Genomic DNA, 72,089 nt, shown 5'->3' with positions numbered 1-72,089 from the left:
AACTAGTTCTCCGAATTTTGGAAAAATGTTGATGAAGCAGCAAAAACTATAAACAACCTTAACAGTCAAAAGTTTGATGATAAAGAATAGTATGGTGGTAAAGCTGAGAAAAAGAGAAGGTTTAGAATTGAAAAACGGATTGAGCAGACCATGAAGGAGGCTGTGGACAAATCACAAAGACTAAATCTACCTTCAAAGAATCCAAATGATTCATAGTCTGCTGAAATCATTAGCGAATACCTTGCTCCTTACTCTAAAACCTTTGCGGACAATATTCTTCATCATGATCTTATCTTAAATATTAGAAATTCTAAGATATCATCATATCTTTCATTATAAATATCCTCCATATTTCTGGAGATAATTCCATAATCATTCTTATCGGAAATCAATTTTCTCCTTATGATATCTGTGTTACATCATAAAAGAAACTATTTTAGTTTCTAAATTCTAAAACCTTCGAGTTTAAAATATGAATATTTTTGAAGTGGTATTGGGAGCTGAAGTATGAGTTAGTATAATATAATGACACTTGATCAACGTGATAATATTACAGTAAGTCATGCTGAGTTTCTAATGGAACGTGATAAAGGTTCACAGATCACACCCTCATCATGAACCATGTTACATAACTCTTTTATTCTATTTAACCTCTAAACATATCAAGAAAATATATTTCTTGATGATTCGGTCTTTTCTAGATATTCTGGTAATTTGACAAGTCAGATTGTACTATTACCATTTCTTTCTTAGAACATTAGTTATGTTCATCTGAAACTTCATACCTACGAATTCTGGACCATTATCCGCTTGACTTAAGGTCGGGAAGAGAAAACGAAAGCATGAAGCTCCGAAATATAATAGAGAATATAAAGCCCGATAACAACCCCGAAATTACAAACCATGTATATCAATGCGTATAGCAATATAAAGACACGGGAGAATGAAAAACACTATAACCCCAAGGTAATAGTAGAAGAAAATAACTTCCTCTGGTGGCAGATGAAAAAGAAGAATGAAGGATACGATAGCCAGGAAAATATCAAGAATCAGAACTGGATTAAGCATTTTCACAATCTATTGGGATGTATGAAATAAGAAAGAAGATTATAGGAGTGGTGAAAATAAATGAAACGGAAGAAGTCAATTTATAAGCGAAATATCAGACATAGCAATCGAGGCAGATTACACATTTAATCAAAGAAAATCCTAATTTCCGCAAATTCTGAAGAATCAAATCTTATTTAGATTATGAAGATTTTCTATTCCATAAAATCCGGAAATCAATTGTTACTACATCAAGAGATAAGACGCATCTCTATTCTCCATTTCAGTTGATTACGATAACTTCTCTCATACGCTTCGAGTAATTGGATTGTTGTATCTATATTATTCAACCGTGATAAAACTCTAGTTATCGACTCATATTCGTCATGAAAACATTTTTATTGTTAGCCATGACGACCTCACTCAAATTTCGGGACGAAATTTCTTTTACGGGTAGGTACTGTGATGACCCAGAAATTTCTGACCAAATTTAAACTTAATCTTTGTATGATTAACATTTCCGACACGATAAGCAAAGTCTGTAAAACTGAATCTCAAAATTTTTGAACTACTTTTATATATTTAAATACCCTTCGATTGTTTTCGACGATTCACGAACAATTATATGTAAATAGATACATATATACTATAACTTGAAAAGGTAACAATGTATTAATTGTTTGATACCGTACATTAAACTTATTGGTTTAAATATCTATTTGAATATATATGATAAGTTGAAATATTTATTATTAAAATTTATTTATAAATAACTTCCAATGTGTATTTAACAACTGATTTATGTATATTAAAAAGATATATACATATATATAATTTCAAGTTATTTAGTAAATGATGGTAACATTTGTTTATTGATTCGATTGATATTCATATAAGTTAATTAATGCGTTTAAGATGAACCAGTAAAACACTAATTTGCTACAGTATTTTCAAATTGCTACAGTACCCAAACTGCTACAGTGTTTTCGAAAATCACTATTTGCTACAGTGAAATTGACTTTGCTACAGTAAAAATTGACTTTGCTACAGTAACTTTGTGATAGTGCTCCACATGAACATATATTTAGTAGCAATATCCTCCCAACATGTAAATTATTTAGTTGTAATTGTCCTATTTTAAGTTGTAATCATTTATATTAAATAATTGCGAAGACAAAAGGCGAAAACGACGATTTGAAGACGCAAATGACCAAAAAGCTCAAATGTACAAGATACAATCCAAGTGGTTCAATTTATTGATAAGAAACGTCTAAAAATGATAAAAGTACAAGTTGCGGAACGCAAAGTACAAGATATTAAATTATACGAAAGGACGTTCGAAAATTCGGAACCGGGACATGAGTCAACTATCAACGCCCGACGCAACGGACTAAAAATTACAAGTCTACTATGCACAAGAATATAATATAATATATAAATAATTATATTAATTATTTATATTTTATATTTATATATAAATTATGTCGACAAGCTAAGATTCAAAAAATTGTGAGCTGAAAAATCAAACTCCACGACTCACGGAGTTTGAAGGCCAAAAACTCCACGACTCGCGGAGCAGCCAGATTCCAAAATGCCTATAAAAGGCCACGAGCTTCTGCAGTTTTAAAAAAATATATATATACATAATAATAATAATACTCTGTAATATATAATAAATAAATATATATATATATATACATATATAATATATATATATATATATACATATATAATATATATATATATATACATATATAATATATATATATATATATATACATATATAATATATTATAGGTTAAAAATTACAAGTCTACTATGCACAAGAATATAATATAATATATAAATAATTATATTAATTATTTATATTTTATATTTATATATAAATTATGTCGACAAGCTAAGATTCAAAAAATTGTGAGCTGAAAAATCAAACTCCACGACTCACGGAGTTTGAAGGCCAAAAACTCCACGACTCGCGGAGCAGCCAGATTCCAAAATGCCTATAAAAGGCCACGAGCTTCTGCAGTTTTAAAAAAATATATATATACATAATAATAATAATACTCTGTAATATATAATAAATAAATATATATATATACATATATAATATATATATATATATATACATATATAATATATATATATATATACATATATAATATATATATATATATATATATATACATATATAATATATATATATATACATATAATATATATATATATATATATATATATATATACATATATAATATATATATATATATTATAGGTTAGTTTTATATTAGATTAGTTTGGGTTATGTAAAGGTTATTTTACGGGGTTTTGAAGTCGAAATTCTGTCCGTGTAACACTACGCGATAAATACTCAATGTAAGTTATGTTCTCCTTTTTAAATTAATGTCTCGTAACTAAGTTATTATTATGCTTATTTGAGCTGAAGTAATTATGATGTTGGGCTAAATATTAAAGATGGGGTTATTGGGCTTTGTACCATAATTGGGGTTTGGACATAAGAACGACACTTGTGGAAATTAGAATATGGGCTATTAATGGGATTTATATTAACTAAATGATACCTCATTAAATTAATATAGATATTTACAATTTGACGTAGATATAAATAACCACATACGCTCGATCGGACACGATGGGCGGGATATCTATAAATACTAATAATTGTTCATTTGACCGGACAAAGGGATGGATTAATAGTCAATGGACTCATTAAAACAGGGGTGGATTACATTCAAGGGTAATTGGTGTAATTGTTAACAAAGTATTAAAACCTTGGATTACACACAGTCGATAACCTGGTGTATTCATTAAACAAAGTATTAAGACCTTGTTACAGTACGAATCCCCAGTTAGTTGGAATATTTGACTTCGGACATAAGGTTAAATTTGCCGAGCATTTTATAATTATGATCGATGAACTATTGTGGACAAAAACCAGATAGGTTTCAAATATATCCAGGACAAAGGACAATTAACCCACGACAATAAATTAAAATCAAAACGTCAAACATCATAGTTACGGAAGTTTAAATAAGCATAATATATTTTATTTCATATTTCCCCGTACTTTTATTTATTGTCATTTTAATTATTGTTATTTATTTTATATTGGTTAAATATCGTCATTTACTTATGCTTCGCTTAAAATATAAAATCAACAAACCGGTCATTAAACGGTAAACCCCCTTTTATATATTATTATATATTGTAACGTCCTCCCAATAGGGTCTGGAAGAAACGTTACTAATATCAAATAAACCAACATATTATAATACGAGAACAATACTAAATGAGAAAATTTAACTTTATTGAGTACGCAGCGGAAAATGAAATGTCGTTACAATAATGGAAATAACGATAAAGTAATTGTTCATATGCAGAGGTAATAAATGCGATATCTCTTGATCCTAAGTCCAAGTAGCATCACATAAGTAGTAGATAAGAAAGCTTGAATCAAACAGCACCTGAGACAAAACATGCTAAAGTGTCAACCAAAAAGGTTGAGTGAAATTCATAGGTTTAACAAAAGTAGTTATCATTGTTTTAGACCACAAGATTTAGTTTGTAACGTTGATCTCCCGCAGGATCAAAAAGTTATGCCAGTGCATGATATTTAGACTAAACGTTCAAGTTTGCCCCATGAGAAGTTGTGTCTGTCCTTGTCGGTTTAATTTCATTATCAAGTAATACAAAGACTTAGTCAAATGTATCGGGGACGTTACTCCCGATAGGCCTACCCCCAATAAATAAGCATGCCGCAGCACTTAAAAATATCACTGTAGGGACTTAGTCGGACATAGCCGGGTATAGCATAGTTTTAACAGTTGGTACTTGTGTCTAAATTGTAAATAGTAAAAGCAGCATGTGTCTCACCCCAAATAAGTTAAATAAGTTTGCTAGCAATAAAGAGTGGGGCTATGAATTCACCTTAGTAAGTAGAGAGAGAGTTATTCCTCGGAATAAAGAGTTGAACGAGTGAGCAGGAAAGTCAACCTATTGACATTTAAGAGTAGTTAAGTGTTTTGCCCATGTTTAAGTTTAAGTATGTGTTTAAGTATAGTTTGTTTTACTAAGTTTCTATTCCTAGTAAGTTACTATTTTTATAAAGTTTCTATTTTTAGAAAGTTTCTTATTTTACTAAGTTTCTATGACTAGAGAGTTTCTACTTTTATCAGTGTTTTCCATTTTAGGATACTTGCCGTATTAGATAAGCTTCCAATCACCCCTTTCCCTTCGAATGGCTAATTTAGATCTAGGGGCTTGAGCCATAGGACCCTTTAAATCAGAAATCCAAACCCTCTGCCTAGAATCTCGTAGAAACCATTCGTCAAGAAAGTTCGAAGATCTATACATCTCTAATACATATTCCAAAATGTTTTTGTGCTACAATATAAGTAGTAGGTTATAGGTGCTAGTAATAGTAATAGTGTATACATGTTAAGTACTAGTATAAGTAGTATTAGGGTTTCATTAATTAGGGTTAGTTAATTAAAGTAGTAATTAATAACTAGGGTTTAGTAATTAATGTCCTAGGGTTTCATAAATGTTTAGAGTTTAATTAATTAGGGTTTAAGAATTATAGTTTAGGTGTAATTAGGGTTTAAGGTTTTAATATGTATATGTATATATAATTCGTATATATATGTATATATATATATATATATATATATATAAAATATATTTTTTTTACATGTATATATAAATCTAGGTGTGTTTATGTATATACTTATGAATAACAAGTTTATAATATGAATATGAATTAACAAAGATCAAAGTTTATGTAAATAGTTTAGGGTTTATGTTATACCTTTGAAGATTCAAGATAATTAACAAAGAAAAGATGAACACGATGAAGATGGAAGATCAAAGCCTTGAAAATCTTGAAGAACTCCTTGAAGATTCTTGAAGAACACGAAGAACAAGCTTGAAGATTCGAATACCACAAGAGAGGGAAAGGGAGAGATTGTTTTTTAGAGAGGATTTTGGTGTGATTTGTGAATGAGAAACTCGGAGTCTAGGAGTGTTTATATAGTGCAAGTATTAGAGTGTTAGTCAACATAAGGATGTTGTAATTAATGATTTTATTTTGTTTTATAATTTTTAGTCAACAATAGGTGGTACTAGTTTATAATTAGTCAACATAAGGATGTACTAGTTTATACTTTATTTTTAGTCAACATAAGGATGAAATATTTTTTTAGTCTCATTATTATTACTATTATTATTATTATTATTTTTACATTTACTACATGATAAGTATTATTTTCTTTTTACTAATTCATGACTTGTATATATTTAGTTCCCAATTATTTTATTATTTATATAAATGTCACTTTTTATTTATTACTTATAGGTTATTAGTTATAATATTACATAAATGCATAAATTTTAATTAGCAGTGAGTGTCGACTAACAGTTTATTATTTTCATCTTTTATTAACTTGTCAATTTTTGTACAAAGTTAATTAATATGTTTTCTAACTCTTAACACTTAACAATTATTGATTAAAGTTTAATCATTAAGTTTTAATTATATTGTTTGGGCTTTTAATATTGGAAAAATATAGAATGGAAAAATGAGGGTCGTTATAGTACCTCCCCGTTATTGAAAACTTCGTCCCGAAGTTTTTAGGTAGTTTCCTCGTTTGCATCAGCAGTTGAGAAGAGATGGGAATATTTTCGTTTCATATGGTCTTTGCGTTCCCAGGTATATTCGGGGCCTCTACGCGAATTCTAACGGACTTTAACGATAGGTATATTGCTTTTACGCGTTTGTTTGACCTCTCCTTCCATGATTTCTATAGGTTATTCAACGAAGTGCATTTTATCATTAATGCGAAGATCATTCAAAATGATGATGTTATACAAGTCATTTCAGTAAATTGGATACATGAAATGTGTTATGAATAGTATTGAGCTCATTTAAAACCTTGAGCATTTTATGCCACAATATTAGGGCAGACAAACAAAGAGGAGTTCGTGAAAATCACATTCATGAAATTTGATAGAGATCTTCATTGTTTACAACAAGAATATTTTAATGATGAATATAAGTTGAAAAATAAAGTTTTATCACTATTGAATAATATGGATAAAACGATTCTTTTATAGGAAGAGTATAAATGAAGCTATCATAAAAGAGTGAAATGAGAAAATTAAATGTTCGCCTTAACTTTTGACGTAGTCACGATTGATTTCCGGAATTCAAGGTATTAAAGGAAATCTTGGTAATCTATAAGATTTGATTCTCCGGTATTTACGAAATTTTGAGATTTGTTTGATTAAATGCGGTGATTTGCCTCGATTGATGTGTTTGGAATTTTTCTATAAATTAGCTTCTTTCGTTTCATTATCTTCACCACTTCTATACTTTCTTTCTCAACTCAAACTTCCAAAAGATTAAGAAAATGCTTAATCCAGTTCTGATCCTGGTTATTATATTCACCATCTATGCAGTCATTCTTCTTTTTCTTTTACCGCCAGAGGAATCTGTTTACTTCTACTATGCTCTTGGGGTTATAGTGTTTTTAATTATCCCGTGTCTTTATATTGCTATACGCATTGATATACACGGTTTGTAATTTCGGAGTCGTTATCGGGCTTTATATTTTCCCTTATATGTCGGAGCTTTATGCTTTTGTTTCTTCTTCCCGACTTCAAGTCAAGCGAGTAATGGTCCAGAATTCATAGGTATGAAGTTTCGAATGATCATAATATATAAAGTAGAAAGGAAAGGTAATAGCACGATTTGATTTGTCATATTACCAGAATATCCGGAAAAGACCGAATCATCAAGAAAAATATTTTCTTGATATGTTTAGAGGTTAAATAGAATGTAAGAGTCGTGTAACATGGAAAATGATGATTATAAAATCTATGAATCATCATCTTCCATTAAAAACTTAGCATGACTTACTGTAATATAATCACGTTGGCCTGACGTCATTATATTATACTAACTCATGCTTCAATTCCCAACACTTCTTCAAAGCATTTATAATTTAAACTCGAATTTTACAGAATATGGAAACTAAAACAGTTTCCTTTATAAAGATATCGCAAATAGATACTTAATTGCGGACATGAATCGTTATGAAGATATCTTCCGAAATATAGAGGATATTTATGATGATATTTTGAAATTTCTAAGTTCGAAAGTTGATGAAGAAAAATTTTCCGCAAGCTTTTAACATGACTTCGGAGCAAGATATTCTCTAAAGATTTCACCGGATCCAAAATTACCTGGATTCTTTGAATATAGGGTTTGGCCCTTGTGTTTGTCCTTGGTCTCCTCCATGGTTAGCTCAATTCGTTTTTCAGTTCCAAATTTTCTTTTGAGCTTTTCCAACGTACCATTCTTTATTATCAAACTGTTGGCCCTTAAGACCATCTACAATTTTTCTGTTTCCTCTGCATTTAATGCAGCCATATTTGAATCATCGGTTATCAATCCGAAATGGTTTCAAGAAATTTCATTTTTAGATGATTAAACGCTGATTGCGATCGTCAAGATTCAAAGGATGTTTGAAATGTCCCGTTCTTATTGATTAAAAACGTTCCATATTAATTGATTTCGTTGCGAGGTTTTGACCTCTATATGAGACATTTTTCAAAGACTGCATTCATTTTTAAACAAACCATAACCTTTATTTCATCAATAAAGGTTTAAAAAGCTTTACGTAGATTATCAAATAATGATAATCTAAAATATCCTGTTTACACACGACCATTACATAATGGTTTACAATACAAATATGTTACAACAAAATAAGTTCCTTGAATGCAGTTTTTACACAATATCATACAAGCATGGACTCCAAATCTTGTCCTTATTTAAGTATGCGACAGCGGAAGCTCTTAATAATCACCTGAGAATAAACATGCTTAAAACGTCAACAAAAATGTTGGTGAGTTATAGGTTTAACCTATATATATCAAATCGTAACAATAGACCACAAGATTTCATATTTCAATACACATCCCATACATAGAGATAAAAATCATTCATATGGTGAACACCTGGTAACCGACAATAACAAGATGCATATATAAGAATATCCCCATCATTCCGGGACACCCTTCGGATATGATATAAATTTCGAAGTACTAAAGCATCCGGTACTTTGGATGGGGTTTGTTAGGCCCAATAGATCTATCTTTAGGATTCGCGTCAATTAGGGTGTCTGTTCCCTAATTCTTAGATTACCAGACTTAATAAAAAGGGGCATATTCGATTTCGATAATTCAACCATATAATGTAGTTTCACGTACTTGTGTCTATTTTGTAAATCATTTATAAAACCTGCATGTATTCTCATCCCAAAAATATTAGATTTTAAAAGTGGGACTATAACTCACTTTCACAGATTTTTACTTCGTCGGGAAGTAAGACTTGGCCACTGGTTGATTCACGAACCTATAACAATATATACATATATATCAAAGTATGTTCAAAATATATTTACAACACTTTTAATATATTTTGATGTTTTAAGTTTATTAAGTCAGCTGTCCTCGTTAGTAACCTACAACTAGTTGTCCACAGTTAGATGTACAGAAATAAATCGATAAATATTATCTTGAATCAATCCACGACCCAGTGTATACGTATCTCAGTATTGATCACAACTCAAACTATATATATTTTGGAATCAACCTCAACCCTGTATAGCTAACTCCAACATTCACATATAGAGTGTCTATGGTTGTTCCGAAATATATATAGATGTGTCGACATGATAGGTCGAAACATTGTATACGTGTCTATGGTATCTCAAGATTACATAATATATAATACAAGTTGATTAAGTTATGGTTGGAATAGATTTGTTACCAATTTTCACGTAGCTAAAATGAGAAAAATTATCCAATCTTGTTTTACCCATAACTTCTTCATTTTAAATCCGTTTTGAGTGAATCAAATTGCTGTGGTTTCATATTGAACTCTATTTTATGAATCTAAACAAAAAAAGTATAGGTTTCTAGTCGGAAAAATAAGTTACAAGTCGTTTTTGTAAAGGTAGTCATTTCAGTCGAAAGAACGACGTCTAGATGACCATTTTAGAAAACATACTTCCACTTTGAGTTTAACCATAATTTTTGGATATAGTTTCATGTTCATAATAAAAATCATTTTCTCAGAATAACAACTTTTAAATCAAAGTTTATCATAGTTTTTAATTAACTAACCCAAAACAGCCCGCGGTGTTACTACGACGGCGTAAATCCGGTTTTACGGTGTTTTTCGTGTTTCCAGGTTTTAAATCATTAAGTTAGCATATCATATAGATATAGAACATGTGTTTAGTTGATTTTAAAAGTCAAGTTAGAAGGATTAACTTTTGTTTGCGAACAAGTTTAGAATTAACTAAACTATGTTCTAGTGATTACAAGTTTAAACCTTCGAATAAGATAGCTTTATATGTATGAATCGAATGATGTTATGAATATCATTACTACCTTAAGTTCCTTGGATGAACCTACTGGAAAAAAGAAAAATGGATCTAGCTTCAATGGATCCTTGGATGGCTCAAAGTTCTTGAAGCAAAATCATGACACGAAAACAAGTTCAAGTAAGATCATCACTTGAAATAAGATTGTTAAAGTTATAGAAATTGAACCAAAGTTTGAATATGATTATTACCTTGTATTAGAATGATAACCTACTGTAAGAAACAAAGATTTCTTGAGGTTGGATGATCACCTTACAAGATTGGAAGTGAGCTAGCAAACTTGAAAGTATTCTTTATTTTATGAAACTAGAACTTTTGGAATTTATGAAGAACACTTAGAACTTGAAGATAGAACTTGAGAGAGTTCAATTAGATGAAGAAAATTGAAGAATGAAAGTGTTTGTAGGTGTTTTTGGTCGTTGGTGTATGGATTAGATATAAAGGATATGTAATTTTGTTTTCATGTAAATAAGTCATGAATGATTACTCATATTTTTGTAATCTTATGAGATATTTCATGCTAGTTGCCAAATGATGGTTCCCACATGTGTTAGGTGACTCACATGGGCTGCTAAGAGCTGATCATTGGAGTGTATATACCAATAGTACATACATCTAAAAGCTGTGTATTGTACGAGTACGAATACGGGTGCATACGAGTAGAATTGTTGATGAAACTGAACGAGAATGTAATTGTAAGCATTTTTGTTAAGTAGAAGTATTTTGATAAGTGTATTGAAGTCTTTAAAAAGTGTATAAATACATATTAAAACACTACATGTATATACATTTTAACTGAGTCGTTAAGTCATCGTTAGTCGTTACATGTAAGTGTTGTTTTGAAACCTTTAGGTTAACGATCTTGTTAAATGTTGTTAACCCAATGTTTATAATATCAAAAGAGATTTTAAATTATTATATTATCATGATATTATGATGTACGAATATCTCTTAATATGATATATATACATTAAATGTCGTTACAACGATAAACGTTACATATATGTCTCGTTTCAAAATCATTAAGTTAGTAGTCTTGTTTTTACATATGTAGTTCATTGTTAATATAATTAATGATATGTTTACTTATCATAATATCATGTTAACTATACATATAACCATATATATGTCATCATATAGTTTTTTACAAGTTTTAACGTTCGTGAATCACCGGTCAACTTGGGTGGTCAATTGTCTATATGAAACCTATTTCAATTAATCAAGTCTTAACAAGTTTGATTGCTTAACATGTTGGAAACATTTAATCATGTAAATATCAATCTCAATTAATATATATAAACATGGAAAAGTTCGGGTCACTACAGTACCTACCCGTTAAATAAATTTCGTCCCGAAATTTTAAGCTGTTGAAGGTGTTGACGAATCTTCTGGAAATAGATGCGGGTATTTCTTCTTCATCTGATCTTCATGCTCCCAGGTGAACTCGGGTCCTCTACGAGCATTCCATCGAACCTTAACAATTGGTATCTTGTTTTGCTTAAGTCTTTATCCTCACGATCCATTATTTCGACGGGTTCTTCGATGAATTGGAGTTTTTCGTTGATTTGGATTTCATCTAACGGAATAGTGAGATCTTCTTTAGCAAAACATTTCTTCAAATTCGAGACGTGGAAAGTGTTATGTACAGCCGCGAGTCGTTGAGGTAACTCAAGTCGGTAAGCTACTGGTCCGACACGATCAATAATCTCGAATGGTCCAATATACCTTGGATTTAATTTCCCTCGTTTACCAAATCGAACAACGCCTTTCCAAGGTGAAACTTTAAGCATAACCATCTCTCCAATTTCAAATTCTATATCTTTTCTTTTAATGTCAGCGTAGCTCTTTTGTCGACTTTGGGCGGTTTTCAACCGTTGTTGAATTTGGATGATCTTCTCGGTAGTTTCTTGTATAATCTCCGGACCCGTAATCTGTCTATCCCCCACCTCACTCCAACCAATCGGAGACCTGCACTTTCTACCATAAAGTGCTTCAAACGGCGCCATCTCAATGCTTGAATGGTAGCTGTTGTTGTAGGAAAATTCTGCTAACGGTAGATGTCGATCCCAACTGTTTTCGAAATCAATAACACATGCTCGTAGCATGTCTTCAAGCGTTTGTATCGTCCTTTCGCTCTGCCCATCAGTTTGTGGATGATAGGCAGTACTCATGTCTAGACGAGTTCCTAATGCTTGCTGTAATGTCTGCCAGAATCTTGAAATAAATCTGCCATCCCTATCAGAGATAATAGAGATTGGTATTCCATGTCTGGAGACGACTTCCTTCAAATACAGTCGTGCTAACTTCTCCATCTTGTCATCTTCTCTTATTGGTAGGAAGTGTGCTGATTTGGTGAGACGATCAACTATTACCCAAATAGTATCAAAACCACTTGCAGTCCTTGGCAATTTAGTGATGAAATCCATGGTAATGTTTTCCCATTTCCATTCCGGGATTTCGGGTTGTTGAAGTAGACCTGATGGTTTCTGATGCTCAGCTTTGACCTTAGAACACGTCAAACATTCTCCTACGTATTTAGCAACATCGGCTTTCATACCCGGCCACCAAAAATGTTTCTTGAGATCCTTGTACATCTTCCCCGTTCCAGGATGTATTGAGTATCTGGTTTTATGAGCTTCTCTAAGTACCATTTCTCTCATATCTCCAAATTTTGGTACCCAAATCCTTTCAGCCCTATACCGGGTTCCGTCTTCCCAAATATTAAGATGCTTCTCCGATCCTTTGGGTATTTCATCCTTTAAATTTCCCTCTTTTAAAACTCCTTGTTGCGCCTCCTTTATTTGAGTAGTAATGTTATTATGAATCATTATATTCATAGATTTTACTCGAATGGGTTCTCTATCCTTCCTGCTCAAGGCATCGGCTACCACATTTGCCTTCCCCGGGTGGTAACGAATCTCAAAATCGTAATCATTCAATAATTCAATCCACCTACGCTGCCTCATATTCAGTTGTTTCTGATTAAATATGTGTTGAAGACTTTTGTGGTCGGTATATATAATACTTTTGACCCCATATAAGTAGTGCCTCCAAGTCTTTAATGCAAAAACAACCGCGCCTAATTCCAAATCATGCGTCGTATAATTTTGTTCGTGAATCTTCAATTGTCTAGACGCATAAGCAATCACCTTCGTTCGTTGCATTAATACACAACCGAGACCTTGCTTTGATGCGTCATAATAAATCACAAAATCATCATTCCCTTCAGGCAATGACAGTATAGGTGCCGTAGTTAGCTTTTTCTTCAATAACTGAAACGCTTTCTCTTGTTCATCATTCCATTCAAATTTCTTCCCTTTATGCGTTAATGCAGTCAAGGGTTTTGCTATTCTGGAAAAGTCTTGGATGAACCTTCTGTAGTAACCAGCTAGTCCTAAAAACTGGCGTATGTGTTTCGGAGTTTTCGGGGTTTCCCACTTTTCAACAGTTTCTATCTTTGCCGGATCCACCTTAATACCTTCTTTGTTCACTATGTGACCGAGGAATTGAACTTCTTCCAACCAAAATGCACACTTTGAAAACTTAGCGTACAATTCTTCCTTCCTCAATACTTCTAACACCTTTCTCAAATGTTCACCGTGTTCTTGGTCATTCTTTGAGTAAATAAGTATGTCATCAATGAAAACAATGACAAACTTGTCAAGGTATGGTCCACACACTCGGTTCATAAGGTCCATGAACACAGCTGGTGCATTAGTTAAACCAAACGGCATGACCATAAACTCGTAATGACCGTAACGTGTTCTGAAAGCAGTCTTTGGAATATCATCTTCTTTCACCCGCATTTGATGATACCCGGAATGTAAGTCAATCTTTGAATAAACAGACGAGCCTTGTAGTTGATCAAATAAGTCGTCGATTCTCGGTAGTGGGTAGCGGTTCTTGATGGTAAGTTTGTTCAACTCTCGGTAGTCGATACACAACCTGAATGTACCATCTTTCTTCTTGACAAACAAAACAGGAGCTCCCCACGGTGATGTGCTTGGTCGAATGAAACCACGCTCTAAAAGTTCTTGTAATTGGCTTTGCAGTTCTTTCATCTCGCTGGGTGCGAGTCTGTAAGGAGCACGAGCTATTGGTGCAGCTCCTGGTACAAGATCTATTTGAAATTCAACGGATCGATGTGGGGGTAATCCCGGTAATTCTTTCGGAAATACATCGGGAAATTCTTTTGCAATGGGAACATCATTGATGCTCTTTTCTTCAGTTTGTACTTTCTCGACGTGTGCTAGAACAGCATAGCAACCTTTTCTTATTAGTTTTTGTGCCTTCAAATTACTAATAAGATGTAGCTTCGTGTTGCCCTTTTCTCCGTACACCATTAAGGGTTTTCCTTTTTCTCGTATAATGCGAATTGCATTTTTGTAACAAACGATCTCTGCTTTCACTTCTTTCAACCAGTCCATACCGATTATCACATCAAAACTCCCTAACTCTACTGGTATCAAATCAATCTTAAATGTTTCGCTAACCAGTTTAATTTCTCGATTCCGACATATATTATCTGCTGAAATTAATTTACCATTTGCTAATTCGAGTAAAAATTTACTATCCAAAGGCGTCAATGGACAACTTAATTTAGCACAAAAATCTCTACTCATATAGCTTCTATCCGCACCCGAATCAAATAAAACGTAAGCAGATTTATTGTCAATAAGAAACGTACCCGTAACAAGCTCCGGGTCTTCCTGTGCCTCTACCGCATTAATATTGAAAACTCTTCCACGGCCTTGTCCATTCGTGTTCTCCTGGTTCGGGCAATTTCTAATAATGTGGCCTGGTTTTCCACATTTATAACAAACTACATTGGCATAACTTGCTCCGACACTACTTGCTCCGCCATTACTCGTTCCGACACCATTTGTTCCTTTCGTTCTATTAACCCCTGGTCCGTAGACCTCACACTTCGCCGCGCTATGACCATTTCTTTTACACTTGTTGCAAAATTTGGTGCAGAACCCCGAGTGATTCTTTTCACACCTTTGGCATAGTTGCTTCTGATTGTTGTTGTTGTTGCGGTTATTATTGTTGTTGGGATGATTGTTGTAGTTGCTGTTGTTGTTGTTGTTGTTGTTGTTGTTGTTGTTGTTGGTCCGTTTGTTGTAGTTGCGATTGATGTTGCGATTGTTGGGATAATTGTTGCGATTATTGTTGTAATTGCTGTTGTTGTTGTATTGGTGATTCTTATCACCGTTTTCCTCCCACTTTCTTTTGACTTGCTTCACATTGGCCTCTTCAGCAGTCTGTTCTTTAATTCTTTCTTCAATCTGGTTCACTAGTTTGTGAGCCATTCTACATGCCTGTTGTATGGAGGCGGGCTCGTGTGAACTTATATCTTCTTGGATTCTTTCCGGTAATCCTTTCATAAACGCGTCGATCTTCTCTTCCTCATCTTCGAATGCTCCCGGACACAATAGGCACAATTCTGTGAATCGTCTTTCGTACGTGGTAATATCAAATCCTTGGGTTCGTAACCCTCTAAGTTCTGTCTTGAGCTTATTGACCTCGGTTCTGGGACGGTACTTCTCGTTCATCAAGTGCTTGAATGCTGACCATGGTAGTGCGTACGCATCATCTTGTCCCACTTGCTCTAGATAGGTATTCCACCATGTTAACGTAGAACCTGTGAAGGTATGCGTAGCGTACTTCACTTTGTCCTCTTCAGTACACTTACTTATGGCAAACACCGATTCAACCTTCTCGGTCCACCGTTTCAATCCGATCGGTCCTTCGGTTCCATCAAATTCCAAAGGTTTTGCAGGCAGTGAATTCTTTGTAGGTGCATCCTACACGATTTCCTGTACTGCTAGATCCAAGGTTATTGTTGGTATGTAGCGCAGCCTGTACTGCAGCTATGTTTGAAGCTAGAAAAGTACGGAATTCCTCTTCATTCATATTCACGTTGTGTCGAGTAGTCGGTGCCATTTCCTTCAAAATAGTTAAATGGAACAAGTTAATCATACAGAATATTAAGAGTAGTTAATAGTATTTCGTAGCATAATATGAACTCATTTATAAAAGCTTTTTCTTCATATTAGCGTTTTATAAGTTTAAATTCGGGTAGTACCTACCCGTTAAGTTCATACTTAGTAGCTAATATACAATTCAACTACTACAATTCTATATGAAAAACTGATTATAATAATATTTCGCGTTCAAACTTTTATACAATATTTTACAAACTTACAATACCGCTTATTTTACATAAAGCATGAAATATAGCACACAATAACTTTGATACAAGATAGTTGTGAAGACAATTCTAGTTAGTACACAAGTCGTTCAGCAAAGGCAATAAAGACACGTAATTCATACGTCCAGAAACAAGTCATGCATTCTGGTTTTACTAGGACTACTTCCCATCCTTGGTCTTGTGCAACATAACCGTTATGGCCGTTGATAAGACAGCGTGTTGTAACGTCATCAAAGGGACGAGGGTTACGTAATGTCCAACAGTCCCGTAATAATCTAAAAACCTCATTTCTTACCCCAATTACCGACTCCGTCACTTGTGGAAACGTTTTGTTTAATAGTTGTAGCCCGATGTTCTTGTTCTCACTTTGGTGAGAAGCGAACATTACTAATCCGTAAGCATAACATGCTTCTTTATGTTGCATGTTAGCCGCTTTTTCTAAATCACGAAGTCCAATATTCGGATATATTGAGTCAAAATAATTTCTTAACCCGTTGCGTAAAATAGCATTTGGGTTCCCCGCAATATATGCGTCAAAGTAAACACATCGTAACTTATGGGTTTCTCAATGTGATATCCCCCATCTTTCAAACGAAAGTCTCTTATAAACCAAGACATTCTTGGAACGTTCTTCGAATGTCTTACAAACTGATCTCGCCTTAAATAGTTGTGCCGAAGAATTCTGGCCGACTCTAGACAAGATTTCATCAATCATGTCTCCGGGTAGGTCTCTTAAAATATTGGGTTGTCTATCCATTTTGTGTTTTTAAACTGTAAAATAGACAAGAGTTAGATTCATAAAAAAATACTTATTAATACAAGCAATTTTTACATATATCATAAAGCATAAGAACACTATATTCCATATATTACACCACACGAATACAACTATCTTATTCCGACTCGCTCGTTTCTTCTTCTTCGGTTTTGGTTCGTTTTGCCATGTTTCTAGGGATATATGATGTTCCCCTAATACGAGCCGTCGTTGTCCACATTGGTTTAGAAAAACCTGGTGGTTTAGAGGTTCCCGGGTCATTGTTACAACTTAAGGACTTCGGGGGTTGACGATACATATAAAGTTCATCGGGGTTGGAATTAGATTTCTCTATTTTTATGCCCTTTCCCTTATTATTTTCTTTTGCCTTTTTAAATTCAGTTGGGGTAATTTCTATAACATCATCGGAATTCTCGTCGGAATCCGATTCATCGGAGAATTGGTAATCCTCCCAATATTTTGCTTCCTTGGCGGAAACACCATTGACCATAATTAACTTTGGTCGGTTGGTTGAGGATTTTCTTTTACTTAACCGTTTTATTATTTCCCCCACCGGTTCTATTTCTTCATCCGGTTCCGATTCTTCTTCTGGTTCCGATTCTTCTTCCGGTTCTGACTCTTCTTCCAGTTCCTCTTCGGGAACTTGTGAATCAGTCCACAAATCATTCCAATTTACATTTGACTCTTCATTATTATTAGGTGAGTCAATGGGACTTGTTCTAGAGGTAGACATCTATCACATAATATCAAACACGTTAAGAGATTAATATATCACATAATATTCATATGTTAAAAATATATAGTTTCCAGCAAAATGTTAAGCAATCATTTTTAAAGAAAACACGGTCGAAGTCCAGACTCACTAATGCATCCTAACAAACTCGATAAGACACACTAATGCAAATTTTCTGGTTCTCTAAGACCAACGCTCTGATACCAACTGAAATGTCCCGTTCTTATTGATTAAAAACGTTCCATATTAATTGATTTCGTTGCGAGGTTTTGACCTCTATATGAGACATTTTTCAAAGACTGCATTCATTTTTAAACAAACCATAACCTTTATTTCATCAATAAAGGTTTAAAAAGCTTTACGTAGATTATCAAATAATGATAATCTAAAATATCCTGTTTACACACGACCATTACATAATGGTTTACAATACAAATATGTTACAACAAAATAAGTTCCTTGAATGCAGTTTTTACACAATATCATACAAGCATGGACTCCAAATCTTGTCCTTATTTAAGTATGCGACAGCGGAAGCTCTTAATAATCACCTGAGAATAAACATGCTTAAAACGTCAACAAAAATGTTGGTGAGTTATAGGTTTAACCTATATATATCAAATCGTAACAATAGACCACAAGATTTCATATTTCAATACACATCCCATACATAGAGATAAAAATCATTCATATGGTGAACACCTGGTAACCGACAATAACAAGATGCATATATAAGAATATCCCCATCATTCCGGGACACCCTTCGGATATGATATAAATTTCGAAGTACTAAAGCATCCGGTACTTTGGATGGGGTTTGTTAGGCCCAATAGATCTATCTTTAGGATTCGCGTCAATTAGGGTGTCTGTTCCCTAATTCTTAGATTACCAGACTTAATAAAAAGGGGCATATTCGATTTCGATAATTCAACCATATAATGTAGTTTCACGTACTTGTGTCTATTTTGTAAATCATTTATAAAACCTGCATGTATTCTCATCCCAAAAATATTAGATTTTAAAAGTGGGACTATAACTCACTTTCACAGATTTTTACTTCGTCGGGAAGTAAGACTTGGCCACTGGTTGATTCACGAACCTATAACAATATATACATATATATCAAAGTATGTTCAAAATATATTTACAACACTTTTAATATATTTTGATGTTTTAAGTTTATTAAGTCAGCTGTCCTCGTTAGTAACCTACAACTAATTGTCCACAGTTAGATGTACAGAAATAAATCGATAAATATTATCTTGAATCAATCCACGACCCAGTGTATACGTATCTCAGTATTGATCACAACTCAAACTATATATATTTTGGAATCAACCTCAACCCTGTATAGCTAACTCCAACATTCACATATAGAGTGTCTATGGTTGTTCCGAAATATATATAGATGTGTCGACATGATAGGTCGAAACATTGTATACGTGTCTATGGTATCTCAAGATTACATAATATATAATACAAGTTGATTAAGTTATGGTTGGAATAGATTTGTTACCAATTTTCACGTAGCTAAAATGAGAAAAATTATCCAATCTTGTTTTACCCATAACTTCTTCATTTTAAATCCGTTTTGAGTGAATCAAATTGCTGTGGTTTCATATTGAACTCTATTTTATGAATCTAAACAAAAAAAGTATAGGTTTCTAGTCGGAAAAATAAGTTACAAGTCGTTTTTGTAAAGGTAGTCATTTCAGTCGAAAGAACGACGTCTAGATGACCATTTTAGAAAACATACTTCCACTTTGAGTTTAACCATAATTTTTGGATATAGTTTCATGTTCATAATAAAAATCATTTTCTCAGAATAACAACTTTTAAATCAAAGTTTATCATAGTTTTTAATTAACTAACCCAAAACAGCCCGCGGTGTTACTACGACGGCGTAAATCCGGTTTTACGGTGTTTTTCGTGTTTCCAGGTTTTAAATCATTAAGTTAGCATATCATATAGATATAGAACATGTGTTTAGTTGATTTTAAAAGTCAAGTTAGAAGGATTAACTTTTGTTTGCGAACAAGTTTAGAATTAACTAAACTATGTTCTAGTGATTACAAGTTTAAACCTTCGAATAAGATAGCTTTATATGTATGAATCGAATGATGTTATGAATATCATTACTACCTTAAGTTCCTTGGATGAACCTACTGGAAAAGAGAAAAATGGATCTAGCTTCAATGGATCCTTGGATGGCTCAAAGTTCTTGAAGCAAAATCATGACACGAAAACAAGTTCAAGTAAGATCATCACTTGAAATAAGATTGTTAAAGTTATAGAAATTGAACCAAAGTTTGAATATGATTATTACCTTGTATTAGAATGATAACCTACTGTAAGAAACAAAGATTTCTTGAGGTTGGATGATCACCTTACAAGATTGGAAGTGAGCTAGCAAACTTGAAAGTATTCTTTATTTTATGAAACTAGAACTTTTGGAATTTATGAAGAACACTTAGAACTTGAAGATAGAACTTGAGAGAGTTCAATTAGATGAAGAAAATTGAAGAATGAAAGTGTTTGTAGGTGTTTTTGGTCGTTGGTGTATGGATTAGATATAAAGGATATGTAATTTTGTTTTCATGTAAATAAGTCATGAATGATTACTCATATTTTTGTAATCTTATGAGATATTTCATGCTAGTTGCCAAATGATGGTTCCCACATGTGTTAGGTGACTCACATGGGCTGCTAAGAGCTGATCATTGGAGTGTATATACCAATAGTACATACATCTAAAAGCTGTGTATTGTACGAGTACGAATACGGGTGCATACGAGTAGAATTGTTGATGAAACTGAACGAGAATGTAATTGTAAGCATTTTTGTTAAGTAGAAGTATTTTGATAAGTGTATTGAAGTCTTTCAAAAGTGTATAAATACATATTAAAACACTACATGTATATACATTTTAACTGAGTCGTTAAGTCATCGTTAGTCGTTACATGTAAGTGTTGTTTTGAAACCTTTAGGTTAACGATCTTGTTAAATGTTGTTAACCCAATGTTTATAATATCAAAAGAGATTTTAAATTATTATATTATCATGATATTATGATGTACGAATATCTCTTAATATGATATATATATACATTAAATGTCGTTACAACGATAAACGTTACATATATGTCTCGTTTCAAAATCATTAAGTTAGTAGTCTTGTTTTTACATATGTAGTTCATTGTTAATATAATTAATGATATGTTTACTTATCATAATATCATGTTAACTATACATATAACCATATATATGTCATCATATAGTTTTTTACAAGTTTTAACGTTCGTGAATCACCGGTCAACTTGGGTGGTCAATTGTCTATATGTAACCTATTTCAATTAATCAAGTCTTAACAAGTTTGATTGCTTAACATGTTGGAAACATTTAATCATGTAAATATCAATCTCAATTAATATATATAAACATGGAAAAGTTCGGGTCACTACAATGTTTTCAAGAATTTTGAATTTGAAGTGTTTAAGCGTAAGATGCATCCATCAATGGATCTAACGGTTGACGAAGAAATGTTATGATTTTCAAAAGTAAGGAATGGTAAGTTCGGTGGTTTGATTTGATAATTCATCATAGAATACGAATGAAGATAATTCATGAATGTAGTGATCTTTAGGAAGATAACACTTGCTAAAGCTTTACTTAAGTTCCGATATGTCAAAATCAGAGTATGTAACTGAATTTGTATGAAAATGGTTTTTCTTTGGTGAACATATACATATATCATGTGAATGTAAGTAGTATAGTTAACAACTGCGAATCAGAATGGAAGAATGTACAATGTAACATATTTATATGAGATATGAATATCTCTCGGGTTTTACCTACCCGTTAAAATATTTTTTACAATTAACAGTTTGTACAAAAGAGAAGATATACGTTCATATATGTATTCTTCAGATGTAATCATGGTTTTAATGAGCTAATATAATATTAAACTCATTTGATTTGCTGTTGAAACGAGAATAAATAATCTCTAAAACCTTAGAGATTTCATAATTGTCGTGAAATATTTCGCTAATGAAGTTATGAATTAATACTTCATCGTTCATTGTTATTGATATACTTCGGTATATGATGTTGGTGCTCTTGGAATTCTTGTGAAATTCATAAGGCACTAATGATATTTTCTAGAAAGTTTCGAGTACATCGAAAATTAAAGTATACAATCAATCATGTCTTTGAGTAATACACTTGGTTTATTACGAAATGGAGTTTATTGTATTGAAGCAATGATTAACGATTGTTAAGTTATTAACAAAAGATGTACATCATAGCATATTGTGATATGAATTAACCATGTAGTACATACTAGTTAAGATTCACACGTAATAGCTTAGTACGAAAAGATTTATTATTGTTCCAATCCATATATATAAAGTATACATATGTAATTCTTCAGGAAGAATGAGTCAATACATCTTAACTCATTATTACTAATATTCCTTGGTATCTATGGGGCGTATGATGTTGATATTTGAGGTACTGAGTGTGATGTTGAGGCGTGGAATGCGGATGTTGTCGTTGGTGAAGCTGGTGATGTTGGTGGTGATGTTGGTGGTGATGCCGATGGTACTGGTGGTACTGGTTATGCTGCTAGTGCTGCTGCTGGTGTTCGTAGGTTTCGCACCATATTCTCCAGAGCCACTACTCGAGCGCGAAGCTCGTTGACTTCTTCTATTATTCCGGGATGATTGGCGGTTCGGACAAGTGGATGAATAAGATCTAAAATTTTAGATATTATATATTCATGACTGGATATCCTGGAAATGAGGGTGAAAATAGTGTTCCGAACGGGTTCGCCAGTAAGTGCTTCAGGTTCTTCACCAAGAGGTGAATTCGGTTGGTGGAAGGGATCACCTTCTTCTTGTCTCCATTGATTAAGTTTATTACGAACCCATCCCCAATTCATCCAAAATAGATGATGGCTGATTGGTTGGTTCATTCCGGTTACGCTGCCATTGGAGCTCGAAGAGTTCGAGGAATCCATATTATGTGTTTGGAATTAGGGTTTTTGATATGAGATTAGTGTTGAATACTGGATGATATATTCGTCTCCTCGAATACGTGTATATAGCAAAAAGATTTCTGTAATTTACGGAGGGAATTTAGGAAAAGTGTTAGACAAAATCTATTAGGATAGATACGATAAGATATAATAAGATATGATGTGTCTATACTTTAATAATGGCAGTATGACGTGTCGAGATCATAAAGTGATAAGTATGTAATCTAATAATCTTTTGATTAAAGACTTTCAATTCGTATACTGTGATAACCCAATGACATTTTTCGATTCACAAACCGATGCATAAAGGCATAAGGCATATAGGTACGTGATATAACAGGGAGTTATATACGTTTGTGTGTGAGTAGTAACAATTATAAGAGTTTCAAAATCATGGATAATATTTCATGTAATACATATGTAATACACATAACCATGATAGATGACTTATGAATGTCAAGAATTTCTGAAATCATTGTGTCGCATTTAGATGCGGTGGTGTAATTGGATAGTACTCAGGAAAGTGAGCAGAGTTCTTAGATTAGCTCGGCATTCTAAGATAAGTAAAGTTTCTAAATTATAGTGTAGCATTTAACAGTTAAAGGCAACAATTAAAGGCACTATGGTCAAGAAAAGTTGTAGTCCTACATTAGAAAAGAGACTTTGATTAGAATCTTTAAGTCAAGTTTGGTAAAGCATGATTGTTAAGATTATAAGGCAATCCTAAGTGCTTTAAGTGTAAGGAAGGAAAGGTTATAGTTTCCTAGATTGCTAAGGCACCCTAGCTAGCAAGTAAGGCACACATAAAAATGCAATTCTGGTTCTCTATAACAGCCTGGTTATGCTCTGATACCAATCTGTAACGTCCTCCCAATAGGGTCTGGAAGAAACGTTACTAATATCAAATAAACCAACATATTATAATACGAGAACAATACTAAATGAGAAAATTTAACTTTATTGAGTACGCAGCGGAAAATGAAATGTCGTTACAATAATGGAAATAACGATAAAGTAATTGTTCATATGCAGAGGTAATAAATGCTATATCTCTTGATCCTAAGTCCAAGTAGCATCACATAAGTAGTAGATAAGAAAGCTTGAATCAAACAGCACCTGAGACAAAACATGCTAAAGTGTCAACCAAAAAGGTTGAGTGAAATTCATAGGTTTAACAAAAGTAGTTATCATTGTTTTATACCACAAGATTTAGTTTGTAACGTTGATCTCCCGCAGGATCAAAAAGTTATGCCAGTGCGTGATATTTAGACTAAACGTTCAAGTTTGCCCCATGAGAAGTTGTGTCTGTCCTTGTCGGTTTAATTTCATTATCAAGTAATACAAAGACTTAGTCAAATGTATCGGAGACGTTACTCCCGATAGGCCTACCCCCAATAAATTAGCATGCCGCAGCACTTAAAAATATCACTGTAGGGACTTAGTCGGACATAGCCGGGTATAGCATAGTTTTAGCAGTTGGTACTTGTGTCTAAATTGTAAATAGTAAAAGCAGCATGTGTCTCACCCCAAATAAGTTAAAGAAGTTTGCTAGCAATAAAGAGTGGGGCTATGAATTCACCTTAGTAAGTAGAGAGAGAGTTATTCCTCGGAATAAAGAGTTGAACGAGTGAGCAGGAAAGTCAACCTATTGACATTTAAGAGTAGTTAAGTGTTTTGCCCATGTTTAAGTTTAAGTATGTGTTTAAGTATAGTTTGTTTTACTAAGTTTCTATTCCTAGTAAGTTACTATTTTTATAAAGTTTCTATTTTTAGAAAGTTTCTTATTTTACTAAGTTTTTATGACTAGAGAGTTTCTACTTTTATCAGTATTTTCCATTTTAGGATACTTGCCGTATTAGATAAGCTTCCAATCACCCCTTTCCCTTCGAATGGCTAATTTAGATCTAGGGGCTTGAGCCATAGGACCCTTTAAATCGGAAATCCAAACCCTCTGCCTAGAATCTCGTAGAAACCATTCGTCAAGAAAGTTCGAAGATCTATACATCTCTAATACATATTCCAAAATGTTTTTGTGCTACAATATAAGTAGTAGGTTATAGGTGCTAGTAATAGTAATAGTGTATGCATGTTAAGTACTAGTATAAGTAGTATTAGGGTTTCATTAATTAGGGTTAGTTAATTAAAGTAGTAATTAATAACTAGGGTTTAGTAATTAATGTCCTAGGGTTTCATAAATGTTTAGAGTTTAATTAATTAGGGTTTAAGAATTATAGTTTAGGTGTAATTAGGGTTTAAGGTTTTAATATGTATATGTATATATAATTCGTATATATATGTGTATATATATATATAAAAAATATATTTTTTTTACATGTATATATAAATCTAGGTGTGTTTATGTATATACTTATGAATAACAAGTTTATAATATGAATATGAATTAACAAAGATCAAAGTTTATGTAAATAGTTTAGGGTTTATGTTATACCTTTGAAGATTCAAGATAATTAACAAAGAAAAGATGAACACGATGAAGATGGAAGATCAAAGCCTTGAAAATCTTGAAGAACTCCTTGAAGATTCTTGAAGAACACGAAGAACAAGCTTGAAGATTCGAATACCACAAGAGAGGGAAAGGGAGAGATTGTTTTTTAGAGAGGATTTTGGTGTGATTTGTGAATGAGAAACTAGGAGTCTAGGAGTGTTTATATAGTGCAAGTATTAGAGTGTTAGTCAACATAAGGATGTTCTAATTAATGATTTTATTTTGTTTTATAATTTTTAGTCAACAATAGGTGGTACTAGTTTATAATTAGTCAACATAAGGATGTACTAGTTTATACTTTATTTTTAGTCAACATAAGGATGTAATATTTTTTTAGTCTCATTATTATTACTATTATTATTATTATTATTTTTACATTTACTACATGATAAGTATTATTTTCTTTTTACTAATTCATGACTTGTATATATTTAGTTCCCAATTGTTTTATTATTTATATAAATGTCACTTTTTATTTATTACTTATAGGTTATTAGTTATAATATTACATAAATGCATAAATTTTAATTAGCAGTGAGTGTCGACTAACAGTTTATTATTTTCATCTTTTATTAACTTGTCAATTTTTGTACAAAGTTAATTAATATGTTTTCTAACTCTTAACACTTAACAATTGTTGATTAAAGTTTAATCATTAAGTTTTAATTATATTGTTTGGGCTTTTAATATTGGAAAAATATAGAATGGAAAAATGAGGGTCGTTATATATATAATTATATATATTTTGTACAAATATAGTTATTAAAAATATAGTGTAAAATAAGCCAGCTCCCTGTGGAACGAACCGGACTTACTAAAAACTATACTACTCTACGATTAGGTACACTGCCTATAAGTGTTGTAGCAAGGTTTAGGTATATCCCATTTGTAAATAAATAATTAAAACTTGTGTAATTTGTATCGCTTTTCGTATCAAAAATATATAGTATTTCACGTACACCTCGCACGACATCAAGTTTTTGGCGCCGCTACCGGGGAACTCGGCGAAACGCTATATTTTTAATTTATTTTTGTATAAATATATTTATATATATTTTTAGAAAAACAATATAAAAAAAAACACGTTTTTCAAACTCCACGACTTGCGGAGTTTGCAGGCTATTATTATTTTAAAACCCTAATTAGGTTTAATTAATTTAATATTTAATTTTTAGTTTTAATTAAATTTGTAATAATTACTTTTAATTAGTTTTATTATATATAAAAATTAATACTTTTATAAAATAAAAATATAAAAATAATATTTTTATAAAAATTGTACTTTTTACAACTTTAAGTTTATTTTTATATTTTGTATTTTTTTAGTGTAATATTTGTATCTTTATTGTTCGTAGCTAGTTTTAAGTTCTAGTATTTTGCCGTAACTTATTTTTATTTTTAGATTTTTACGCTTTGCCGTTAAATCCCTTAAGTGCTATTTCTTTAGACTAAGATTTAGGTGCTTTAGAATTTTGCGACGATTTTAAAATTTTAGTGCCTTTTAAGTCACGACTCGCTACTTTCTTATTTTTATTTTTCGACGTTTTTCGACGCGCATTCTTTTTCTTTCTTATTTCTCGACGCTTTAGTTTTTAGGACTTAGAAATTTTCTCTATTTCTTATCTAATATCTCAAACGGAAAGAAAAATTATTTAAGTGGTTAAATTAATGGACGTTGACAATTTTCTGCTTCGTAGTAATAGTTGGATTTGTTAGTGGCTGAGTTGTGAGCTTCCGATTTAAAGGGTTCTGGCTCCCTGCTGCATCTTTTGGCTATTCGAAACGTGGGCAAAAGCAGAAAAGTCTATTAATTGGACAACATATATAAGTTTTTCTATTTTTATAACTAATAGGATAATTAGTAAATGCACCACATTGTAGCTAAAATTTGGCCATCGCAATAAAATGGAAAATTTTGAAAACAAGGCTATGGAAACTCTTTTTGATATCCAAAATCAATTAAATCAATACTCTCAAACGGGTGTTGATGACAATTCGTTCGGTCAATCTTGGATCACGAATGATGAAACAATAACTGGTTGTGAAATCTGTGGAGATTATCACTCAACATGGGAATGTTATTATTACGTTCCTATGGAAAATTACACACCCACAGAACCTGAATGGAATGATTATGAAGAATACAATTCAAATTGGGATTATTCCCAAGAATATTTCCAAACTCAACAACCAGTAGACGAGGAAAATTACGTGTCTGAAAATTTATTAGACAATATGAAAATCAAACTCGAAGAACTCAATGCTCAAAATGAACAAATGAGAGAGTTTGTAAACCGGCAAGCTGAAAATCTATCAGACTACACACCTGTTGATCTGAGGAGTATTGTACAAGAAAATCTCATATCATCGAATTTTGATGAATTCGAGAGCTCCGAAATCACCAACTATCCCGATGATACTTTTTATTCAGTCTTACCAATTTCACAACATATCGACACATTAGCCTCTACCGACGAAATCATCGATCCATCAATGGATAAAGAAGAAGTAAGGGTGACAAATTGGTACTTTTGAGAAAACGATAACGTTGAAAATTTTACCCCCGAGGCCAAACCGAACTTCACCATTACACAACCTTCCAACCCAATATTCTCAATAGATGAGTCATCTACCGAAAACGAACTACGAGCTGTAATAGATAATGACACCTCGGATTTCACCCAATTGGGTAATAGAGGTGAAAACTTTGATCCCGAGAATAAACGGAAGGAAATGTTAGGAATTGTCCACCCTATAGAAATATGTATGTCGGTGTATATCGATCCATTTGACCAAGAACCAGAAAAGAGACATATCCATTTACTAAAAGCTACACTTAAAAAAGAATTAAGTAGTGACGATCGGGTGGGTCTAAACTTTAAACCCATTGATATAATATATACTGTAACATCCCGCGTTTTTCCGTTAAATTTAATTTTAACACCGTCTTTTTTTTTAAAACATAATCTTTCGTATTTAAATTAATAGTTTCCGTGAGTAACGTTCATTATATTCCCGCTATTTAATTTTGACATCACCCGTTTACTCGAGCGTTTTAAAAATATTCGATCGGTTAAATCCCGCACCCGCTTTGAAACTCGAGGGACCGGAGTTGCCAAATGGGCAAACTAGTTGACTAGGTCAACTAGTCAACCCATTTTTCCACCATTCATTCATTCCATCATCTCCCTCATCTCTTTTCTCTCCATCTCAAGAACACACACACAAACCCATTCCATTCATTCATCATCTAAATTCAATCTTGGAAGCTCACAACAAATCCGACTACATATTCTTGATCCTCTCATCATCCTCTACGATTTGATACTAACTTCATTGATTTTGGGTAACATTTCTAAAACTCTAGATTTCTCTAAATTCGTGTTTTTGACTTGAAATGGTGTTAGTTAGTGTCTATGGCTCGTGTATAACATGAATATATGTTTTGTTTGCTCGATTCGTTGTTTTGAGTAACTAGTTTGAACATTTGAAATGGGTGTGCTAAATCTTTGATTTTGGATGAGTTAATGTTGTTAAATTGTTAAAGTTCATGTTTTAATTGTGTTACTAGTATCACTAGCTTCGTTTTGATGCGTAGGTTGATTAAGGAAACTTCAAAAACGTGAATATTGATTTTTGCGGATTTTGGTTAGGGTTTGATAGACTTAAAATGAGCTTTTGATGTTTCGAATGCCATGAAATGTTATTAGTAAGTGTTTAGTTGTAATGTATGCTTCATTACCTTCAAAACGGCATATCGTATGTGTAAATTGGATTCCCGAATCATAAAATACGTTTTACGAACTTGAAACTTTGAAAATAAACCTTTCTTGATCAATTGACGGGTTTTTGGTTATTGTAAATGATGTTTTTGATTGATGATATGTGGTTAGTTGTATTCCTCGTCAAAATACCTTTTCGACGATATATGATAGGCATTATAAGTGTTTGCGGGTCAAGAGTTGGGTTGGAAAATGTTTTGGTTCGTGCATACTTTGAAAAACTGACCAGAAATCTCTGCCCAGATGGTGGCGCGGCGCGCCCCATCCCCGCGCGGCGCGCGGATTGGCCTGGCCAGATTCTGCTCACTTTGTCACATTTCACGCGAAATGTTTGACTAGCTACCGACCTCCGATTCACATGAAACTTGTTTTAATATACTTGTATATGAATATTTAGCATAGAAAAATAGTTCGGGACCCGACCCGAACGCGTTGACTTTTTCGTTGACTTTGACCAAGTTTGACTTTTAGTCAAACTTAACCAAACTTTTATACAATCATTCTAACATGCTTTTATACTTGTTTCTTGTATGAAACTTGACAACGTGATTCAAATGCTATACTTAATCGAGTCGTAACGAGCCATAGGACTAATTGAACACATTTCACCCGACTTTGTGTCGTAACCGGTTAATTGATATAACTTACTTGTTTAGGTCAAGGCTAAGCAACTTTCATGCACACGTTTACTTGTTGAAGTACATTTATACTCGTGCACTCGAGGTGAGATCATAGTCCCACCTTTTCAACAACTTTTATTCTTTTAAATCGTGGGCTGAGAAACATATACATTACATACTTATATACATTTCACATGTATATATACTTTTCATACTTTTATACTTTGAACACAAATACGAATACAAAGATACAGACGAGTTAGAACAAAAGTCCTCAATTCAATTATCATTAGTTCCACTTGCAGGGTGTAAGTGTAAGCGAGTGATTATGTTGTGTGGCCATACGGGTTTAACGAACCCTCATTCAGACGGTTCGCTACCGTTAGTGGATGAAATATAATTTCAACGTGCATAGTGTATGTTCTAACACTATATTCAAAATTCAGAGGGAAGATTCAGTTAAGCTTTGGTAATTGGGTGCTCGCAATACAAACTACATTCTTCGGAATAAATACGATTTGGATAATCATCTATACAAACTATTGTGGTTCAAAATATACTTTTACAAATACATTTATGATCTCACCAACGTTTTTGCGTTGACAGATTCTTCTATGTTTTCTCAGGTTTTCACATGGCTATTTGTTACACGCTTCCGCACTCTTTGATTACTTGATTGGAGTCTACCATGCATGCATACGCTAGGGATAGCATTTTTGGATTCAAACTTTTGTCTACTTACTTACGCTATTTATAGCAACTGTGGTTTCCAACTAATTATGTCGCAAGTTATTTCATTCATACTTTATAACTTTGTACCTTTCAAATGAACGCGACATAATTTTGGTCAAACGAGTCTCATATAGGGACTACGACCACGCAACGGGACCTAAGTTAACGACGCCGTCAATAACGGTTTTGGTCGGGTCGTTACAAGTGGTATCAGAGCGTTGGTTGTAGGGAACTAGGACGTGCATTAGTGTGTCTAACAGAGTCGTTAGGACGCATTAGTGAGTCTAGACTACAACCGGATAGTTAATCATTGCATTCTGACATACATTTGCTATAGATAGCACTTACTTGACTACTTGTGCATTATACTTGAATCATTCTTAGGAAAACTTTTTAATGGTACCCAACCTTCATTATACGAACTCGTATCCTGCCACTTTAGTTCGGGAACTCTAACTCCTTGGTTGTTATTTCCCCCGTCTCATCTTACTATCCATGAATATTGTGAATTCACAGTCACTACTCTAGATGAGTATTGTCATCACCATTTATCGCTACGGTTGCGTATTACTTGTTATCATGACTCGTTACTCTTTTCATACCTAAATACAATATTGTCTGACTCGAACCACATTGACGTGAACAATCAACTATACACTTCCCTCGGGGAACGCATCTTCAGAGTTGCACCAATTCTTTCGACTTAATACGAGTCACGTTTGAGACGTCGTTACATTTTGTTCATTTTAGGTCTTCACGATGACACGAACTTGAATCTATGGAGTGATGTGGGAATGGAGGTATGAGTTAGCGTAATATAACGACACTCGATCAACGTGGTTATATTACGGTAAGACATACCAAAGTTCTAGTGACGCGTGATGGTGGTTAGACTCGATCAACCTAAACACCACCATGTGCCATGTACATGACTTCATCCTTTCATGTTTGGACATCTGAAAACTCCGAGAATATTGATAACAACCATACCGGGGACACACCTTCAATTATTGTCAAATTATGTTTATGCTTCCGAATGAATTACCGATTCCATTCGACTTCAACCGTATGTCACACGGGTATACTAGCTCGTCCTCGCGCAGTCTTATTGACTAACTACAATTTACTCGTTATGCTCACATCGGGGCGGGAACTTCTCTTGCATCACCCTCGTACTTCCGGTTCAGGAGGTCCTTATTCTAAATTTTCAATGGAGAGATAGACTCTTCACGTTATACTAGTACTCGCCTCGAGGGTGAATAGCCCCGACGAACGTTTTCAGAAACCGATGAGAACTTGCTCCGACAAACGTTTTTGGAAACAGATAAATCTTCCGCGACGCGAATTTTCTTGAGAAACTTGTCCTAGCTAACGTTTTCAATTCCTAGCAAACTTGTTCAATATGCCTTAGGGAAATATACCCCGTTTCGGATCGAGATCCTCGTTTCATTTCTAGATTTTGGAGTACATTACAAAAAGCCTCGGGACCACGTTTAGACATGAGTACCGCGTACCATCCACAACCCGACGGACCGAACAAACATGCGATTTAAACCTTGGAAACCATAATACAAGTTTGTATTACCAACTTCAAATTTACTTGAGAAAAGTATTTTCCTTTAACCGAATCCTCGTACTACAATGATTTTCATTCGAGTTTTAACGTCACTCCTTTTGAAACCACATGTGACCGGAAACGTCATTCTCTTTTGTCGAACAAAGTAAACGATGATCAATTCACCGGGGCCGAGTTTATTCATGAACAACCGAGAAAATTTATACATATTCAAGCAAGACCCAACGCGACTCGTAATCACCAAGAGCTACGCCGATGTTAGACGTAAGCATTTCAAATTCCACGTGGGAAACCGCGTCACGTTAAGAGTCGCGCCTTGGAAAGGTGCAATCCGTTTCGGGAAAACGTAGGAAGCTAAATCCGCGATATTTTGATCCTTTAAATTCTTGGGGTGTTTTGGACCCGTCGTTAGCCGCTTAGACTTTTCCGACTCATTTGAGTCTCCGTTCATCCTACATAGAACCTGAAGACGTAACTTGCTATTCCCTTCGATGAGCTTGCTATCGATGGTACACTCCACTTCCTAGGAGAACCGGTTGAAATTATGAATCGTGAAACCAAACTTCAATCCAACGTAAAAATCCCGACCTTCAGGTTCGTTGAAATGCCCAAGGACGTACCTTCACTTATCCGTAGAATTTACAACGCAAGATCTCGAGGAAGATTCAACAACTACTACTTCCAACTAAATTTCGGGACGAAATTTCTTTTGAGGTGTGGATAATGTAACATCCCGCGTTTTTCCGTTAAATTTAATTTTAACACCGTCTTTTTTTTTTTAAAACATAATCTTTCGTATTTAGATTAATAGTTTCCGTGAGTAACGTTCATTATATTCCCGCTATTTAATTTTGACATCACCCGTTTACTCGAGCGTTTTAAAAATATTCGATCGGTTAAATCCCGCACCCGCTTTGAAACTCGAGGGACCGGAGTTGCCAAATGGGCAAACTAGTTGACTAGGTCAACTAGTCAACCCATTTTTCCACCATTCATTCATTCCATCATCTCCCTCATCTCTTTTCTCTCCATCTCAAGAACACACACACAAACCCATTCCATTCATTCATCATCTAAATTCAATCTTGGAAGCTCACAACAAATCCGACTACATATTCTTGATCCTCTCATCATCCTCTACGATTTGATACTAACTTCATTGATTTTGGGTAACATTTCTAAAACTCTAGATTTCTCTAAATTCGTGTTTTTGACTTGAAATGGTGTTAGTTAGTGTCTATGGCTCGTGTATAACATGAATATATGTTTTGTTTGCTCGATTCGTTGTTTTGAGTAACTAGTTTGAACATTTGAAATGGGTGTGCTAAATCTTTGATTTTGGATGAGTTAATGTTGTTAAATTGTTAAAGTTCATGTTTTAATTGTGTTACTAGTATCACTAGCTTCGTTTTGATGCGTAGGTTGATTAAGGAAACTTCAAAAACGTGAATATTGATTTTTGCGGATTTTGGTTAGGGTTTGATAGACTTAAAACGAGCTTTTGATGTTTCGAATGCCATGAAATGTTATTAGTAAGTGTTTAGTTGTAATGTATGCTTCATTACCTTCAAAACGGCATATCGTATGTGTAAATTGGATTCCCGAATCATAAAATACGTTTTACGAACTTGAAACTTTGAAAATAAACCTTTCTTGATCAATTGACGGGTTTTTGGTTATTGTAAATGATGTTTTTGATTGATGATATGTGGTTAGTTGTATTCCTCGTCAAAATACCTTTTCGACGATATATGATAGGCATTATAAGTGTTTGCGGGTCAAGAGTTGGGTTGGAAAATGTTTTGGTTCGTGCATACTTTGAAAAACTGACCAGAAATCTCTGCCCAGATGGTGGCGCGGCGCGCCCCATCCCCGCGCGGCGCGCGGATTGGCCTGGCCAGATTCTGCTCACTTTGTCACATTTCACGCGAAATGTTTGACTAGCTACCGACCTCCGATTCACATGAAACTTGTTTTAATATACTTGTATATGAATATTTAGCATAGAAAAATAGTTCGGGACCCGACCCGAACGCGTTGACTTTTTCGTTGACTTTGACCAAGTTTGACTTTTAGTCAAACTTAACCAAACTTTTATACAATCATTCTAACATGCTTTTATACTTGTTTCTTGTATGAAACTTGACAACGTGATTCACATGCTATACTTAATCGAGTCGTAACGAGCCATAGGACTAATTGAACACATTTCACCCGACTTTGTGTCGTAACCGGTTAATTGATATAACTTACTTGTTTAGGTCAAGGCTAAGCAACTTTCATGCACACGTTTACTTGTTGAAGTACATTTATACTCGTGCACTCGAGGTGAGATCATAGTCCCACCTTTTCAACAACTTTTATTCTTTTAAATCGTGGGCTGAGAAACATATACATTACATACTTATATACATTTCACATGTATATATACTTTTCATACTTTTATACTTTGAACACAAATACGAATACAAAGATACAGACGAGTTAGAACAAAAGTCCTCAATTCAATTATCATTAGTTCCACTTGCAGGGTGTAAGTGTAAGCGAGTGATTATGTTGTGTGGCCATACGGGTTTAACGAACCCTCATTCAGACGGTTCGCTACCGTTAGTGGATGAAATATAATTTCAACGTGCATAGTGTATGTTCTAACACTATATTCAAAATTCAGAGGGAAGATTCAGTTAAGCATTGGTAATTGGGTGCTCGCAATACAAACTACATTCTTCGGAATAAATACGATTTGGATAATCATCTATACAAACTATTGTGGTTCAAAATATACTTTTACAAATACATTTATGATCTCACCAACGTTTTTACGTTGACAGATTCTTCTATGTTTTCTCAGGTTTTCACATGGCTATTTGTTACACGCTTCCGCACTCTTTGATTACTTGATTGGAGTCTACCATGCATGCATACGCTAGGGATAGTATTTTTGGATTCAAACTTTTGTCTACTTACTTACGCTATTTATAGCAACTGTGGTTTCCAACTAATTATGTCGCAAGTTATTTCATTCATACTTTATAACTTTGTACCTTTCAAATGAACGCGACATAATTTTGGTCAAACGAGTCTCATATAGGGACTACGACCACGCAACGGGACCTAAGTTAACGACGCCGTCAATAACGGTTTTGGTCGGGTCGTTACATATACCACCCGAGATGTAAATAACTGGCTCACTATTTTAATTCTTGAAACTTATTCTACCGACTTCACATGTCGTCAGCTAAGTGTGGGGAAGTTTAACCCCACTTAACGTTAAATTAGGGGTTCGGGTTAGTGCATAACTCGTTAATAAAAATGCATGATTAGGGTAAAAGACGCTTTTTCAAATATTAGTAAACAGTTCAGAAATGCAGCCGTTTTTGAAAGAAAAAAAAAGCATGTGTGATAAAACATGAAGGAATGAACGATGAGGCGCGCCATCTATCATTCGACGAGCTTTGTAATTACAAACTGGGTATTTTCAATCATTTTTCTACACTAATCACCCTCATAGCTTTGTAATTACAAACTGGGTATTTTCAATCATTTTTCTACACTAATCACCCTCATGAATTTATAATTAGAGTCTGATTTCATGCAAATGAGGGCATTGCATGATCTTAAGTGTGGGGAAGGGTTATAAATTCTCTCGGGTTTATACTTGGTTTATTTGCCAAATTTTATGAAAATTTGAAAAATTTTCAACTAAATGAATTTAAAATCATGTTTATATATATTTATGAACGGTGAAAACTAGGTGTTAATACCGAAATTATCGTTACCTCGGAAAGGACATAAATTGAGAAACACCCTAAAACGCTTGAATTCATTTAAAATGGAATAAAGGAGAATAAAAAGGCAAAGAAAGAAACTAAGTGTGGGGAGAATGTACCTAGTTATTCAATTAAAAACTATCTAGCACATGTTTCCGTAAAGTTATTTCAGGTGCTTTTGTTTTGGACTAAATTAACTATTTTACCCGATGAAAGAAAAGAAAAGATGGATCTACACGATGAATCAATTCCATCATTAAAAGGAAGTAAAGTCTTCCAAAAAAAGACACGCGCTTTTTGATTTAGGTCAAGAAGTTGTCGTCCAGACCAGCTGTAGGTTGACGAAAAATCTAGAAAAGTCAACACTAAAATCAGCAGGAAATCCACGGACCTCAGCATCAAACAGGGTCGCCAAGTGGTCAAATTTATCCTAACCATGAGAAAGATTTATCTTGTAAAATGGGGAGGGCGCCGTGCAAATTAGCTTGATAAGACTAATGAATCAGATCCCCAGAAAGGATAATCTCCTTAAAAGATCAAAAATCAGCTTTTAAGCCTGATATTACTCAGTCCTTGAGATTGACCTTAAAGATTGAGAATTCAAACTCATGGAATTCAATGATATCTAAACTCGAGCTTGAACGAGAAAATATTTTGATCAAATTATAAACCGATTTGTTTTCTGAAAAACCCATTTTCAATGCGTTCATTACCATTGAACGTAAAATCCTAGGAATTCACCTGGAATTCATTAGGTCACCTGAACCAAATCGGGTGTCAACCGTAAGAACGGTGGTTGCATAGCATGGTCGAAGACAGGACCTTGTGCCAGATCGAAAAATTATAAGGGTGAGCTTTACTATTGCTCCTACAAAGGATAGTAATTGCGTCCGACACGTTATAGACCATAATTAAAAGCATGTCAGGGGACATTGCCTTAACAGTTGCTTGTTCAACGCTTTCCTTTACAACCGGGCGGTCGTTTACCGAAAGGTAATATACGGAGCAAGTATACTGGTCGTGTTGCTTTCCTAATACAAGGTTAGCAAGTGGGTGACACAAAACCATAAGTTTTGAGCTAAAATTTTCAAATCTGAAACCCACAAAACCCACAAAAACATTTTGCAAATACCGGTGAAGGGTTATTCCGGAAAACTTATCTAGGATAAAAGCTAGAATGAATTTTCAAAAGATCAAATGTTTTCATAAAGATCCAATTTCCTAAAGGATCTAAATTTTTATAGTCATGTGGGACTGTAAACCACATCGTTACTACCATTGTTCATACCGCTATCTCAAAATCACTAATGTATAAAGTGTGAAGAATAAAGAAGTGATTCGTGTGATGTATTATATTTCAAGTTCTGTATTGCTTGAGGACAAGCAACGTTCAAGTGTGGAGATATTTGATAGTGCTCCAAATGAACATATATTTAGTAGCAATATCCTCCCAACATGTAAATTATTTAGTTGTAATTGTCCTATTTTAAGTTGTAATCGTTTATATTAAATAAGTGCGAAGACAAAAGGCGAAAACGACGATTTGAAGACGCAAATGACCAAAAAGCTCAAATGTACAAGATACAATCCAAGTGGTTCAATTTATTGATAAGAAACGTCTAAAAATGACAAAAGTACAAGTTGCGGAACGCAAAGTACAAGATATTAAATTATACGAAAGGACGTTCGAAAATCCGGAACCGGGACATGAGTCAACTATCAACGCCCGACGCAATGGACTAAAAATTACAAGTCAACTATGCACAAGAATATAATATAATATATAAATAATTATATTAATTATTTATATTTTATATTTATATATAAATTGTGTCGACAAGCTAAGATCCAAAAAATTGTGAGCTGAAAAATCAAACTCCACGACTCACGGAGTTTGAAGGCCAAAAACTCCCAGACTCGCGGAGCAGCCAGATTCCAAAATGCCTATAAAAGGCCACGAGCTTCTGCAGTTTTAAAAAAATATATATATACATAATAATAATAATACTCTGTAATATATAATAAATAAATATATATATATATAGAATACGTTAGTTTTATATTAGATTAGTTTGGGTTATGTAAAGGTTATTTTACGGGTTTTTGAAGTCGAAATTCTGTCCGTGTAACACTACGCGATAAATACTCAATGTAAGTTATGTTCTCCTTTTTAAATTAATGTCTCGTAACTAAGTTATTATTATGCTTATTTGAGCCGAAGTAATTATGATGTTGGGCTAAATATTAAAGATGGGGTTATTGGGCTTTGTACCATAATTGGGGTTTGGACAAAAGAACGACACTTGTGGAAATTAGACTATGAGCTATTAATGGGATTTATATTAACTAAATGATACCTCATTAAATTAATATAGAGATTTACAATTTGACGTAGATATAAATAACCACATACGCTCGATCGGACACGATGGGTGGGATATCTATAAATACTAATAATTGTTCATTTGACCGGACACGGGGATGGATTAATAGTCAATGGACTCATTAAAACAGGGGTGGATTACATTCAAGGGTAATTGGTGTAATTGTTAACAAAGTATTAAAACCTTGGATTACACACAGTCGATAACCTGGTGTATTCATTAAACAAAGTATTAAGACCTTGTTACAGTTCGAATCCCCAGTTAGTTGGAATATTTGACTTCGGGCATAAGGTTAAATTTACCGAGTATTTTATAATTATGATCGATGAACTATTGTGGACAAAAACCAGATAGGTTTCAAATACATCCAGGACAAAGGACAATTAACCCAGGATAATAAATTAAAATCAAAACGTCAAACATCATAGTTACGGAAGTTTAAATAAGCATAATATATTTTATTTCATATTTCCTCGTACTTTTATTTATTGTCATTTTAATTATTGTTATTTATTTTATATTGGTTAAATATCGTCATTTACTTTACGCTTCGCTTAAAATATAAAATCGACAAACCGGTCATTAAACGGTAAACCCCCTTTTATATATTATTATATATAATTATATATATTTTGTACAAATATAGTTATTAAAAATATAGTGTAAAATAAGCCAGCTCCCTGTGGAACGAACCGGACTTACTAAAAACTATACTACTCTACGATTAGGTACACTGCCTATAAGTGTTGTAGCAAGGTTTAGGTATATCCCATTTGTAAATAAATAATTAAAACTTGTGTAATTTGTAACGTATTTCGTAGTAAAATATAGTACTATCACGTACCCCCACACTACCACATCACTTTGCTACAGTAAACACTATTTTAAAATGTATTTTAACAAATAGCGAGACGATGATTTATAGAAGTAAATGACCAAAACACTCAAATGTATAAGTTATATTTTGAGTGATATAATTTAGGGATAATTTAAGGCTATATTTTGACTAAGGTACGTGTCCCAAAATGTAATGTACAAGTTTTCTCAGCGTACGAAGGGACATTCGAAAAACCGGAACCGGGACATAAGTCGAGTGACGACGTACGACTTATCGAAATAAAAATTACAAGTCAACTATGCACGTAAATTTAATATAATATATAATTAATTATATAAATTAAATATATATTATATATATATATATATATATATATATATATATATATATTAATATCTAATTACGTCGACAAGCTAAATTACAAAATCATATGTGAGCTGGAAAAGGGGTCCATGCGATCGCATGGAGTCCCCTCACAACATCCATGCGATCGCATGGCAGGGATTTTCAGGCCACATTATAAAAGCTCGATCATTTTGGCAGTTTGAAGAACACACATACACATACACGATACATCTTACATTTATATTATTATTATTATTATTATTATTATTATTATTATTATTATTATTATTATTATTATTATTATTATTATCATTATTATTATTATTATTATTAAGATTAATTATTATTATTATTAATCTTACTATTAGTAGTATTATTATACATAAAATACTACGACGAAGTCATGAGTGTGTCATTTTAAAAATGAGTTTTACGAGCGGGATAGAGCTAAGGAAATTATGGGTTATTGCCAAGGAGGTTATGGGTAATGTTCAGGGGTATATTTATGAATCAAACCTAGTGTTTATCATCTCCGTTGCGTCTATGTACTTTCCTACAATATTGAATCTCAATATTGATACGTTAAGATCTACGATTATTTGATATTCCGAGTTTCGGTCACATTACGATGAACAACTTTATGTGCTGCTAAGGTGAGTTTCATTTGCTCCCTTTTTAATTGCTTTTACAATATATATTTTTGGGCTGAGAATACATGCACTTTATTTTAAACGCAATGGATACAAGTACATACTAAATTCTACACTGAGTTTGAACCGAAAATCCCTTAGCTTTGGTAACTAGTAACTGCCGGTTATAAGAACTGGTGGGCGCGAGTAGTAGTATATGGATCCATAGGGCTTGACATCCCCGTCCGAACCAGAGCACTAGCCTTTTAACGGACGTATGCTATTTGAGAAGCGTACATGTTGGTTTGCGTGTATTTTTAAGATGATTATACAAAGGGTACAAATTATATATACGTTAAGTTTAGTTACCAGGGTGCTCAATTTCGTAGAATATTTTGATAAACGTTTCTGGATTGAACAACTGAAATCTTGTGATCCACCTTTATATACAGATTATGCGCAACATTAAAACTATGAACTCACCAACTTTTGTGTTGACATTTGTTAGCATGTTTATTCTCAGGTTCCCTAGAAGTCTTCCGCTGTTTGCTTATATGTTAGACAAGCTATGTGCATGGAGTTTTACATGGCATATTTTTCAAGGAAACGTTGCATTCACCAAATCATCACCATGTATCTTATTTTGACTGCATTGTCAACGAAAGTACTGTTGTAAACTATTATTTATGGTGATTGTCTATATGTAGAAATAATCAGATGTCGAAAACCTTTGATTTAAATATTCATTTATGGTGTGCCTTTTTAAAAGAATGCAATGTTTACAAAACGTATCATATAGAGGTCAAATACCTCGCAATGAAATCGATGAATGACGTGTTCGTCCATATGGATTTGGAGCAATCGTCACATCATTCAATCACAGATACATTGTAAAAAACATAGGTTAATATTCAATTTTTATATTAGGAGGGGAATATTGGCGAGTTGGGTAACGGATCAAAATAGCTCCTTTTTAAATAATTACAGCTTGGGGAAACCAAAATACAGTTTGTACATATTTGTACTTTATAGTTCAACATCTTTTATGAAATGTTCAAAGAGGTTCTTATTGTCTTTAGCTAAACATGTATAATTTTCAACCAATGCAACCAATTTGACTCATGTTCTTTTAACTGTCAATAGCCTGAGCTGATATGAAATGAGTATAAGAAAAAAAATCCATTATCAATAAGATAAAAGGGACGGCTTACCTGTAAAAGGTAATATAAAACCGATATCATTATCCCAAGTTCTGCTCCGAATCTTATTCTGCAAAACCGATATCATAAACACATACATCAGTAGCACACATTAAGTACTTAAGTCTTATGCGTCGATGCAATATTGATTTGGAAATAAACCTTGAAATAACCTTAATATTCTGCAGCAACCATTAAAGGCAATAATTTGAAGCAACTGTATTCTAACAAAGTCGACTTTCCAATATAATAACTCAAGAACTCCAACTGCAAGACGTCTACAAAACTGATTAAACACATAATTAAACAATTCAAAAACAAATCATTAGTTGAACAAACATGAATGATTGAGTACGTATACATCATAATCTAATTGAACAACAATTGCATAAAAGATATTTAAATATATTTTTACTAACAAAATGTAACTGCTTCTAATCAATGCTTTATTTAACCATAAATCAATAATCAAATCAACCATAATAGTTGGTTTTCTCCAAGTCCTTACATATGATAAAGCAACTCATAAAGTTGGTATTTTATTGGACAAACAAATTTAATCATTTAAATTGAATAATAGCAATATATACCTATAGATTAGCTCAGAATAGAAATCAACATTCGGGTACAACTTCCATTTAACAGAATACTCATCTGATAGTGAAACTTGCTATAGAACAGTAGCTACATGTTTACAAAATGACAGTCAATCAATGAGTATATTAAATAATTGAAAATATAAAATTATCATTTTTGTAAAATCTATAAAAGTTATCATTTTAGTAAGATCTATTACGTATCATTTTAGTAAGGGCTGTAACAGTATCATTCCAATGCCTCCTTCACCAATATTATTAGCGGGATCAAAGATACTAATAGATGAGTTGATTTGGCGCAGACCAAAATTTCCTTTCCGTTGTTCAAGTGCAAGCGTTTTATAATAAGGAAGGTGATCTTTCATCGACTTAAATTCAAAAGTTACATTGATATCCAAAACATAAAAGAGATAGCTCAACCCACTTAAGTACCAAATAACCAACTTGGATTGTTTCAACTGTTCATATCAAAATATGTCAAACTAAAAAAATCTGCCATAACAGGCATGAGTTAAACAAGTTTTTTTTTTTTTTTGAGTTAAACAGGATTTTTTTTTTTTTTTTTTTTTTTTTTTATGCATGAGTTAAACAAGTTGACAGTCACTCAATCTCTATAAATGCCTAATACCTTCAAATCATTTTTGTATACTATCATGCAATGCTAAATTATTTAAAAAAATTTGTGATATGATTATGAACTAATGAGTGTTACAGTTCAAGCCCATGTAGACGCAGCCTACGTTAACCCAGATTAATGAAAAACCCATTTATTTTTTAATTACTACTCAAGACCGCTTGCACCCATTTACTACTAATGAAAGTCTAATTATACACATGCTATTATACAATCTTCATACATTTAGCTTCTCTCTACCTCCTAACTTCTCATTTGAGTGCTTCACCTTCATCCTTATCCTTAATGTATCACAATGCCAATCATAATAAGTGAAGTATGCTATTATTATTGTGCATGAATAACATTATTTAAAAGTGTGAAAGAACCTCTTTTAAGTGTCCTTCAGAAACAAAAAATAGGTTGAAAATATAACGCTACTCGAGGGTTTCTTTTTTTTTTCTCATCAAAAACAGTAGCTATAGGGATGGCAATGACCACCCGATCCGGTGGATATCCACCCGATCAGGTGGATATCCACCCGATCCACCCACTTCGTGATGGATATGGATAACGGATATGGATACGGATAACGGATATGGATAAACCTATATGGATATGGATATGGATATGGACAAGGACATGGATGAAAAGTTTCATCCATGGATATATTCATTACCACCCGAAATACATATATACATATACATATATACATATATACATATACATATACATATACATATACATATACATATACATATACATAATACATATACAAATACATAAATATAGATATATGCTTACATATTTACCATTACAAGGTCATTTACCGCTAGATTTACATTTTACTTTCAACCTTAAAATAAAATAATTATAATATATTACAATAAAATATGTATATCTAGCAAAAATAAATTTACAAATTTCATATTTAATTTTTCATAATCTATGTTTTATAGTAAATTTAAGAAATTTTGCTATATCTTCGATTTATATTACACATTGTTATAGATAGATTTTAATCATGTCATGTTATATTTATTTTTTCTATACTACGTTTTTATTTTAATCGCATATTAGAAAATATTATAACATTCTTTTAATTCTATTGGATTTCCATTAACCTGCTTAATCCACTGGATATGGATATGGATGAATGACCTGAAATTAAATGAATATGGATATGGATTTATTGGATTTCCATTAACCTGCTTAATCCACTGGATATGGATATGGATGAATGACCTGAAATTAAATGAATATGGATATGGATGAACAAAAATTGGATATGAATATGAATACGGGCATACGGCATCAACTGATCTATATACGATCCATTGTCATCCTAACAGTAGCTTTACATAAAAACCTTCTTAAGCCTACATTTCAAAATACACCATCTGTCATTATACTATGTTCAGTCAATTCCTTTTAAAGACTATACTTCTGATCTATATATCTTAGATATGGGAAGTAAAAAACACGCTAAAAATCAACCAAATTCAGTCAAGCCCGTTTAAACCAAGTCGATTAATGTATCTTTTTCCATCAGTTCTCAGCCTAACACTGACCTACTCAGTTTATCACCTCTACTACATACATACAATTAATATTACGTGTGGCAACGTATAGTAACAATGATCTCATTGCAATTCATAAGTATATGTATCTATAATTAAATTACAAAGATAAAGTAGAAAATGCTCAACTTTGTTCAATCAAACTTTTTTCATCCTAAAACCATGTAAATGAAAACCTGGTTGAATATCGTATTTAATATCATTTTATTGTATATTGTGTTGGAAGCTTCGACGAGCCCAACACACCCACTATAGAGGACCTAGATTATACTACACTCACTATACCAACACTTTGACGTTGGTTAGCCTTTAATTTTATGAATCCTTAGTGCACAATAATGTTTAGGCGACAGTGTCGACCATATATCATTCAGGCGGTATAACCGACCATATATCACTTAGGCAGCAGAGCCGACCATATAATAACACAAGTGCACTAAGAACTCAAACACGAACTAAGGCTTAACCGGGAAACTTAACAAATAACACTTTTATTAGTACAAAATACAATTACAATATTACTTACTTATAAGTTTTCTCTTCTTAAACTCACACTCTTCTTACTTCCTCACAACTCTCACACTTCACTTACTCACAACTTCCACAAATGAACCCATCACCTATATTTATACTACTCCATGGAAGTTTCTAGAAACTAGATATTTCCATGAATATATATAAATATCTAGATATTTCTACAATCTACAAATATCTAGATTTTTCTTTTACATTTCAATTTCTAGATTTTTCTTTCATATTCTAATTTCTAGATATTTTCTTGTACATATTAATATCTAGATATTTTACATATATACATCTACTAATTCCATATTTTATAATACCAAATTTGCGTTGTATTTTAACACTCCCCCTCAATGCAAATTTTCTTCCAACAACGTCTTGCAGACCATTCCAAGTGCTTCTATGAATTTTGTAAACTTCGGTTTACTTAGGCTCTTGGTGAATATATCTGCAACCTGTTCATCTGTCTTTGTTGGCATCATCTTGATTTTCCCTTCAAGGACCTTCTCGCGAACATAATGATAGTGCACTTCTATATGTTTTGTTCTTGCATGAAAGACTAGATTCTCTGCTAGACGTATAGCTGATAGGTTATCGCAGAAAAGCTTTACTTGATAATCAGTTGATTGATGAAGATCTTCCATTAGTTGCTTCAACCACATAATTTCTTGTGTTGCTGATGCTGCCGATCGATATTCTGTTTCAGTGCTTGACAAGGATACTGTTGGTTGTCTCTTGCTGCACCATGATATTACTCCCGATCCAAGACTAAACATGTATCCAGTTGTTGACCTTCGTGTATCATAGTCTCCAGCGTAATTGGCGTCACAATATCCAATCACGTGACATTCTTTTGTTTTCTTGTATAAAATACCAAAGTTAATAGTGCCTTTAACATACCTTAAGATGCGTCGTACAACATCAAGGTTAGGCTTCTTCGGATTGCTCATGTATCGACTAACCACTCCAACTGCATAAGATATATCTGGCCGGCTTAGTGTGAGATAAATAAGACTTTCGACCATCTTTCGATACATGGTAACATCTTGAAGACTTTTTCCTTCATCTGCTCGTTGTTTTGTATTCGGATCCATCGGAGTTGAGATAGGTTTGCAATTAAGCATTCCGTACTTTTGTAAAAGATCTCGCGCATATTTCTGTTGTCCCAGAAATAATCCTTCTCTTTTCTGCTCTTTTTCGAGTCCAAGAAAATGTTTGAGTTCTCCAAGCTCCTTCATATGAAATCAGATAGACAGATTCTCTCTTGTCCTTTGGATCTCCTCATAGTGATCTCCCGTGATGATTAAGTCATCCACATATACTAGCACTATGGCTAGTTTTCCTTGATCTTGTTTCACAAATAAACTAGAATATGAAGGAGCAACTGTGAAACCACTTTGTACCAAGAACTCGCCAATCTTCCCGTACCAAGCTCTTGGAGCCTGCTTCAAGCCGTATAGTGTTTTCTTTAATTTGCAGACATGCTCAGGATGGATTTTGTTCTCAAAGCCTCTTGGTTGATCCATATAAATGTCTTTGTCAAGTTCTCCATGTAAGAAAGCGTTCTTGACATCCATCTGCCACAGCTTCCAAGATTTGCTAGCGGCTAAAGATAGTAGAGCTCGAATTGTTGCGATCTTCGCCACTGGACTAAACGTTTCTTCATAATCCAGCCCATATTGTTGAGAAAAACCTCTAGCAACAAGTTGAGCTTTATACCTTTCAATGGAGCCATCTGATCGAGTCTTCACCTTGTAAACCCATTTACAAGATATTGGTTTTACATCTTTTGGCTTTAGAACTAAGCTCCATGTCTGGTTTTCTTTTAGTGCATTAATTTCTTCTTCCATCGCTTTCTGCCATTCTCGACTTTGTGCTGCTTCTTCATAAGTAGAAGGCTCAATAGGTATTGATTCATCCACATGAGCAGCATTGGCATACCTCGAATTAGGTTGCCTCGGTCTTGTTGATCTCCGTAATTCTTGTACATGCTCCTCGACATCCATTTGGCTTGGACGAACCTCCTTGGATACAGATTGATGCACACCAGTTTTTCATGGACTCGTTTCCTTAGAGTACGACTCTTCTCCTTCTTTAGTTGGATCTACTATTTGCTCTTTACGTTCTTCTATTTCTTCTGGAACTTCTTCTAATCCATGAGATTCTGGAAGCTCTATCTTTTGAGGTGACCACCATGAAGAAGCTTCATCAAATACCACATTTCTTGAAGTATGACACTTTTCAGTATTTGGATCACAACATCTCCATCCTTTTCTTGATTCATCATAACCGACAAAAATGCATCGAATTGCCTTCTTATCAAATTTGCTTCGGAGATGATCTGGCACGAAGACGTAGCATACACATCCAAAAACCTTGAGATGATTGACGGTTGGCTTGATCTTCCATAATCTTTCATATGGTGAAATATATCCCAACTTTGTTTGTGGGAGTTTGTTAATCACGTATGAAGCCGTCCTCATACATTCGGCCCAAAATCTTCCTGGTACATTCTTACCATGAAGCATACTTCGACAAGTTTCAGCAAGATGACAATTCTTACGTTCTGCCACTCCATTCTGTTGTGGATTATTGGGGCAAGTCAATTGCCTTCTGATCTTGTGCTTCTCAAGATAGATATTGAACTCGGTTGATAAATATTCTCCTCCATTATCTGTGCGTAAGCACCTAATCTTATTATTGAGCTCACTTTCTATCTTCTTCTTGAACTCTTTAAACTTCTGAAAAGTCTCCGACTTTTCCTTCATGAAGTAAACCCACGCATACCTTGAGAAGTCATCAATGAATGTCACCATATACTTCATTCCTCCAAGTGATGTTTGTTTCACTGGGCCAAAGACGTCTGAGTGTATGACCTCTAGTGGTGTCTTGGAGTGATGTTGTGACTCCTTGAATGGCAATTGGTGAGCTTTTCCAAATTGACATCCAGCACATATTGTATCTGTTCGGATATCAATTTGAGGAAGCCCATTTACTATGTGTTTCACCATCATCTCCTTTAACTTGTTGTAGTCCACATGCCCAAGACGTTCATGCCAAAGATCAGCCGTCTCATTCTTTCGAGTATTATCCACATATGCTGTTTCAGCAGATAGTACATAGACAGACTCTATTCTTCTTCCTAGCATAATTGGATTGCCAACCACCTTCACTCTCTTGAATACGGACACATCTTCTGGTCCAAAGAGCACATAATTCCCTTCTGCTGTCAATTGTGGTACTGATAGTAAATTCTTCTTTAGGCCGGGGACAAGATACACCTTCTCGAGTTGGAGCTTATGAGAGCCGCCTTCATTTGGAATTATTGTCTTTCCAATGTGAGAAATAGACAACCTTGAATTGTCGGATATCAACACGACTCTCTTTCCTTTGTAATCATCCATTTCTTGCAGCTTCGTCTCATCATTGGTCATATGATTTGAGCACCCAGAATCGATGATCCAATCATCTTTGTAGTTTATTGTTGACTTTAAGGTTGCTGCAAGAGCCTGATCATCTGTAACGCCCCGTACTAAATCATCATGTATGGACCATCAACAACAGGATCATTACAAGGTCAAACACTATATGCTATTTCAAAATACGTTTGCATTCATGGTAAAAGGTGACGTCATAACTAACGTCGAATGTCTTACATCAAATGTATGCTTCTATGAATAGAAGCAAAGATAATAGTGCGTGACCCTTAGGTCGTTACAAATCATAGTTTCAAAAGTAATAATGTATATGAATGCAAGATAAACGTTCATGCGGTGACATCTCTAAAGCAGCGGATGTCTACAGCAAGACTAGTACAACAGCGGAAGCAAGCAACCTTAAGCACCTGAGAAAAACATGCTTAAAAATGTCAACATAAAGGTTGGTGAGCTATAATTTAAGTATAACAGTAATGTAAGGTAGGCCACGAGATTTCAGTGCTACAAAGAGCGTTTCAAAATAGTATGATAAAGTATATGTTTAACCGTGGGCACTTGGTAACTAACTTAATGTTTATAACCCCCTGAAAGTACACTTGGCGAGTGCGTATGTTTACGAAGTATTAAACACCCGTTAAATGCTAGCGCTACTAGCCCGAGTGGGGATGTCAAACCCTATGGATCCATATCTAAGATTCGCCTTCACCGGTTCAAAAACCAATGACTAAACGTTACCGAGCTAAAGGGAATGTTTATGCCGTTGTATAACCCACACATATAATAAGTTTAAGTACTCGTGCCTAGTATGTAAAACGTAAAATGCGCATGTATTCTCAGTTCCCAAAATAGTTAAAGTAAAAAGGGATGCTATAACTCACAGTGGTAAAGTAGTAGTAAAGTTGAGTCGGGAAGTAAGCAAGTATGTAGGTCCGGAAAGTCCTCAACCTAAGTCAAATATTACTAAGTCAGTAAATCGTTCCAATAGGTTTAAATGTATGTAAATTAGGTCTTAAGGGTCATCATCATTCATCATCAAACAAAAAGTATAAAGTAAGTTTCGTTCTAGAAAAGAGTTTAAAACAAAGGCTGACTTCGATCAGTCACCACGGCCTCTATACCTACTGAAATAAGGTGAGACTAGTGGCCATGGCTCCGTATATAAGTCCTTTAGTTGCTGTAAAAATTCCAGAACCAAACTCGTCTTCGTTTGACCGTGGCGACGGTTTAAGTGCGAGTAGGTCAGAATTTTTCAGCACAACGTTAAAAGGACATAGTGACGTTCGGAGGGCCATATATCCTAAACCGTAACTCGGATTAAGACGAGTCTTAAACGAAAAATTATCTAATCGAACAGAGCTAACTGAAAATCAACTTTACAGTAGCCCAGGTATTCTGATTAGTTCCATAAAACAGTAAACATTAGGTTCCGGTGGGTTCTTGGTGCTTGATGTTCATCACGGTTCTCATCCTTGATGCATATAGCTTCAAGTGTACAACTCGTTGATGTGTTTACATCATCTTTACCAAGTTTTGACCATCATAACACAAGTGTAAGTCTAAGATAAGTAACACAACTCAATTAAGTGTTGCAAGTAGTTTGATGAACTAAAGTTACATCAAGATCTTAGATCCGACACATACATGAACTATAAAAGTAATATTGAACTACAAACTTGAAAGTAAACTAACTAATCAAGATCTTAAGTTGTAGAACATAGTTCTTAGTTAGATCTTGAAGATCCTAGACCCAAAAGTCTAGATCTAAAGTTCTTAAGTTAAATCCAACACAAGTATATGAAGTTATAACTAAAAAGTTATACTTCTATGTTCTTGAACTTACAAAGTTAACTTTTAGTTCCAAGAAATATGAGATCAAGATTAACTAGTAACACTTGACCAAATCACAACTTTAAAGTACATAAAATGAAGAAGTAAGTTAAATCTACAAGTAATAAGTTCATGGTTGTTCATACTTGAAAAGATTCAAGCCTAATCTTTGATCCTTAAGAAAGTAAACTTTAAGTTTACAAACATGTATCACAAGTATGATTTTAACACATGAACTTTCAATCTTTCAAAGCATTAAGTGTAGAACATAAACTAGAAAGTTTTGTTCTTGTATGTTCTTGTATAAACAAGATAAAATGAAGAACAAACTAGAGAGTTTGATTCTTAATTACTAGTAAGTATATAACAATAACAAAAGAACAAGAAATTAATCAACAACAAGAACAAGTAACAAAACAACAAATGATGATGATGTATATGTATGTATGTTACGGTTTTGATGAGGAAAAAGGAAGAAGAAATAAGTTTGTTACTTACAAATATTTGAGAGAAAAAGAGAGAAAGAAAAGTAGCAAATGAAGTGTGTGTAAAAGTCAGGTGAATGCAAGTATTATGTAACCAAAATTTGAAAACAAAACCACTCCCCAAGGCCCTTAGGCCGACGGCTTTCACAAGGGGAGGGAGGAGGGAAAAGTCCACAAGTTTATTTCATGTATTTGGCTCCAAAGTTGGTAATAAGGTTGCATGGTATTGGAACAAGGTGTAACCATACTAGTAACTAGATTCCATAAGCACTAAATAATCTAGTTAAGTCTAAATGTAATACTTACATGAAAGATGGGCTAACAAGTCCATTTAAGTGTGTAGGGTGGGCTTCTAAGTCCATTAGCATTAATAAAAGCCCAAGTTCAAGTAGTTAACAAATAAATCCAATAAAGCCCAAGTAATTAACTAGTAACCTTAGTTAATCAAAAATGATTAATAACAATTAATCATGAATGTAAATAATATTCTAAATATTATTCGAGAAAAGTACGCGTGTCACAAAGACGTGTCGGGCCATGTAAAGTCAAGTATGATAACAAGTAAACGTATAAAAATACATTCATTAACACGCAAGCATTAATAATAACATTATTAATTAAACGTTGGAAAATTCAGGTTCGTTACATCATCCATGCCAGATTCAACAGAGAATTCAGCTTCTGCATCCCATGTTTCCTCATTAATGGTTGCTTCAAATGTGACCTCTTTCTTTTCATCTCTTGCGGTAGCCGCATTTCCTTCGAAAGTTCGCCTTCTGGGGAATCTACATTCTCGAGCAAAATGACCTTTCTTGCCACAATTGAAGCATTCACCATTCTTTCTCTTATCATTCTCTCCATATTGTTGGAGATGATCTTTTCTTCATTGTTGAACTCCCCCTGAAGCGTTGCTTTTTGATTTTAGACGACCCTTGCATCCATATGTCTGCCTTTCTTTCGTCACTTCTTGTCTTCGAGATGTTGCTTTCTTCTTATGGGTGAAAAGTGCCTCTTCTTCGCCTTTTATGTGTGCTTCACTCAGCTGCTTGGCTAAGGCTTCTTGGTTAGCCAATAAATTCTCCAACTCTATTAATGATGGTTGAGTAGGCCATCCTCTCACAGCGGCTATAAATCCATTATACTCGGACCTTAAGCCGTGGATGATAATTCTCTTCATCCTTGCATCACTCACTTTCTCTTCAGGAGCAAGTTGAGATATCTCACGACAAATAGATTTCACCTTGGTGAAATACTGAGAAATAGATAGACTTCCTTGTGAGATACCTGCGAGCTCATTTTCCAAGAGCTGGAGGCGTGCTTCATTCTTCTTTGAAAACAATTTTTCAAAAGTTTCCCAAGCTGCCTTAGGTGTTTTCTCGTCACGGATGTGCTCCAATAGATCCTCATCGATTGTAGTCTTCAATATAAATAAAGCCTTCCCGGCCTTGATGTTCCATTTTCTCAAGGCTTCAGCATTTTCTTTCGGTGGAGGCGTTGTGTCACTGCCAGCAACTATTTCCCATAAATCCTGTCCTAGTACGGTAGGATTCTATACAAGTCCGCCAATAACCATAGTTGTGGTTATTGAGACTCTTGATTCCACTGCTCGTACTTGCAAGATCTGACGTCCAACGTCCAATAAGCTTGGTCCCAGACCGATGAGCTTTCACAGTTCCTAACTGTGCTCCGACAGAATCTCCCTTAGGGCCTTGGTGTTAACAAGACGATATAAACGTCGTTTACCGATGAGTACCTCCACTAGCAATGGTCCCGAACGACCCGCTCTGATACCAATTGTTGGAAGCTTCGACGAGCCCAACACACCCACTATAGAGGACCTAGATTATACTACACTCACTATACCAACACTTTGACGTTGGTTAGCCTTTAATTTTATGAATCCTTAGTGCACAATAATGTTTAGGCGACAGTGTCGACCATATATCATTCAGGCGGTATAACCGACCATATATCACTTAGGCGGCAGAGCCGACCATATAATAACACAAGTGCACTAAGAACTCAAACACGAACTAAGGCTTAGCCGGAAAACTTAACAAAGAACACTTTTATTAATACAAAATACAATTACAATATTACTTACTTATAAGTTTTCTCTTCTTAAACTCACACTCTTCTTACTTCCTCACAACTCTCACACTTCACTTACTCACAACTTTCACAAATGAACCCATCACCTATATTTATACTACTCCATGGAAGTTTCTAGAAACTAGATATTTCCATGGATATATATAAATATCTAGATATTTCTACCACCTACAAATATCTAGATTTTTCTTTTACATTTCAATTTCTAGATTTTTCTTTCATATTCTAATTTCTAGATATTTTCTTTTACATATTAATATCTAGATATTTTACATATATACATCTACTAATTCCATATTTTATAATACCAAATTTGCGTTGTATTTTAACATATTGTATATCATGTACTAGTTGTTTTTAATCGCTTACTTAAATAAGAGGTTTAGAATCAAAGCATATATTTTTATTAAGCCGTTGATATTGTAATAGATAGATCATAAAAGATGACCCGTAAACAAATAACCCAACTCAGTTATATCAATTTAGAATTCTTCACAGTAAGGTATACTTCTAAAAAAATGATTAGTATTGATATAATGAAAGACAAAGTAATAGTTGTTTCAAACTTTGGCTCAAAATGGGCATAAATTGAAACAAATGACAAAGCTAGTCAGCAGATCTTACGTCAACTTGATGTGTAGGTACATCCTCAGATGTCTGAAGTCCATCACTTAAACAAAACCCGCATTTTTAAGGCATAAATTGGTATGGAGAACTTTCTACTTCATCCTCTTTATTTTGGTAGGTTTTGTTGGCAATAGAGGCAGAACAAGTTCCCACTTTATCTTCTGCAACTTAGATCTAAATATAAAATGAATTTACATGTTAGAATATTAAAACAATATAAACACGACATATTAAACCACAACATGATAAGTATACACGAACAATATAAAATTTACAGATGAACATAATGAAACAATAAAACTTATGATTCACAAATTAGGACACAAACCTGACATGCACATTCATAATAACTAGAAAAATTATTGACCACGCGCTGCGGCGGTAGCCTTTGAATAGACGTTGCTTAATACCCGTTTATAATTAATTACCTGTTAGTAAAGCATACTAAATACAAACTCCATACTAATGGTCATAATTCATATTTGGTACATAAATATAAAATCATCCTGAATAATGCAAAATATAGATCATAATTTCTTTAGCAGGAACTAAATACAGAGCACAAAAGGAAATCATCCGAAAGTGGTACATTGTTATAGCTATAGAGGTTATTGGAAAGCATGTTTTTTCTACGTAATATCGTTTCGATACTCGTTTCGCTAGTGTGGTAGACTGATACTGGCTTGTGCTTGTTGATGATGAGCTGTTTTCTAGGATCAATGTACCTGGTTATTTCATTAATATCAAACAGATAGCAAGCCAATTAAGATATGGTTAGTATTTTTATTGTTGTTGATGATCATGGGTCATGATTGGTCATGGGTCATGATGATGATGATGATGATGATGATGATGATGATGATGATGATGATGATGATGATGATGATGATGATGGTGCACATATTACATCCTTAAACCTGTTCATGGTGCACGATAAGAAAAGTAAGATTAACAATAAGCTACAGGTATAATATTTACAGTGATAACCCACTTTCATTTGAGTTTGTTAAATTGAAATTAGGTTTTCTTTATTTGGAGAATAAAAATTATATATTTATATATCTTATATAAAAGAATGGAAGAATAACCTCACTAATAAAGTGACATTATAGAAGATAAACAAAATAAAGAGGAAGCATTACCAGAATTAGCAGCTGGATTACAACAGATGCGTGGGACTGCACTTGATCAGGGAACCGCAGTCGCTGTAGTGTCCTCAACCCCAGGATTACTAACAGTAGAAAAGTAAGGAAACGACACGAAAGACTCTGTACGATTACGATCTCGTAGCATGTTTCTAGCAGCAATTTGTTTTGAATACATAACAGCCATTCCCAAACCAACACCAAGTTCACCAGCAAGACCAAAATAAGCCTTTTGATTCCGAGATGACTTTATTTGACGTTCTGAAGTTGTCATTAGGCTGTTATAGCCTAATACAATCGACTACTATGCTCTCAAACTCATAAAGGAACAACATTATAAAACAACAATAAAGTAACTCAGGTAACATTGGTAGCTTAAGTATGGGGAAACCTATATCGATAATACCTAATCGATCACCATAAACAAACAACACTGTTGTTGTTATCTTTTTTTTGGTCTTCTTCTAGTTGACATTATGTCATCAAAAACTATTGTCCACAACTAATGATAGAAAAAATACAAGTTAACTAAAAATACATAATTTTGATACCTTCCACTTTGTTTTACATATCAGATGCAATATTTTAGATGCAGGTTGCCACTTTGTAGTTGGTTGGATATAGTATAATGTCTCTTTTGTAAGCTTGTGGAACTCTATTACCTACACAAATACAATTCGTCATTAGTGAAGTAAACAATATTTGCAGTGATGCCCTTCTCTAATTCACTCCTCTTAGAAAGTTAACAACTGAAAAAAATGCGAAACTACTTATAGATAATAGAAAGCATCATAGACAGAGTATGGGAAAATACTATTTCTATTTTCATTTTTCATTGAACCACATTATTTAACATTAATTGATTAGTGCGATATATGAATGTAGATACGTCCTATTTTAAAACAATATATTTTTAGCTTTTTATTATCTTTAACCATATATATATATATATATATATATATATATATATATATATATATATATATATATATTGATCGATCAAATGTAGATATACCTCGAGTTGGGGCAACAGTAGCAACATCCTGGGCCAACCGAATGAATCCAAAACAAACTAAAGCACGCGATTTCCAGTACCTTTCCACAAATAGCTTCACACTACGTTTCCAAGTCAACTGAATTGTAATGCACAAAAAGTTTGCTGATACAAAAATTTGTAGGGGAAAATTCATTATGAAATAATAAACACACCTGCAGGTATCATTTAGATAGGCGTTTCTATAGCAGCTGATGGATAGAAAGTTATTAAGGAATTAAAAGTAGAAATGAGGCTCAGAAGTTTTTGTAAAATCAGCCAAGAGATTATGAATCGCCATGGCTGCAACTTGGAAGTTGCCACGCCAAGATGCAAATTCATTTTTCTCCTAGCTCGATCCAACTCTCACATGTTCATCATCACAGCCTATTTAAAAAATATATATATTTATAGAAACCTGATTCATTCTTATTTGGAGTTGTTACAATCTTCATATACAATCTTGGCAAAGCACACAATATTGTTTTCTCAATCATTTACAAACAAAAGGGTCAGACATGTGTATGAAATCAAATAAGAGGGACTGAACCACCATGCCTGCACCTTTTTAGTTGCCCCGCCAGGATACAGATCAATTTTTATCTCATTGCTTGATCCCCATGTCACACATGTTATCATCACAGGTTATTTTGTACTTTGCCTCGGTCATATAACTTCAGAGGCGGATAGCCTGTTCGAGATAAAAACCAGCCAAGTTCAAAGACGCCAACAAATGATATCAAGAAAACAATGCTATATGCCATAGGATCTCCATAAACACATATATCATTATAGAACACAACATCAGTAATAAGCATAGACCTTGACAACCCAAAATGGAAACACATAAAAATAACAGTGTATGGTCATCAACAATCACATAAGCAATAACCAAAGTTATAATAACAACATGATGAACAACAAAAATAGGAAAAAAGAACAACAATTAATGAGAAATACCTTGTTTGCTGCAACAACTAAAGGTGCAAAGCCTATTTAAAAGTAACCAAAAAGCCCCAATTTAGTCACTACATTGCAGAGGAAAAACCACAGCGAGCGAGAGTAACTGAAAAAACAAAAACCCTAAAAAACCCAGTTACACAAAGCCAATTTATTAACTAAAATCATTTTTTTACCTAATAATATATAAATACATACAGCTTTGTATAAATCTTCTAAACCCTGTATTGTCACTTTCCCCCAGAACTTACGGTTAGGTTTCATGATACCTAACTGAAAATTAATTTAGTAACAACATAAATCTTACCCTAAATGTTATAGCAGTGGCGTAGAAACTTTATTTCAAGAAGATGGGAGATTTAATTTAGTTCAAGCCTCGGTTTGTCCGTGTCTATTGGTGTTGATTGAGTTTGTCAATTGATTTGGGGATGAAGGCGACATCCCTGTATTTTTCTTTGCGCTGAGAGAAGAAGGCATGAAGAAGTTGGTGATTGTTGGTTGAGTTAGGATGATGGCGGTTGCTGCATTTTGGTTTGGGAGAAGAGGAGATGAAGTGGTGTGTGGAAGGAGGATGATTTTAAAGGGCAGATGTTGGTTTTAGGGAGTTAGGAAAGAGACCCGTGAAATCATAGGTTTATTAAAGAAAAACTGTTGAATGTTTATTTATTTATAGTAATGTTTATTTATTTATTTATGATATTGTAAATGTATAGTGACAATCTGTTTATTATAAAACAAAAATGATAATACTGAATAATACTGAACAAACCTGCTCAATTAGCACCATATCGTAAATGGCAATCGAATTGAAAAAACATATTCATATAGTGACTTAATTTAACGGACGTTAGAGTAAACGATAACCATAATCGGACGGAACGATAAGATTATGAACACTATTAAACATTAGGATATTCAACAGTATGATACTATGTAGTCAAACTATCACTTCAAAATCATTTTCACCACTCTTGATCCTTCAGACCCATTATTAAACCAAGTTGAATACATGAATCCATTCTAAATTCTTTCAAATCTCACTCACGGTCACAGACAAAGTGTTAGGAAGATGGGATCGCCTGGACGTTGGGAGATATAAATTTGAGAGAAAAACAACTCTATTACTCACAAGAATAGATTTACAGAGTATTACAAAACTCTTACAAAAAAACTCTCAAAACTCACACACACTCTCTAGGTTGTGATTACACTTCTCTGAGTGATTTAGGATAATTTACAACTGAGGTTTGCACCTCTATTTATAGTAAAAATTTTATGGCGGTGGAATGGTGTGAACGGAGAAGGTTGGCGGCCGTCATCGTGTTCAAGTTTGCTACTTCCGTATGAGTTGTTCAAAGCTGGAAACGTTGAACATCTAGATGGCAGCTGGAACAGAGCCATCTAGATGACGGCTGGAAACCACTGGAAACCATCAATTCTCCCCCTCCAGCCGAATCCACGAACATTCCAGTTATGTCTCTGCATAACTTCAACTTTTCTCGAGTCACCACCTTTGTTAACATATCCGCAGGATTCTCCTTTGTATGGATCTTCACTAGTCTCAACAGTTGTCGATCAATTACCTCGCGTATCCAATGATAGCGAATATCAATATGTTTTGTACGAGAATGGTACATGGAGTTCTTGCTCAAATCTATAGCACTTTGACTGTCACAATATACCTTGTACTCCTTTTGCTTGATTCCAAATTCTTGAAGATAACGCTTTAACCACAACATTTCTTTTCCAGCTTCTGCGGCAGCAATATACTCTGCTTCAGTTGTGGATAATGCAACACACCTCTGTAGTCTTGACTGCCATGAAACAGCTCCCCCTGCAAAAGTGTAAATGAATCCTGAAGTAGATTTCCTACTATCAGGATCTCCGGCCATATCCGCATCTGTATAGCCTTCCAAGATTAGATCAGCTCCCCCGTAACAAAGACATAGATTCGTTGTACCCTTAAGATATCTGAGAATCCATTTTACCGCATTCCAATGCTCTTTCCCGGGGTTCGAGAGAAAACGACTCACTGTTCCCACTGCGTGAGCAATATCGGGCCTTGTACACACCATTGCATACATCAAACTTCCAACTGCTGAAGAATATGGTACTGAAGACATCTCCCCGATCTCTTCCTTGGATGAGGGACAAGAACTCTTGCTTAACTTGAAATGGTTGGCTAATGGAATGCTAACAGGTTTGGCATTGTTCATATTGAAACGTGAAAGCACTCGTTCAATATACTTCTCTTGAGATAGCCATAACCTTTTATTCTTCCTGTCTCGGGTTATTTGCATTCCCAAAATCTGTTGAGCCTGTCCTAAGTCTTTCATGTCAAAAGACTTAGAGAGTTCCTTCTTCAGCTGGTTGATCTTCGTTGCGTCTTTCCCTACGATCAAAATATCGTCTACATATAGTAGAAGAGCAACGAAATCTCCTTCAGAAAACTTCTGAATGTAGACACACTCATCTGCTGCAGTTTTCTTGTACCCGTGACTCACCATGCACGAGTCAAACTTCTTGTACCACTGCCTAGGTGCCTGCTTCAAACCATACAAACTTTTCTTCAGCTTGCATACGAGGTTATCTCCTGAAACCTCAAAACCTTCCGACTGCTCCATGTAAATTTCTTCATGTAAATCTCCATGAAGAAAAGCTGTCTTTACATCCATCTGTTCAAGCTCCAAGTTCATACTTGCGACCAATCCAAGTATGACTCTAATTGAAGTCATCTTGACTACTGGTGAAAATATCTCGTCAAAATCAATCCCTTTCTTCTGTTGGAATCCTTTGACTACAAGTCGTGCTTTGTATTTCACCACTTTTTCACTACCATCCTTTTTCAGCTTGAACATCCATTTATTTTTCAGTGCCTTCTTCCCGCGTGGAAGTTCTACAATCTCATAAGTTTGATTTTTCTGCAGAGAATCCATCTCATCCTGCATTGCGAGCAACCATTTTTCTTTATCCTTATGAGTTACTGCTTCATGAAAACTCTCCGGTTCTCCATCTTCAGTAAGTAGAAGGTACTCGGATTCTGGATATCTACTCGATGGAATCCGACCTCGTTCAGATCTACGAACTTCTGGAACATTCTGAGGAGATCCACCATCATCTTGACCTTGTGATGGTGCTGGAACGTCTGGCAGATGGGGTTGTGGCTCCCCCTGCTCAGCACCGTCATTTTCCTCATTATCTTCTACTTCTGGCATTTCTTCTTGCACTGAAAATTCATTTCTCATGAATGATTCCGTTGTTGCCTCTGGCACCTGAGCAGCAACATTTGACTTCTGAGATATTGTGGGCTTTTCAATATCTTCTATTGTCTGGCTTTCATGGAACACCACATCCCTACTTCTGATCACCTTTTTCTCCTTTGGATCCCATAATCTGTATCCAAATTCTTCATCTCCATAGCCTATGAATATGCATGGAGTGGTCCTTGCATCCAGCTTCTGCCTGAGCTCCTTGGATACATGTGCGTACGCCAAACATCCAAATACTCTTAAGTGAGAGTATGATGGATCCTTTCCAGACCAAAGTTTCTCCGGAACTTCAAAATTCAGTGGTACTGATGGAGATCGTTTGATCAAATAACAAGCGGCTCTGACTGCTTCTCCCCAGAATGGCTTTGGCAGCTTAGCCATACTGAGCATGCTCCGAACACGTTCCATGATTGTTCGGTTCATTCTTTCTGCTATACTATTATGTTGAGGGGTACGTGGGACCGTCTTCTCATGTCGGATGCCATATGATCTGCAATAGGCATCGAACTGTCTGGAAGAGTATTCACCGCCGTTGTCGGATCGAAGACACTTTAACTTCTTTCCTGTCTCACGTTCTACCATGACATGGAACTGTTTGAAGTAATCAAACACCTGGTCCTTCGTCCGTAAGAAATATACCCACACCTTTCGAGAAGTATCATCGATAAACTTCAGAAAGTATCGATTGCCGCCATTGATTCAACCTCCAAGGGACCGCAAACATCAGAGTGTACCAGACTGAGTAACTCTGATTTTGTCGTTGAAGAGGAATTAAACGAGACTCTATGCTGCTTACCAAACAGACAATGTTTGCAAGGATCTAGTGCAGCGTCCTTGTCTACATTGATAAGCTCCTTCTTTATTAGGTTAGACAACCCTTTCTCACTCATGTGACCGAGTCTCTGGTGCCATAAAATTTGTGAAGCCTCCTTTTCTGCAACATTAATGCTGTCTGTGCAGATCTTCACATGAGTCTTGTACAGTGTGCCACAAATGTGTCCTCGAGCGACTATCATAGCGCCTCTTGACAATTTCCATGTGCCTCTACTGAAATGACTATCATAGCCCTGTTTATCGAGAGCTACTCCGGAAAGTAGATTCAGCCGAAGATCTGGCACATGGCGGACATCCTTCAGAGTGATTGTGCTCCCGGAACTTGTCTTTATCTTGACATCACCAATTCCGACAATCTCAGCGGAACTGGAATTTCCCATCTTCACAGCTCCAAAGTCACCAGCTTTGTATGTTGTGAAGTATTCTTTGTATGGAGTCACGTGGTAGGAAGCTGCAGTATCTACCACCCATTCTGTGTCTTCTCGTGAGACGTGAAGGCATGTCTCATCATGGGTTGAACAATAAGCTACATCACCTGTGATAGCAACTAATGTTTCTCCACCCTTATTCTTCGGCTGTGAACTGCTTTGACCTTGTTCCTCTTTTAATCTATAGCAGTTCTTCTTCATATGACTTTTCTGCTACAGTGAATTGCTACAGTACCGCTACAGTGACTTGCTACAGTGCCGCCAACTGCTACAGTGAATTGCTACAGTACCGCTACAGTACCGGCACCGGTCGTCTTCTCCGGCGAGATTCCGGCGAGTTGACCAAACTTTGACCGCGTTTTCTGGGCTCGTTATAACTCCGTTTAAGTCACCGTTTTTTGCGTTGGACTCGGTTCGACGAGACGAATCCAATGGTACACTCAAAATTGAATTTTAAGAAAACTTCAGAAAACCCAAAACTCGACCAACGTCTCTAACCAAGCTCTTGATACCACTTGTTAGGAAGATGGGATCGCCTGGACGTTGGGAGATATAAATTTGAGAGAAAAACAACTCTATTACTCACAAGAATAGATTTACAGAGTATTACAAAACTCTTACAAAAAAACTCTCAAAACTCACACACACTCTCTAGGTTGTGATTACACTTCTCTGAGTGATTTAGGATAATTTACAACTGAGGTTTGCACCTCTATTTATAGTAAAAATTCTATGGCGGTGGAATGGTGTGAACGGAGAAGGTTGGCGGCCGTCATCGTGTTCAAGTTTGCTACTTCCGTATGAGTTGTTCAAAGCTGGAAACGTTGAACATCTAGATGGCAGCTGGAACAGAGCCATCTAGATGACGGCTGGAAACCACTGGAAACCATCACAAAGCACCTACTTCAACATATATAATTTGATTGTGATCATGTGGTACACAACCGATGTCATAAAAAAATATATGTAGATTACATTTTGTACATAATTTAGTGTAATGGAAGCATAACGTGTTGTAAACATGATTGAAAACAATAAATAAGTTTTGGCTCAAACCTCCTTCTTCATGTCCTTGCTAAGTTTATCATTGTGTCTTATTCATTTCCTGTAGCAAAACTAACAAAAGATAATCATGTAGCATATCCGTTACAAAGCTTGCAATTACGAACAAATATCATAATCACGAAGATAAAGTAATAAATCAACCCAAAAGTACAAATAACAGAGACATGAAGTATGGATATGCTAGTTGACATAAGTAAGCATTCGAAACATCACTTGAAATAGGCAATATTATAATTGAATTATTTGACCCACTTGCTAATGAATGAGTCAAAATACATCAAGTCTAGCATAAAGTGACATTTATATAATAAGCTTATATCTCTGTATTTATATGAAATATCTAAACTTATCACACCTGCACATCACTATTTCAAATTATTTATTACATGAGTGTAATTTTTCAATGAACTGAGAACCAAAGTCGAGCAGCAATACTACAGTAAAAATAAGTTTATATCTACAATTAAACTCATCCTACAAATAATTAATCCTCTTTAAATCTGAATATAAAGAAAAAAGATAGATAAGCAAAAAAGAAGAAAACGTTCAAGCACTGAAATACGGAGTAGAAAAGAAACCTGGTATATAAGAAATCACAATAATGAAGCGTTTCATGTTGGATCTGCAACCAAAGGAGGAATGGAAGAATGGAAGAATGGAATTATTGAAAGAAAACCATTTTAGGGTTTAGTGGTTTACCTATGTGGGTGTAAATCGCAGGTTATTTGAGTTTTTTTAGGGTTTATTTTGATTTGAGAGAAAGGAGGTACTGTAATTTATACGGTACGGAGTAATACTATTTAAATTTTTATTTAATAAAGTTTATGTTAATGACATCATGTTCTTAAATTTTTTTAATTTCTTTTTAATTTTTTTTATATGAAGGAAAATTTATTATTTATGATGTTATCATTTTAGCAATATAATAAAATCTATAAATGACAAGGTTTTAGGTGGCTATTAGTATATAAAGGTAATTAGTTCATTAATCAACTTATCTCTATAACAGCCAAACCTTCAAGTAGTTCTTACACGGCTACGTCTTGAGGATTTGAGTTTTTTCCTGCCCCCGTCGAGTTGATTTATCCTTAGCCTTTGATTAGTTTTTAACCTTGTATAGTTCTACAGTTTATTGTTCTTTTGTATCTTCGTGGCTTTGTATTCTCGCTGTATAGCTCCTAGAGCTTCTTTGTATCCTTCTTATTTTTAATAAAAGTTATTTGATCTTTCAAAAAAAAAAAAAATTCACAGCCAAACCCCTTTGGGCCTATTAAAATACAATGCAAATTTAGAATAATATGGAATTAGTAAATGTATATGAGTAAAATATCTAGATATTAATATGTATATGAAAAATATCTAGATATTAAAATGTATAGAAAAATCTAGATATTTATATGTGTAAGAAATATCTTTATATGTATAAAAATATCTAGATATTTATATATCCATGGAAATATCTAGTTTCTAGAAACTTCCATGGAGTAGTATAAATATAGGTGGTGGGTTCATTTGTGTAAGGTGTGAAGTAAGGTGAGGAAGTAAGAAGAGTGTGAGTTAGAAGAGAAAACTTATAAGTAAGTAATATTGTAATTGTATTTTGTATTAATATAAGTGTTCTTTGTTAATTTTCCTGGTTAAGCCTTAGTCCGTGTTTAAGTTCTTAGTGCACTTGTGTTATTCTTGTTATATGGTCGGCTATGCTGCCTAAGTGATATATGGTCGGTTATACCGCCTGAATGATATATGGTCGACACTGTCGCCTAAACATTATTGTGCACTAAGGATTCATAAAATTAAAGGCTAACTGATGTGTGAAGCGGAGGTGTACGAAATAGTTATTATTTTATTACGAAATACGATGAAATATGATACAATTTTACACAAGTTATTTATTTATTTATAGAATGGGATATACCTAAACTCTGCTACAACACTATATGCAGTGTACCTAATCGTAGAGTAGTGTAGTTTTTAGTAAGTCCGGTTCGTTCCACATGGAGCTAGTTGATTACGTACTATATTTTTATACAACTATATTTATAAAAAATATAATTATATATACTAATAATAATATATAAAAGGGGGGTTTTACCGTTTAATGACTGGTTTGACGATTTTTAATAAAGCGAAAAGATAAATGACGATAATTAAAGTGCATAAAAAAATAATAATATTTAAAGTTGCGATAATTAAAATTGCGATAAGAAATAAAATGATAATAAATAAAAGTACGATGGGATATGAAATAAAATAATTATGCTTATTTAAACTTCCATAATCATGATGTTTGACGTTTTGATTTTAATTTATTACTCTGAGTTAATTGTCCTTTGTCCTGGTTTATTTGATACGTCTATCTGGTTTTTGTCCATAATAGTCCATCAGTTATAAATATAAAGTGCGAGTGTCCTCGTCAAATTACCCTTATACCCGAAGTCAAATATTCCAACTAATTAAGGATTTAAACTGTAACAAGGTTTTAATACTTTGTTAATAATTACACCAGGTTATCGACTGCGTGTAATCCAAAGTTTTAATACTTTGTTAACAATTACACCAATTACCCTTGTATGTAATCCACCCCTGTTTTAATAAGATATGAACATTAATTTACCCACTTGATCAGTTTGAATAATCTATTACCCAACCCGAATAATTAATTAAATAATCGTAAAAGATGTCGTATAAACGTCACTAAATAGGACATGCATAATCATTTAATAACTATTTGATTAACTAATTTGAAGATAGGTTTGACAGATTCCAATGAGTTGTCATTCGATTAGACAATACCCCACATCTATTAATAGTTCATAGTCCAATATCCACAAGTGTCGGTCTTTTGTCCAAACCCGAATTATGGTACAAAATCCAATAACCCCATCTTAATATTTAGTCTAACATCACGATTACTTCGGCTCAAATAAGCATAATAATAACTTAGTTATGAGACATTAATTTAAAAAGGAAGAACATAGCTTATAGTGATTATTTATCGCGTAGCGTTACACGGACATAGTTCCGACTTAAAAACCTGTAAAACATTTCTTACAATAACCTAACTAAACCATAATTTATTATTAATCTTAAATTAAAATTATAATATAAATATATATATATAAATTGAGAGAGATAGATAGATCAGAGGTATCTAACTCGGCAGAATGCTCGTGCCTTTTATAGGCCAAATCTGATTTTTGCAGCTCCGCTATCGTGGAGGTTTTACCCTTTGCAGCTCCGCGATCGTGGAGGTCCTGATTCCAACTCACCAATTTTTGGCCATTTGCTTGTCGACATAATTAATAATATATATATATATATATATATATATATATATATATATATATATATATATATATATATATATATATTATATTATATTCTTGTTCATAGTTGACTTGTAATTTTAGCTCCATTGACTCGCGCGTTGATGCTCGGTTCATGTCTCGGTTCCGAATTTTCAAACGCCTTTTCGTATGCTTAGATATCTTGTACTTTGCGTTTCGCAATTTGTACTTTTGTCATTTTTAGATGTTATTCATCAATAAATTGAACCACTTGGATTGTATCTTGTACATTTGAGTTTTTTGGTCATTTTCGCCTTCAAATCGTCGATTCCGTCTTTTATCTTCGCACTTATTTATTTAAACGATTATTACATAAAAAATAGAACAATTGTAACTAAAAGCTTTACATATTGAAAGGATATTGATACTAAATATATGTTCATCTAGGGCACTATCAAATATCCCCACACTTGAACACTGCTTGTCCTCAAGCAATACAGAACTTGAAATAAAATCACACTTCACTCGAATCACTTTTTTATTCTCACACTTTATACATCAGTGATTTTGATACGGGGGTATAAACAATGATAGTAACAATAGAACCATGGTTAAAGGTGGGTGTGCCATCCACAGTTGCCTCGGGTTCAGATCAACGACACTTGCAATCAAATAGCGGATTTACTTTCGGTTTCCAAAGCAAAGTGCACATTTGAAAGGCGGTTTAAAGTCCTACGTGCCTATGAAAATTTAGATCCTTAAGGAAATTGGATCTTTATGAAAACATTTGATCTTTTGAAAATTTAAGCTAGATTTTACCCTAGACAAGTTTTCCGGAATAACCCTTCACCGGTGTTCGTAAATTGTTTTTGTGGGTTTCATATTTTAAAATTTTAGCTCAAACTTATGGTTTTGTGTCACCCACTTGCTAACCTTGTATTAGGAAAGCAACACGACCAGTATACTTGCTCCGTATATTACCTTTCGATAAACTACCATTCGGTTGTAAAGGAAAGCGATGAACAAGCAACTGTTAAGGCAATGTCTCATGACATGCAGATAATTGTGGTCAAAAACGTGTCGGATGCAATTACTATCTTTTGTAGGAGAAATAGTAAAGATCACCCTATAATTTTTCGGTCTGGCACAAGGTCCTGTCTTCGACCATGCTATGCAACCACCGTTCTTACGGTTGACACCCGATTTGGTTTAGGTGACCTAATGAATTCCAGGTGAATTCTCAGGATTTTACGTTCAATGGTAATGAACGCATTGAAAATAGGTTTTCAGAAAATAAATCGGTTTTAATTTGATCAAAATATTTTCTCATTCAAGCTCGAGTTTAGATATCATTGAATTCCTTGAGTTTGTAATTCTCAATCTTTAAGGTCAATCTCAAGGATTGAGTAATATCATGCTTAAAGGCTGATTTTTAATCTTTTAGTAGATTATCCTTTTCTGGGGGTCTGATTCATAAGTCTTATCAAGCTAATTTGCACGGCGCCCTCCCCATTTTACGAGACAGATCCTCTCATGATTAGGATAAGTCTGACCACTTTGCGACCCTATTTGATGCTGAGGTCCGTGGATTTCCTGCTGATTTTAGAGATGACTTTTCTAGATTTTTCGTCAACCTACAGCTGGTCTGGACGACAACTTCCTGACCTAAATCAAGAAGCGCATGTCTTTTTCGGAAGACTTTTCTCCCTTTTAATGATGAAATTGATTCATCGTGTAGATCCATTTTTTCTTTCAAATATATTCCAGTAAATCGGGTAAAATTGATTAGTTTAGTCCAAAGCAAAAGTACCTGCAATAATCTTGTACAAATATGTGATATATATTTTGAAGAACTTGGTAAATTCTTCCCACACTTAGCTTTTATTTTATTTCTTTCTTTGCCTTTTTATTCTCTTCTATTCTATTTTAAATGAATTCAAGCGTTTTGGGTTGTTTCTCAATTTATGTCTTTTTCGAGGTAACAATAATTTCGGTATTATCACCTAGTTTTATCCTTCATAAATATGTATAAACATGATTTTCAATTCATTTAGTTGAAAATTTTTCAAATTTTCACAAAATTTGGCAATTAAACCAAGTGTAAACCCGAGAGAATTTATAACCTTTCCCCACACTTGAGATCTTGCAATGCCCTCATTTGCAAGAAATCAGTAAAAATTTAAATTCATGAGGGTGATTAGTGTAGAAAATTTTTTTATATCACATTTGATATTTTACGTCTTGTCGTTAAAATTAGTAGCTTTTGCTGAACTTAATGCCAGTCTTTGAAAGTGTGCTGTTTTACCCTGTTTTGTATATAACATAAAATACAAACATATATATATATATATATATATATATATATATATATATATATATACATATTTTTGAAGTTGGGTATATTATCCCACATTCATATAATATTTTTGGCATACTTTAAATCAATAGTATTAAAATAATGATAACAAAATTTTTCGCCCCGTCCTTGGGTAAAGCAATTTCGGTTCTATGACCTAGTGTTTAACTCACGACGAATTTTAGAAATCGTTTTTTAAACTTAATGAAATAAAGTAAATTTTGTTTTTAAATTCACACAAAACTTAAATTTAAAAAGCATATTAATTTCATATAAAACCTACAAAAAAAAAAAATCAGAATGGGGGGAGAAAACTAGTTCTTTAGTGTCTGCTAGTGGAAAAGACCAATCGGATTCTATTCTCGGAACTACACGAGAACAGAACAACTAACTCTAGACATTATTTTTTTTTAGAACATTTGAATCTCCCCACACTTAGGTAGTTTGGTGTCGAAATTGTGGTTAACTTCATTGTCAATTTCTCTTGGACCATAATCAACTTGCATATCTGTGACTTTTGCTTTAAGCCATTGGTCGGATTCTTGTGTAATATCCACAAATTCAACTAGTTTCGCCTTTTCTTTAGGCGATAGATTGGATACTAACCGGTTACATAACTTAAAGTTCCCCTTGGTTCTAGCATCGTGAATCCGTTTAATAAGTTTCTTCATTGAACTGTTTATAACGGGGTCATTTAATTTGGTATTAACAATGGGATTCTTTGTTATAAGGTCATCATTAGGTATTACTTCATTTTCCCCACACTTAGGCGTTTTATTATTGCTAAGCACTACCGTTGGAGTTGGTAAAACAATATGCTTCTCATCGATCGTTTTTATTGGTTCAACGGTTTTGGTTGGTGGAGATTTAGACTTTCGAATCACAAAGGTGACTGATTTATCACCATCACTAAGTGTCATTCTACCCTTTCTTACATCAAATAACGCTCCGGTGGACGCTAAGAATGGTCGACCTAAAATTAGAGGAATGTTTGAGTCCTCTTCTATGTCAATGACAATAAATTCGACTAGGAAGGTTAAATTACCTACTTAAACGGGTAGGTTGTCAGCAATTCCAACTGGGTGCTTAATGGTTTGATCAAAGAGTCGAACACTCATTTCCGTTGGACTTAACTCACCTACACCTAATCTCTTATATAATGAAAGAGGCATAACACTTATACTCGCACCTAAATCTGCTAGTGCATCATACATGACACAATCACTAAGTAGACAAGGAATAATAAATTCACCCGGATCACCTAACCTGGGTGGAGGTTTTGGTGGAACTGTCTTCATCGGGTTTATCTTTACGGTTTTTGTTTCTTGCACTTTCTTATTCTTCTTCTTCTTTCCAAAGGTATCACAAACTTTATTACCTATCACTTGCTCATACCCAACTTCTTTTCTTGGAAACGGGATGGGTGGTCTGTAGGGTGCCACCACTGGCTTTACATACTCGGGTGGTGGTGGTGTTGTAAGTTCTTCATTATTACTCACATCGAAAACCTTCCCATCTTTTGATGATGGTTTTTCAGAAATTTTTGACACCATATTAACATTCTCATTCCGAGAATTTACTTCAGTATTACTCAGTAGCTTTCCGTGTTCCCTCTCACTCATCATGCTAGCAAGAGTACCTACGTGTTTTTCTAGATTCAAAATGGAAGCTTGTTGAGTTTTTAATGACTGATCAAACCTCTCATTCGTTTGGGTTTGAGATGTAATAAATTATGTTTGAGATTCCATTAGCTTTACCATCATTTCTTCCAGATTTGGCTTTTTCTCTTCGGTTTGTTGTGGTGGTTTATACAAGCTAGGTCTTTGTTGATTGAAAGTGTTGTTTTGAGTTGGTTGGTTATTCGGACCTTGTTGGTTATATGAGTTATTGTTGGGTCCATTTGGATTGTAAAGAATGTTTTGATTTCGATTGAAGTTTGGCCTTGGCGGTTGATAATTATTTTGATAATTATTTCCCGGCCTTTGGTTCATGTAGAAAACATTTTCACGTTGTTCCATGGTTTGTTCAATGTGACAATCTTTCATTAAGTGTGGTCCATCGCATTGCTCACAATTGATTCGTATTGCGTGAATATCTTTATTCATCTTTTCCATTCGTCTCTCGAAAGCATCTATTTTTGCGGAAACAGAATCAAAGTCATGGCTAGAATCGGCTCTAGCCGCTTTAGATGAACGAAAAATATCTTTTCCTTGGTGCCACTCATGTGATTGGGATGCTGTGTTATCAATAATCTTGTGAGCTTCGGTTGCGGTTTTCTTCATAATGGAACCACCAGCTGCCGTGTCGATGTCTTTTCATGTAGCAACGTCGACACCTTGGTAGAATATTTGTACTATTTGATAAGTGTCTAAACCGTGCTGAGGACATCCTCTCAACAACTTTCCGAATCTTTTCCATGCCTCATATAATGTTTCATTTGGCTTTTGCGCGAACGTAACAATTTCTCCTTGAAGTCTCACGGCTTTAGATGGTGGAAAGAATCTTTTAAGAAAATTTTCAACTAAGACATCTCATGTGTCAATCGCTCCTTCGGGTAATGATTCTAACCGATATCTTCTCCCTTTAAAGTCCAGGGAAACAACATGAGATAGATCTGTTCATCCTCAACTTCTCTGATTTTGAATAGAGTACAAATCCTATTAAAGGTTCGAAGATGTTTGTTTGGATCTTCTTTTGGCGTACCACTATATTGGCATTGATTAGTTACCATGTGTAGGATTTGTCATTTGATTTCATAATCTCGCGCATTAATGTCTGGTCGCGTAATGGCATGTCCTTGGCCAGTGCGTGTAGCTCTCATTCGATCTTCCATACTTAGAGGTTCCGTTATTTCCATATTTGAAATTATTAAATCCGAATTACTAGAGGATTCTGATTTAATGGTTTATTCCTCGACAACCTCTGGTTGAATGATTTGTGGTTCAGGAGGAATGATTAGTGGTTCTAGATCTTGGAATTGTCCTTGAATATCCTCCGGGTTCTCAATTGTGAAGTCGGGTTCAAAAAATGGATTATCAGAAATTTGAATTGGAGTTCTTGTTCGACTAGATGATGATTCTAAAGAAAAATCAACGACGATTATATTGGCTAGATGTCTTGATCGGGTTGATGTTATGCGAGGTGTATACTAAATAGTTATATTTTTATTACGAAATACTATTAAATACGATACAATTTTACACAAGTTATTTATTTATTTATAGAATGGATATACCTAAACCTTGCTACAACACTTATAGGCAGTGTACCTAATCATAAAGTAGTGTAGTTTTTAGTAAGTCCGGTTCGTTCCGCAGGGAGCTAGCCAAGTTTAACACTATATTTTTAAAACTATATTTGTATAAATATATATATATATATATATATATATATATATATATATATATATATATATATATATATATATATATATATATATATATATATAAGTAATATTATTATTATTATTATAAAAAGGGGGTTTTACCGTTTAATGACCGGTTTGTCGATTTTAAAACTTTAGTCACAGTTAAAACCTAATGTAAAATATTAAAAATAAATATAACTTAATTTAAAGCGTAAAGTAGATGACGATAATAAAATTGCGATAAATTAAAGTGCTATAAATAAAATGATGGTAAATAAAATTGTGATAATTAAAAGTACGATAATTAAAAATGCGATAAGATATAAAATAAAGGAATTATGCTTATTTAAACTTCCGTAATCATGATGTTCGACGTGTTGATTTTAGTTTATTACCATGGGTTAATTGTCCTTTGTCCTGGATTATTTGATATGTCCATACGGTTTTGTCCATAATAGTCCATCAGTCATAAATATAAAGTGCGAGGATCTTCGTCAAATTATCCTTATACCCGAATTCAAATATTCTAACTAATTGGGGATTCGAACTGTAACATGGTCTTAATACTTTGTTTAATGAATACACCAGGTTATCGACTGCGTGTAATCAAAGGTTTTACTACTTTGTTAACAATTACACCAATTACCCTTGAATGTAATCCACCCCTGTTTTAATGAGTCCATTAACTATTAATCCATTTCCATGTCCGGTAAAATGAACGATTATTAGTACTTATAAATATCCCGCTCATCGTGTCCGATCGAGTGTATGTGGTTATTTATAGGTACGTCTAATTGTAAATCTTTATATTAAATTAACGAACTATCATTCAATTAAACAAATATAAAGCCCATTAATAGCCCATAGTCTAATTTCCACAAGTGTC

General features: G+C 34.0%; 1 long non-coding RNA gene and 1 other non-coding gene across 2 annotated transcripts; one reads left to right on the top strand and one right to left on the bottom strand.

The window, feature by feature from the left end:
• Nucleotides 1-53,411: 53,411 nt before the first annotated feature.
• LOC139850364 (uncharacterized) lies at nucleotides 53,412-56,974 on the bottom strand. The gene is made up of 3 exons (XR_011760008.1): nucleotides 56,595-56,974; nucleotides 55,617-56,325; nucleotides 53,412-55,263 (listed from the first exon to the last, which is right to left on the bottom strand). It is a non-coding gene; the product is annotated as an uncharacterized lncRNA (long non-coding RNA).
• Nucleotides 56,975-70,206: 13,232 nt separating this feature from the next.
• On the top strand, nucleotides 70,207-70,313 carry LOC139851057 (small nucleolar RNA R71). The gene has a single exon (XR_011760420.1). It is a non-coding gene; the product is annotated as a small nucleolar RNA R71 (small nucleolar RNA).
• Nucleotides 70,314-72,089: the final 1,776 nt, after the last annotated feature.

Source organism: Rutidosis leptorrhynchoides, chromosome 5, assembly GCF_046630445.1.
Source record: "Rutidosis leptorrhynchoides isolate AG116_Rl617_1_P2 chromosome 5, CSIRO_AGI_Rlap_v1, whole genome shotgun sequence".
Classification (NCBI taxonomy): domain Eukaryota; kingdom Viridiplantae; phylum Streptophyta; class Magnoliopsida; order Asterales; family Asteraceae; genus Rutidosis; species Rutidosis leptorrhynchoides.
Note: the sequence above shows the minus strand (reverse complement) of the source record. Positions and strands in the feature narration are given on the sequence as shown.